Source organism: Pelmatolapia mariae, linkage group LG22 (genome assembly GCF_036321145.2).
Source record: "Pelmatolapia mariae isolate MD_Pm_ZW linkage group LG22, Pm_UMD_F_2, whole genome shotgun sequence".
In the NCBI taxonomy this organism is placed as follows: domain Eukaryota; kingdom Metazoa; phylum Chordata; class Actinopteri; order Cichliformes; family Cichlidae; genus Pelmatolapia; species Pelmatolapia mariae.
In genome coordinates, this window is record NC_086245.2 from 10,565,863 (window position 1) to 10,637,951 (window position 72,089).

Consider the following 72,089-nt stretch of genomic DNA (forward strand, 5'->3'; position numbering starts at 1 on the left):
GCCAGTGAGGATAAAAATGTATCCCTACAGTTATGCATCGTGGCTGCTAACCGCTGCATCCTGCAGTTAGAAAGCCTTGATATGAAAGTGTCTCTGGAGAAATGTTTCACATTACACAGACAGTTTGTTGGCTTTGTAAAGGACAGGTCATCCACAGAGAAGCACTCCTAATCTCTGTCTTTTCCTGGATCGTTCACAGTGAGAACGTACGGTCCAGAATGCTCTAAAACACACTAATTTTCACATATTTATTGATTCATAACCTCTTCTTTTTCTTCTCGTGATGAATTTCATTATTTACATTATTTTTATTTAACCACATTGAAAAAGCAGTTGGTTCGTCTATCCGTTACCATTCGCTCACACTTAATTTCTTGTATGTCACAGTGTCACCATACGGCTAATAAATAAGATTATTGCCTCCATAATGTTTTACTTTAAATTTTCCATCTTTTTATACTTATTTTTAGATTTAAGGTAATAAAGAAAATACAAGCTTGTCATGTTAGACTGTGGTTGGTGTTCATTCTGAGAGCTTTGAGCCAATCACCTTTGTTTTGTTTTGTATTCACTCCCTGCTTGGTTAGCTGTAGGAAAAGGTGTTGACTAGGTTAAACTACACCCTAGCACAGTGAAAAACGCAAGTTAATGGTACCTAGGGCATTTAAATATCACACCAAAGGGCCTCAAATATGTGTCCAGTTGACAGTTGTCTCTTACTACTTGTGCGACCACTACATTGGACCCCTGTCACCAAAGTTCCGCTTTTGGATATTTCTAAGATACCAGTCGCTTTGACAAAACAGCAGTATACCCTTTAGACACCGTGAGAATAAACAGGCTCAGCTGTGCAATCTTTCTGAATAAAAGTAATGGTGTACACTTTCAAAGACCAACAAAAGCCTGTATTGTGATGCAGAAGGGGTAGCGGTGGCAAAAAATTTCCACCCAAGATACCAGTCTTTTGGACTGTTCGCTTTCATGCTCTGTTTAGCTAGACTTAGGCACCAAAACTACTTGGTTTGGTTTAGGAAAAAAATGATGGCCACGGTGAAAATACACCCTTTCACAACGACAACCACATGTGAGAACGCTTTGTTTTCTTGTTTAGTCGGGTGACGTGCACTTTTTCACACGACTTCGCCTGCATAGACTGGAATCTTTCTATTTTTCACACACATCTAGACCTCTATAGGTCCACGACGGCACCTGCCATATCTGTGCGAATGACAATAACTGACAGTTAGACAAAAAGAGGTTGATATTGGAGGTGAATGCTCACATAAGGGACATTGTTCACAAGCTGAGGATCAGGCTGTCTAACAACTTGTGTGCCTGCTGTAGATTGAGTGGCATACACTACATTGTCCAGATTTATTGCTCACTGGAGAGAATGATTGGAAGCAAGGCCTGAACCCAAGTCAATATTAAGCGTCTGACCTCGTCGTCCTTACGTTTAGAGTGCAAAATGGGAAATTTCAGCTCTCTTTTTTCCACGGATAAACCTCTGCTGTATGCAGGGATGTCTGTATGTCGCTTGAATTTTAAAACTGTTCCTGACACTGAAGCATTATCACACAGTAGCTGGTGACAGAATGATGAACAGTTGGCTCTGCAGCAGAATACAAGACCAATCCAGAGGCAAATTACTCACGGGGGAAGGTGTGCCCAGGCAATGTACAATGAATGAACAAGTGAGAGGGGTAAAAAACAGAGTGAACATTGAACTCGGGGTATTAAAAGATGGCCTTGGCAACCAGTTAAGCGTAATTCACTTTCACAGTGAGCATTTACGTGTGCAGCACAATCTCAGGCTACTGCAGACTTTTATGGCCTTGTTTTTCATCGACTACAGATCGGTTATATCACTGCCAAGCTGAAGGCCAAATAAAGCAAAGTATTTAGCCGCGTACAAGGAGCTATTCAGGTCATTGAAATACAACTGTGACAATCAGAAGTAAATGAGACCCTTCATGTTATTGAGGTTGGTCGAGCTGGAGCCTTGGAGCAGCTGCTAAAGGCTACAGACTTTTAATGCTGGGACTGTTTCCTCTGATCTCAGTTTGATTCAGCTAATGATGCAGAAGGAAATTAATCTACTGTAATGCTTGAGCTGTGTGGCGGAATACATTAAGCACAGCACAGAGTTTATATGAAGGCAGTTTTTACGACTGACTACCTTGGAAAAGTGGTCAGACTAATGCCATGTAGGGATCACTGTGTCAGTTCTACCAGTATCCAGTTTAAGTGGGAAAATGGCTCCATGTGTGTTTTTTGTTTAGAAAATAAGTTCTTTCAAAAATAGAGTCAGACATGAAGATTCCATTCCCTCCATTTTTATTCTAGTCTCTAGAATAGCTTTGCATATCTTTGATGATCCAAATACACGTACAGATAGATAGATAGATAGATAGATAGATAGATAGATAGATAGATAGATATTTGTATGTGTGTGTGTGTGTGTGTGTGTGTGTGTGTGTGTGTGTGTGTGTGTGTGTGCGTGCGTGTGTCAAAAAGTTGGGACACACCTTCTCAGTTAATGTTTTTTCTTTATTTTTACTACTTTCAGCATTGTAGATACATAGTGAAGACATCATAGATGTGAAGCAGGATATATGGAATTATGTAGCAAAGAAAAAATGATAAATAACACATAAATACATCTTACATTTTAGATTCCTGAAAGTAGCCACCTTTTGCTTTGTTGACAGCGCTGCAAACTCTTGGCCTTCTCTCAATGAGCTTCATGATGTGGTCACCTTAAATGGTTTTCACTTCACAGGTGTGCCTTTGCAGGGTTCATTTGTGGAATATTATATGCCTTCTTAATGGGGTTGGGACCATCAGTTGTGTTGTAGGAAGTACTGTACACAGCTGACGGCCCTAATTGACAAATGTCAGAATTAATATTATGACAAGAACCAATCAGCAAAGTAAAGAGAGACCCCAGTCTTTAACAAATGAAGCTCAGTCAGTCCGAAAAATTGTAAAAACTTTGAGTGTGTCGCCAAGTACAGTCACAAAAACCATCAAGCGCTACGATGAAACTGGCTCAGATGACGACTACGAAAGGAAGATTGAGCGTCACCTCTGCTGTTTTTTGATTGGCTGCCCCTCACAAACAGAAGGTGCTCCACTTATTTCATTTGGCACAGATTTGTACACTATACTTGATACCTTACACATCGCATACTGTCACACACATCCCAAACATACAAAACCACAGATAACGTTTAGAAGAACTCCGAGATAGGTGAGAAAAATCATATGTCTTCATGGTAACTCCTGAAAATATGTTACTGTTACTTCCACTTCCAACTATCTGCTGCACACCTCTTCATACTTTTCACTGTTAGTGACGAATGTTTGTGGGTTTCTCAGTGTAACTGTATTTAAACAAGTGAAACCTTACTTCATCTTTGGTGTGAACACACCATGATAATGCATACCTCTGCTTTACATTGCACCATATTTTATTAATTTCTTTTGTTAAAGCTGACAGTCAGAAGCTTGCTTCGCTGTCACTTGAAGTCGCCCGATGTCATTTACGTTCTATGATTGAAAGATCCCTGCTAATCGCTTTCAGTGTGCAGCTTAATAGCTACTGGTCCGAGTTTGTTTCTGTTGTTTTACATCTATTGTTAATGCACTGTGATGTCTATTCTTCCACTTTAAGGTTGTCTTACATTAAATCTAAGAGAAATGCTATTTCACCTTTACTGTATATAGAAAGACTGACAATGAACACGTCTTGAAGGTTGAATGATCTTCAGTATGAAAGCCAGGTCAGTTTGAGAGAGAAACTAATGTTTGAGGTCAATGCTAAAACTCAAGGATGTCCAAAACAAACTAATGGGCTTGAAATGTGATCCTGGCCTACAGTCCAAGGCTCAAGGACTCCACAGTCAGAATTACCGAGCTGGTTAAAGACAAGAAACAGTTGGTTACTTAAGGAAAGAAGCAATTAATTGTGGGTTACTCTTGTATTTCCCAAAGACAGAATTTCCAACCACCTTGATAGGCTTTGTGTTAGTGGGGAGAGAATTTCCACACGAAGTCCTGGGAATACAACTTTCAGTCTTTTCCTTTCCAAGGAGTTGTTGCATCCATCAGGCTGGCCTCAGGGTTCCTCCAACACTTTGGACTAGAGTGGCATCTCGAATCCCTGTGCTGGTTTTATTTCATGCAGGTTGCTGCTTTGTCTTGTCTGTCTGCAGGTAATACCTGCTTGACCCCACAGCACATAAAGTCTCTTTTATAAAGCTTTTAGTAGAGCTGCAGTGTCACCTCTATTGCTGAGAACCCTGTTTGATTTAAGAGAATGACTCTTTAAAGCGCATGTATTCAGAGTTTAAAAGACAAACGACAGAAAAGGATCAGCTAAGTAAGCACACTCATATTTTTTCAGTAGTCTTCTGGTCTTGTGTGTTTTGTGCATTCCTTTGCTGCTCCTCGGACACGAGGCTGCCATAGGTCACAGGGACTGGGTGGAGGTGGTGTTGGTGGTGGGGACTCGTCTGTCTGAGCAACAAGGGTTGGTGGAGCATCTATAAATCTGCCTCAGCTAGTTTACGAGAGTTTGAGGGACGTTTTTTCACGGGGAGCAGTGAGGGGGCTATCTCGACCTGGCCTGCACAGAAGAGCTTTTGTCAGGAACCACCAACACCTCCACCTCCTGCTCCTGTCCATCCACCCAAGCAGCAGTGAGCATAGGCCCCCCCTCATGATCTCTACTTCTGGCTGCTCTGCACTCTGATGAAACCTGGGGCCGTATCTGCAGGGGTGCTTATGTAACCAAAACATCACAGACACCTGGCGGAGATGAAAGGCGTCCGGCTCGTTTTTCACTCGCACTATTACCGGCTATTTCCGTGCTGAAATGTGCCGTAATAACACTCTGAGACCTCTGCAACTCCAGAGATGGGAGGCCCTTTCAGCTCTTGTAATACAGTAGGTGAGAGGCCACAAATACTGCAGCCATGGTGGCGGTTGTCATGGCGACTTGAGCCCTGATGCCCGTGCAAATCTTCCCCTGGCTTCTCTGCTGAGATCCAAAAGCAGGATCCTGGGCTGCAACCAACGCTGAAGAGGATCATTTTTTTTTCTCTTATTCTCTCATTCCTGCCAATGAGCTGATGATGCATGTCGGGGTAGAGTAAAAGCCAGCTGAAATGGCACGCTCAGTCGAGACTGAAGACTAATGGACTCATTCAGTGCAGCCAAATGTTGTGCGAAGAGGATAAACAACCTTTTTGGCTTTTTTTTCTCTCTCTTTCAGGCTGCTTTCTTCCCGGCGCTGATATAAACAGATGGGAAAATGAGTTTTGTTTATCATAGGAAACAGGTGCTTGCACGCACATAATCACATGCCATACACAGAAGAATAGCCCCCCGTGCCCACTTGTGGCTCGGAGAATGGGCTCCAGCTGGGCATGGTGTATGTTTCACAAACGAGTGTTTTGAGCGCCCTTACAGGAGGCATTCATCTGAGGATATGACTGTTCACAGGGGACAATGAGAACCGATAGGGTCCCTGTGATTGTGATAAATGAGCTGACACAAATTAGAGCATGAGATGCAGGCTAATTACAGGAGATTTTAGCCCCTTTAAAGTAATAGCACACAGGCCCACAGAAGGCAGCCCACTGCAACAGACAGACCTACACGAGCCCTTCTGTAATAGCGAGGGGACCTTTTTCTGTGTGGTGTGTGTTTGCGTGTGTGGTGTGTGAGGTCATGAGATGCACATTTTGAGCGCATGCGAGCATAGGTGTGAGAAAAGAGAGGAAGGCTTTCCTGCTAGTTTGTCAGCTTATCAGATATCATACCGGGTGTTTCTTCTCACCTCCGTTACATTAGAGCTCACATTAAAGAAGTGACATCGCAACTTTCACCCACTTCGTCTTTCCTTCATTTGGGGTAAGCACAAAAGTTAACCTTAAAATAATGTAAACTGACCTTTTTTCTGGCCTCTGAGGACAATAAATTGCATTTTGGTGAGTTTTAAACTATATTTTTATGGTATCTGAGTATTCTGAGTTGCGATAGTTTTATAGGGAGACAGTTTCATGCATACACAGACTTTTTCAGACTTTAGCAATGTTTTACTTTTCAAATAAAGCTTTTGTGACTTACAGAAAAATATATGGTAAGAGCTGCTGGATCATACTGCTGTATGCACTGATCAGTTTATTTAATTCTTCCATTAAGGTGATTTATTGTGTTTACAGTCAAAAATAATCAGTCATTGTTTTCAAACTGTATGAAACTCTTTTTGAGATCATTCAGTCATGACTGAATCTGAAAACTGTCTCCTGTCTGTCACTGCATAACTAAATCATTCCTACATATGTTTGCACTTGAGAACAGCAGTGGCAAAAGCTATTCTTTTTTCTGTTTATCTATTTAACAGAAAGATGAAAGTGTTAAGAAGCAGTTTTATTAGGTGTTGCCATTCTGAATGTACAGTAACATCAAAGCACAGGGGAAAATGTTGCATAGTCGCAGTTTCCTGACACCCTTCTGCTGTCACCATTTCTAAGAATAACAACCAGCACATTTTCTTTTTGCTGAACTTACAAACGTGTATCAGCCGGATCGTGCAACATGTTAATTATAATGGAGAAAATGTTTTTAAGTTGGATGTATCTCCAATTATTTTTTAAATTTACTTGACACAGAGTGCAGGCAGGGTGGGGCAGGTGGAGACGAGTGTCAATGGTGATTTGTGTCAGAAAGATGGCCGCAAAAGTGATAGAGAAGATGTCTGTGATGTCTAAAAGTGGCAGAGTTGAAGATGAAATTCTTATTGAGAGTGACCAGGATGGACAGGATTAGAAATGAGTACACAGTACACGGTTACAGCTCAGGCAGATGATCCACTGTGCTGATAACTGCTTGTCCAGTTCAGCGTTGTGGAATAGCTAGTTTATCCCAGCTGTCACAGAGCAATAGGCTCTAGCTTTCCCATGACAAATTAAGAGTGAGTTATAGGTTTGACACAGAGACGTAGACAGCCATTCACACCTACACCCCATTTAGAATCACTAGTAACCAAAGCACCCACAGCAGGGCCCCAAACAACCTGCAGATTCAAAACCAGAACCTTCCTCTTGTGGGATAACACAAGCCACCCTTTTCTTCTTCCGTTCTTCACACTTTAAGGGTTAGCTAAGCGGATATAGTGGTTTATTATACAAAAACTCTTTTCTTTCTTATTTATATTTGGATACATTTGGATGCGCTTTTGTAAATTGTGTATCAAGCGACCAGAGTGTGTGGCTCCCTCATATCTGATAAGGATCCTGCATTATTGGTATTCACATCAAGCTATGCAACTTTGATGAGACTGGAGTACATCGACACCCTATTTGTCGTCAACAAGCAGAATATTGGATGTGTGATGGGGATAGGGGTGGGGTGGGGGGCTTAATTAATTTGATTTAGTTCTTTTGTCTCCTGCTCAAGCTGTGGTTTGCAGTACGATGTTGAATTTAACACTAAAAAGAGTGTAATAATGAGCGCCTCAAGTAAAGAGGACTGGTAGCATACTATTTCCTGATTCTGTTTGGGAGGTAAAGTTTTAAATGTGGTGACTTTAAGTTAGTTATTTAACTCATGTCATCAGGAATGATGGCCAATGTTGTAAACTGTATGCACAAACAAATATGCTAGTCTTTAATTTCTACAGGTGCACAGATGATGTTAAAATAACTCTTAGAGGTGGTTGTACTGTACTTTATGCAGCACATTTGTGGTGCACTTACAGTATACCATGACAAAGCCTCAGATAGCATATCATTACTTAGGCTTCCATGATGGGACCAGTGCAAGACAAATATTTGTGACTAGTAATGTTTCATATGTAAATTTATGTGTTCATTAATTGATTCAGAAAAGCTGGTCACAGTGATTTTAGCTGTACCGTCTTTAAGCGATACGAGAAACTTAAATATAGATGTTATACATTATATATGATATCATAGATATTTCTCGTTCGTCTGGACAATTGTCTGTTCACTGTTGTAACTTATAACGATTGCATTTTTGTGATGTCTTTTATTAACTTTTATTAAAAAAATAAAGATCACTTTATATCAGTTGTAAATGTGCAGAATAAATGGAGAAAAAAAAAGCCTTTTTAATTATATATTGTTTTACGCTTGGCATTAAGTTATGTTAGAATGAACATTTTTATACCCTGAAAAACCAACAGAAAGTTGACAGAATAATTTTTTTTTGTTTATTATTATTTTTATATAATAATTTTAGATTTTTTGAATTCTTGTTTTAACTCAATTTTTTAATTTATTTTTTGGCAATTTAATTTTTAAAATATTTTCATTCTACTCTATTTTTTTCCTTTATTTTATTTTGATACGACGATGACGTCGCACATTTCTAGCGGACCGTAAGCGGGCGTGGTTAGAGGGTTTTCGTTGGGCCAATCAGGAGCGCCTAATGTTAATGAGCTGCAGGAGTCGGTGTGGTGAGCGGTTCTCCGGAGTAGAGGAGTAGAAAGCGGCGGACTGGAGTCAGCTAGATCATTGCGTATTTCTCTGCATATGAATCTCTGGATGGCTGGTTAACCGCACAGGAAGAAGAAGAAAAACTCTTAATAGTGCCTCCGGTTATTCCGACGTGCCGCTGTTTGTCGCGGTAAAGCGGATATTTCTCACTTTAACTGGAGTCAGAAAGAAAAGCGGCAAGATGAAATACAAAGTAAGTGAAGCGCCGCGGGCTGATGCTACATCTCAGTTTTTTGTGTTATTAAGGCTGGCTATTTGTTGTGTTGTTTAACCTGGATAATGACAACAAATCTTGATGCTGTCGGAGACTTCTTTTTGAGTCGACGTGAATGTGAAATGTTAACGCTTCTGTATTCGTGGCGGTAATCACAACTTATTTCAGTGAATACATCCGGGTTGCTTTTTTCTTATGAACTGGTTAAAAAAAGAAGGGGAATCTGCACTAATGGGTTGCTGAAACGTGCTTTTTTGTTTCTGCTTGATGTGTGTGTGTGTGTGTGTGTGTGTGTGTGTGTGTAAATGTGCTGCACAAGTCAGTATGCGTCGCTTTAAATCTGCAGGTTACGTTTTCCATCACAGGGGCGTAAAGAGAATTAAAATGAAACCAACTTTGGGACCCCCTCCTTGCACCCACCACTACATTAGATTAGACATTGTCAGAAAACTGTATTTTTTTTGAAGTCTTAAACCTGAAGATATCAGGTTATGACAAAGAAATGTGTGAAAAATACACATTACAGGAGGTGTAATTAGCAAATACTTAGAAATATTGTTTAAAAAATGTTTTAAAAAAGGAGTATTTGGTTATGAAAGCGGTTGTAAAACTGGTTGTAAAAAAAAATATATATATATATCTTTAGAGAAGATTCATGGTAGTGGATGTGGAGTGACATTACATTGTTGTTTGGCTTGGCTCCTTGGAGATCAAAATGCTCAGCTAACCGCAGGTCATTTCCACAACAGCTGAACGCCCCCCCCCCGCAGAGATATTTAGTTTAGTGCTATAAGTCTGTGATTCTTATCCTGTTTTTGATGCTGTGGATGTTTTATGGTAGTGGGTTTTCTTTTGTGAATAAACCTCGCTGTAATGTGGTTTAGGATGTTGTAAAATCAGAGCAGCTCTCAAACAGACAGAAGAGACTGTTGTTAATGCTGTCAAATGCAGTTACTGGTATTAAAAGGGAAAGTCACCTCTGTATCATCGGCTATAACCACAGGTCTTTACATAAGGGTTGTAGACAATTGGAGGCTTCGACAGTGATGGATGGAACAGCTGGATGTCACTTCATCAGGAGGAAGCTTTGAATTTACTCTGGATGTGATTGCATTTTAGCACTTTTCCTTTGCTTCATGTTCTTGGGTCTGAGGTCTTCCTCGCCCCGTTAAAGGGGCTATAGTCTTTTGTGAGGATTTTGGGGGTTTTGAGGGCACTTGATTCAGTTTTTCACTGGCTGTTTTCTGATGTGTGAAGTAGCTGTTTGCCTCAGCGTTGGCTGGGATTCTCTCTGCTATGAGGTTTGGCTTTTTTTCTTCAGTCTTCTGGTCACTCTTCAGCAGATTTGTGACTGGAGGGCGTGCTCGGTGCATATGTGCGTCATGCTCACTGACTCATTGTCCTGTCAAGTACACAGTTCACAGAGCCAAGGGTGATAGTTTGGGTGTGAGGCCAGAGGAGGATTTGAAAGTGGGGAAATAACTTCGAGCACGTCTCCACGGTCACTGTATTCACCCTGAACAATGAGACTGATCAGTGCATGCTCATAAATATGATAAACACCACCGTTTCAGGCCGCTATCAGCCTGTAGGGAGGATATCTGTGCAGTATACACACTCAGCTCTCTGACGTCTGACTCCTTTGTTTGTCACATTCAGAAGATAGCCAGAGCGCAGAGATCATGTAGACAGCGCTCTTTGTTTACAATAAACATATCCACGTTATGCAAGGCTGTGGCAGAGGAAAGGAGGGTGGGAAATCAGCCCCAGGCTCCGGTTAGGTGACACATTTCACGTCACTACTGCGATTATCTAGTTTCAGCCGGTCGCAGCTCCTCGTTTAAACTTTAAATGGTTTCAGAGTTTACTGCATCACTTCCCGACAGCCACCCGATATTTACAGCTATATTAAGAGCGTCCCTGTCCTCGCAGAGTGGTAGTGTTTCAACACATGCTTAACAAGCGAGGCCGACCTCTCCCCCTCATGTTGTTCACGTGACGTGAGGCGGTCTGATCAGACGCTTCTAGAGATGGTTTCCAACAGGTGTTCAGGTGTGAAACGGAGTGCCTTTTTCCATAGGTCACCAAATGTGTGTAATCCCCATGATGATCCCCACAGAGGCTGCGCTCTTCCAGGGAAATGGAGGACAAAGAAAGATGAGACATAAATTAGTATGAAGGGGACCTATTTTGCTTTTTCCTTATTTTCTGTCTTGTCACTGTTACAGAGGCGGATGGTTATATTTTTAGTTTCACTTAATGAGGTCTGTGTTTAGTGAGTAATCCCTGTGAGCCAAAAGCTCAGGCTCTAAACGCTCAGTTTCACACAGTTTTTTTCTGCCTTTGGGTCTGAGTGATGTCATAGAGCGGAGATATTCCTCTTACGGCCATCACAGTCACACAGCTATGGTTCTTAGTACATAAAGCCCCACCCACGTACAGTTTGAGCCCTCTGTTTGTGAGGGGCAGCCAGTCAGAACAAAGTTGGTCTCAAGGGGGGGGAGCTAAAACAGCTTGTTTCAGACTGAGCAAAGCTGTTCTGTAGAGTTCAAGAACAAAATATGGAGATAGAGAGGATTATGAGAGATTCAATTTGCTTATTGGCTTGGAGATACTTCACATACCATAGTATAACAACTGGAAACAGGAGGAAACTGCCAGCCAGGCTCTGTCCAGTGCTAAGAAACGCCAACAGTAACACTGAAGCTCCATAATTAACCTGCTGCTTTTTTGATAACAGGTAAAAACGATCAACTTCTTTAATGCTTTTGAGTTAAAGCTCTCTATATGATGCCTTAAATGAAAGATGTCCCTGCTGGAAGTTGGACTTGGACATTGAGATTATACTTGCCCAGAACTGTCCTTTTAAAGGGTCGTGACACAGTTTTAAACACCCAGGGCTCATTCCTTTGTAGCTGATGTAACCGTTGTAGAAATAGCTCCACAACCAGAGTGAAGAGTGATTAGATGAAGCCAAACTCTGGCCCAAAATGTGCTTTTCAAAGTGTTTGTATTTTTTTTAATGGGTTCAGGTTCTAGGCAGTCAGCCAGCACTGAAGGGAACTGGAGGAGAGAGCATAGCAGACATTGTTCTAAGAGTGAGGAGGAGGATCTGTGGTGCTGAAAGGGCCTGCAGAAAATGAAAAGGAGAGGAAGTTGCGGGGGGAACGAGAGGGCAAACAGAGTTGGCTGTATAGTGGGGGTCGAGCCGGTGGGGTGGGGTTGATGGGAGTCGGGGAGGTCGAGGAGCGCCCCGTGAGAATGAGTGCATTCCAGGCGATCGTGCATGGGAAGGTTGTTCAGAGGATGCACATGATTGTTTCAAGGTGGCCCTTTACATTGATAATGAGCCTTACAGCAGGGGTTCTTTTCTTTTCCCAGCTTGTTTGCTTACGCAGGGGGTGGCATTGTGTAGCCCTTCCAGAAAGAGACATTTGTATTCTTCTGAAAGAAATTCCTTCAGAGGAACCCAGTGCCCTTTTCAAGAAAACTCTGCACGTTATATGCACTTAAGCATTATTTTTCCCATCTTAACTTCCTAACTTCAAAGCATTTATTATTCTGTGCCCGCTCAGATGTCTGAACAGTGACATGTAGCTTTTGTAGCCCATGTGTGTCAGCGATTTCCTGTCCCTTTGCCCAGCTTTGCTCCTGTGTAAGATTTTCAGATAGTGCAAAGAGCTACTCCCCCAACGTCAATGAATAGCGACACCCCCCCCCCCACCTCCCCTCTCTGCGCCCTCGCACCGTGAGCCAGCCATTAACATTTGAAAACAGCCAGCGGGGAGACAGACTACAATGTGGACTCGTTTTAGAAACAGACTCACCAACAATGCAAAGAACCATTTCCACGGTCGAGCTCCTCCTTCCTTCCCTCAAGGAATGCCAACTATTTCACAGGGTCATCCTTCAGGATCTAGTGGGCTCCCGTCAACTCGGTTCGACTGCACGGAGAGTCTGCTTAATAGGACTGAGCTGACCTGTGTGCACTCTGGATATGTGTAGGGTAGAAGCAAAGGTCCTCTAGCAGGCCGACAGCATCGTAGTTTTAAAGCATGTGAGATTGCATTAGTCTTCTTTGTCATGCGACGAAGCTGAGCAGTGTGTAGACAGTCGTTTGGGGGGAAAGCAGTTTTAAGAAGCTGCTGTATACAGGTAAAAAAAAGAATACTAAACATTGCTAAAGGTTTTAAATAAAGAGGTCAAGGTGTATATAAATTACATGAATTCAGAGTACTCTAAACAACCCATTTGAGGCTTTTATTCGCTGTTTTTCCCCCCGCTCTGTATGATGGAGGATGGCATGTCCAGTACAGCCATCTAAGGTAAATTTTACTGATTGTGAGTGCAGAAGCCCCACTCGAGGGGCAGCCAATCAGAACTTAGTTAGAACTTAGTTCACCCAAAGTCTGTTCTAGACAGTGGGTGAACTGAGGGGCTACCCCATGGTGGAGTCTAAGATCATTATTATTTTTTATGCATGAATCATGTTGTTGAAATCAACCTAGTAAGTCCTCTTAAACCACTTCCTTCTTCCATTTAAACAGTTACTCATTCATTTCCACACACCCACTTTTTAAAATGCTTTTTTAAAATCATTTTCAACGCTTTCCCATGAGCAACGTCCACAGAACGACTTTATTCAAAGAAAACAGAATCTGAATGTTTTTCTACACAAGATTCATCTCTGAAAGTTGGCCTAAAATAAAAAGATGGCTCATTTTGGGAAATGATCTTAAGTTTACGACTGATAAGCAAGATAACGTGACATATTCATATGTCATTAAACATTTTATCAGTCAGAAAAGTTGATATTTATTAATGAAAATATTCCTGATATTGTCTTTTTGGATTTTTTTTCCATTTGTTGGCCAAAACAACCCATAGCTGTTGGTTATTGAATCTGTTTGACATTTCATACACCAAATTATCCATTCAAATAAAATAAAATATATATATACTATCATCTAATCATAATGAGAGTATCCCTTAGTTTAACAAGCACTTAATCAAATGCAGTAAAGTGTTAAAAGGGGGAATCTTTCTCCTTTTATCTCTGATGCCCTTCATGTTTCAAAGGGGAAAGATGGCAGCCTCTGTTGTTTGGGCTGTGAGATCTTTGTGTGGCGTGAAATCGAAGGGACATTGGAGTGAATCTCCATCTCATTGACTATTCCTATATGTAAAACCAATCAATGTGGCCCTGCAGAGATACCCCGAAACATATTTCACATGTCGGCTAATGCCCCCTGGAGAGATTAGTGCTCTTGTCTCTGGGGGTTACTATGATGCACTCATGTACCCTCGCTTGGCATCAGCACCAAGCTTGGAAGTAATCCACGAGTCTCCTTTGCCAAAACTGAGCGTCTGTTGGCTGGAGGCCCCGTGAATACCATTCGTATTCACAGGACTGTTGTACATTTGTGTTGCCGGTGCTCCTCGACCCGTTTAGGTGCAGTAAATTATATTTTGAGGTCAAAAGTCGGTGTCAAGCTCGCAGTTATTCACCGCTTTGCTCAGGCGCGGAGCCAGACTCACGGATCAGTTTCCTCTCATAGCCCTGGATTGTCCTGGCAGAATGCGAAAGCTGCACAAGCCGTTACACTTTTGAGAGAATATCTCCAGTTTCGGGCCTAATTATAGGTAAGGCTCCAGGACCACAGCGAGGGAGTCCAAGATGTGACAAGATAGCACAAGCTCGGTGGTAGCCTGGATCTATCTGGGTTGTGCAGGAGCCAGGAAGCACTGCAGGCTAAGGAGTGGGTCAGAAACGCAGGAGATGTCAGGTTACCTTATAGTTTGTGTGACAGTAAAAAACAAACAAAAAAAAAAAAGACGACTGTGATGAATGGACAGAATAAGGAGGAGCCGCAGGATAACAGTCATTTTACCCAAGACGTTACACAAATCAGATCATTTCCTGTGACCTCACCTAAAGTGGTTGAGAGTGTTGCAGTTGAGTCCTGCCCACATTGTATTTCATCACAGTTTTTACTGCTATAAATTACTGTGAGTGCACTCAAAGTAAACAGTGGCAGACGTACTGCCGCAGGAATGAAGAGACTACAACACTGTAACAAAGCATTACTGTTTTAATAACCTTAACATAAGAAGCAGAAGCTGGGTGAAAGCCACACCCCCTCAAATCCCAAACCTGCATTCAGTGACCTTTTTATCTGCTTTGGGCAGCAAATAACAACTAATAACAGTAACTAATTACATTCTCAGTACTATAATGATGAGTCAAATTTCTGTAAACCTGGTGAAGTGAAACCCAAAATCGACAACTCCTAAGTGTACTGGTTCTCTACCAGCTTTATTTAGCTCTTTAGCTTCATGTGGTTGTCAGTTTTTGTGACATTTGGACAGTTTTCAGAGATATTTGTACAAGAAGCAGTCGTCCATTAATATGTGTCTAGTAGTTAATACTAGAAAGAAATGAAAGAAAGATGATTTTGACTTAAATAAAGGATCAAACTAGCTTTGCAAAAGGCTTTGGGCAAACTTGTAAATCGTACTTTTCCAATGTGTCTGGAAAGCATCTCAGTAATCCAGGTCATGGCAGTCTTAAGAGTTTAAAAAAAACAAGTATCTGGACTTCTTTAAGTTTACCCCCACTAGGGTTTAAATATATGAGACTCTTCACCTTAACTTAAGAAGCTCCTTAAAAGAGAGGTGAAACATTTTCACAGACAGGAAGGCGTCCAGTTATCTTCTTTCTTTTCAAGATCCTAAGATTCTTACTTTTCCACAGTTCAGAAGCACTTTAATGATTTATATCGAGCACAATTCTTAGCAAATGCATCCAGAGAGGAGAAAGTAGCTGAATGCAGTGAAAATATAAAAGCTTTAGTGTTGATTATGAAGTGCAGTTTGATCGTCATCTCCTAAATAAGAGTGAAACTGACATTTTCTAGGGGAAGGCCATGATTGTGACATACTTTTCATCATTCTCTGACTAGACAGTTCAACTGAGATATTTTTTGAGGATCTGAGGTTTGTTGGAGCTTGCGGCGTGGTCAGACGGCAACATGGCGCATCACATCCCATCAAAGCTGCAGCTGCCATGCTGTTGCTGTTTATGTTTCAGGGTGTGGAGATTTCCTCGCAGCTCGTGAATCATAAATGAAGGAGAAGGTGTTGGTGGTGGGGGTGTCATATTTACACTGTGGATACAATAGTCCTTTTTATTCAGCTCTTGGCAGGTTGAATTTACCCTTCTTTCCACATCTTCTGGCAGAATTCAAGTCTTTACACAAGAAAAATGAATGTTTACAATCAGTCACAAAGCCCCACTGAAACAGTTTGTTCTAACCACAAAACTAAAATAAGCTATCGATTGATTACATGCAGCTACAGCGCCCAGTTGCACTGTAACTGTGTCGTAACCGTGTATTGATTTACACTTGCTTGCATAAGATATCAATCATTGTGAAGCTGCAGGGAATGTGCTGGGTCACGTTCCCCTGTGTGCTGGCTTTAAATGACACGGGCCTTTTTCGACAGGATTTTCTCAGAAATAGCCGAGGTGAGATTTCGCCGAGCCTGCTGTGTAATTATGTTAATACACGGCCACTGGCAGGGCTTGTAAGGAGGCTGTAATCAGAGGGTCAACCTTCCTGAAAACTGTCCAAATGAAGAAATTACCATGTACTCTGAGCTCTGAACCGCTTCCCATGAGCCCTTCCTACCCAGAACCCTTCACACGGCCCATTTATTTGAACTGGCTCTCACCCGCAGCAGGCCGCGCTCTGAGGAACGGCTTGTAAAAGTCATCAGGTCCTCATTACCGTCATTACTATAATTATTTTCTATATTTAACCATGCGAAATGAGGCCAAATGAGCGTGTACGAACCACCCCGGGACACGTGTTACAGTGGTACGGCCCCAATTGTGGCACCAGTGTTCTCACAGTCAGAGCGTACCACTTTTTTTGGAGCAGGTTGTTTGTTTGGGCTGAAAGTGTCCTCGTCGCTTTGAAAGCCGAGGCGCTCTCATTGCTGTGGGGACGTGGGTTTCTTCTATGTGGTGTGGCTGTGGCAGTAAGGGAATTCAAGTATTTGTGAGCTTGTTTAGCCAAAGCCACCTTCATTATTATTAGATTGATGTGTACCCCGGAGAGGCAGAGCCAAAACCACCCAGAGAGCTCTTACTGAAAGCAAAGGTGGGGCCCTTTTCAGCAAGTGGTGAAGTTACGTAAGGTTTTTTTTTTTTTAAATTTCGGGAAAGGTCAGAACAGGCTCGCAAATGGGATGACTTTTTAAACTGCTTGTGTTCAGGCAAGACACTGATGGGAAGAGGGGAAAGAAAAGCCTTGGTGATGTAGAGGTTTGAGTCAGAGGGGATTCAGACGACTGGACAAACCAGGACAGACTAATAAAAACATACCAGATGGGAAGGAGAGCTGTTTTAGTGCCACATGTTTTAAAAGACAGTAAATCAAACCTTAAACAAAAAACAAACATGTGGAAATAAAACAAACCTGTCAGCCACAACATTAAAACCCCTTCCATGTGAAGAAAAGACATCAACCATCTACGCACCTATGCAACCCTTGCATTGCATTGCAGTGACGCACCCCAATGGCAGTGGTCTCCCTTTTAAAGGCATTGCACCTCACCATGCATTAAAACCTGAATCCCATGGCACTGATCTGGCTCCTCAACTCCCCAGATCTCAATTTAGTTGAGCACTGGAAATATCCCGGAGCAAGTCAGATACATGGAAGCCTGCCCCGACTTACAAGAGTTAAAGTATCAGCTGCTGATGTCTGGGTCAAAGCTGTTTAGGCACAGCAAAACCGGTTGGTCTTTCTACTTAGGTTTAGTCTTTTGATCTGTCCCCCCTTTTATTTAACTTTAGATACATTATAGGGTAGTTTAATTTTTAGGGCCTTTTTTTTGTTTGTCCTTCACATTTTATTCTCCTGTGGTAATGCAGTAGCAGCTCTCTGTTTTCTCAGAGTCCAGACAAGAATGCGCTCACTAAAACACTATTTCTTCTGCTTGTGATTATTCCAGTTTGTCAGCAAGATTGCAAGTTACACCATAAAACTCATTAAAGAGGTGGAGCACGGGTCGAAGAAATCACCCATAAAATGTTGGTGTGGCTCAGATTACTTCCTTGAACTTGTTAAACAGGACATTAGCCCTCAGTGACTTTCTGCTTACTGTCTGGCTTTAGCTAAAGATTCACTAAAAAGCTGTGATGTGGTGGATGTCAAACCTGACACTGATGCTTTTTTTTGTTTGTTTTTTTACATTAATCTTACATTCATATCATCTTATACATAAACTTGGTAATCTCAGACATGTAGCTCTAAAGCTCCACAAACCAACTGTTCAAACCTTCTGTTTGTAAGAGGCAGCCAATGAGAAGAAAGACAGCGAAAACGGCTCGTTTCAGGCAGATGATGATCTGAGGGGCTGTAGTATAATAAGGATTATCTTAAAGTGATGATTCAAAGCAGGGTCCAAGAAAAACTAAACGTGGAGTTGGGGTTATCACATTAGGTCCGCTCTCAGTGTCATCAGTATAGACTGTACCTGAACAAGGTTTCAATGACTCACCTGAAGCTGTGCTCCAATTAAAAGGTGTGAAACTACGCAAATATAGATACATTACATAAACAAATAGATACAATAGTGATACATCTAAGTCACTGCTTCAAGACGATTCGAGGTCATGAGCAGACATGTGTTACTTCCAATAGGAAGCAACTGAGCGCCTTTCGCCTCGCTGAGTGATAACTTCCTGGAAGCTCATACTCGTGTGTGTGGATGCAGCAGAAGCACCCCTCTCTGACACATGGCAAACACACGTGTTTACAGGAGGATCAGTGGCAAGCGATGGAGTCTCCGTGCTGCGGCTAAGTGCTGTTTATGACGCCCGGTTTAATAGCCGGGTTCACCTGCTCTGGGTGAAGACAAAAACACGACTCTTCCCCTTCTGCATCACTTCAAAAAGGGCCTGCGTGTAGCTGGCAGTCATTACAGCCGACAAGCTGTTTGTTTAGTGTGATTAAAGGTCATGTTTGGTGTCTCGCATGACCCTTCACATCCCAAATACCATGCTTGAAATCTGCTGTGGCTCACTGTTTTTCCACTCAGATGCTCTTTAACCGTTCATTGATTTATATTGCATGAATCTTTACAGACAAGCTGCGGCACTCTAATGCGAAGTAAACTGCAGTGTGTGTGTGAAGAGAAGAGTGTGAAAATGTGTCAATCAGGCTGCTTCCTGTTTGGATCTCTGTGGTACCAGGCTCACCACAACGGATGATAAATATATTTATATATATATATAATATATAAGTGTTCATGCTTTTTTTTCTACAGTATCACAGTCACGTCAGACTTCCACAAAATCCAGATGCAGAAGTTTACTCACTGCCTCCACTGATCACTACAGTTATTAAAGTGCAAATGTTTGCAATGCTTATCAGTCTAGTAGTGATCCTGTGCAGCCTCTGGGAGCTGGCAGTGGTACGGTGATTGTGGTAGCTTCTACTATTACCCCTCTTTGTTTTGTTAATATTACCTTTACTTCCTCATGAACTTTTGCATAACTGGAAAGAACAGCAATAGAAGGGGAAAAATCAATATGTTTTAAACTTCACTAACACCTGTGACGGGTGTAAATACATCGTTTCTTAGACCAAAAACATAAGTGAACATCATTTTTGGTAAAAGGCCGGAGTACCATAGACACTATCACCCCTTGATGTATGAAATATATTTTGAAGCCTCCAATTTAGAATTTGTGGCTGTTTCATTCATGAGTTTCTTTCTTTTTATGACAGATTGGTTGGTGAATTTGATTAGCCAACACTACGTTACTTACATGAGAAGCAGTCCTAAGAAACACTGTAACCACCTGTCATCCAAGAGAGCCACACCCCTAAGTTTGTATTACTTTAAGCTTTGATGGCAGTAAAACCAAACGATAATACACAAAAGCAGGTGAACAATCAAAGATGCCACACAGGTATATGTGTCATCATCTTGCCTAGCGACCACTTACCAGTAGGCTAAAATGACCAGTTTGTAACGTTTATGCACCTATAATGTCATTTTAATTTCACGACAGTAACATTTAATTTGTATCTACAAAACATGAATATTAGGATATGTTTCATATATGATGATACCATCATGTTGCCAGGCAACCACATAATGGCAAACTAAAATGACTTTTCAATAGTAGAGTAGGGCTTGGGCTTGGATATTGTTGTACAGCTATTACAGAGAAGCGAATCAGCGACAGAGACCAAAACAGTTTCTTGCATCAGGCTGTAAACGTTTTTATTTCTGCTGTAAAGTTGGACTGTCTTTTAATAAGAGAGTCTGTGGGACTGACCTTTGGAGCCAGGCTCAAGTGGCCACTAGTGGAACTGCAGTCAACCACACGTCTTTGTTGGGTTTGTTTTTTTTAGCTCTGATGGTCACTGCTTGCATCATGAAATTAAAGTCATAGAGACTTGTGGTGAAATATGTTTTCGATCTGCTAAAGATTTCCCGTTAGGGTTCATTTATGTCCTAAGATTAGTATAAAATCTGCACCAAAGCCTTATTAAAGCATATGTACGAACTACAAAAGGCAGCTGAGTGTGGTTTAGACGACAGATGCAGGGTGACAGTTCCTGTTGCACATTTTCCTCGACCGGCTTGCCTCTCTGCAGACTGAAATTGCTGGGTGTGCTCATACTGGTGGTTTTCAGTACCTTTTTCACGTGAAGGCAGGGCTCAGTTTGTGATCGTGCGCGCATGCGGTCTGCAAAACGGGTGCTTTCATTTCGGCAGCTGGTCACAGTGATCACTAATTAGCAGAGACAAAGGAGCATGATGTGTGCCATTCTGTCTGTCGGGTGATTTAATTTCTCCTCTGAGCATCAAACACAAAGCAGTCAACCACAGCAGCAGACCTGGCCTCATGCAAAAGCAGCTCATACCTACAGCTTTGGCCTTAAGCTGAAAGAAGACGACTTATTTAAGATCTAAGTTAAATAAAGCCGTGTAGTTTGTCTGCTATGGCTTCCAAATCACCTACACTGTGACCTAATTTACAGAAAAACAAAAATCGAACCACAGTATGACTGTATTCATGTAAAGTCTATCAGATCTGTCATTAAATGGTAACCACAGCCCTCTATTGCTGATAGAGCAGGTGACACCCACAGTAGCCACAAACGACCTAGATTAGTTTTCCTGCTGGGGTCACTTTTTTATTTTACTCTGGTCTTGCATGTTAGGCATGCAACATGTAAACAGATCTGCAAAGGACAAGGAAAGATCACGATTCCAGAGGCTGCTTATCAGATATTCACAGCTCTCAACAATAAAATGATAAACTCAAATCAGTGTGTTTGAGCAACCTGTATAATCCTATTTTAAACCTTAACTTTATGGACTCTGGACTTTCAGTAGTAATAAAACTGTAAATATTCAGCACTCTATTGTGCTTTCGACTTGTCTTTGTGTCCAAAGGTCGTCCTTATGGGACACTTGTTTACTCTTTTTGTGTGTGTGTGTGGCTGCTTTAGAGGCCAAAGGCAGTGGGGGAAACGCTTTACCTATGTTCTATCATATTCATCATCATTCACTGTTACAGCAAATGTTCATAAAAACAACAGGCGCCATTCGTTTTAAATAAAGAGGTCGTTGCACGTGCAAGCGATTAGTTTCAGACTGCTCTGTTTGTGCTTACAGAAGCCCCACCCACCTGTTGTTCTTTTCTTGTGTTTGTTAGGGGTAGCCAATCAGAAAAGGGTTGGCTGAAAAGGAGGAGGAATGAAGCTAGATAGTTTTCCTTTCTTTTTTTTACACACAGAGGATGGAGTGGGCTTCAGTTCAAAATCTGTGCTGATCTGGACGGCTGTATTTCCTCATATATTCAGACTTTAATTGAAGTGGGACTAGTTATCAGCATTTTTGTTTCCTCCTGGACGACTCTTAGACATCCAGGTCTGCTCCCATTGGATGGCATTGACCTCTTGGGCTCATGTTCAGGCTCTTCGCAGCTAGTTAGGTGGCAGTGGGTGATAGTGAGGGTGTAACTGTGCTATGGGTGTTGCTGGCTAATGGCTCCGACAGCACACTGAGACAATAGCCAGGGAGGCCCGCCCCACAGAGAGCGAGAGAGATAACGATGTTACTAACAGCGAGTTTCACATGGGAACTGCTTGAATCGGGCTGATAGGAAAGAGGAAGGCCGAAGAAGGTTCAAGAAAGCCCCAAAGTAGAAACAGCCACAAAGTAGGCTTCCTTATTCCCACGGTGAACCGATGAAAGGTGAGATACAGAAGAACAGATCAGAAAAAAGGTGGAGTGGAGAGATAAACAAAAACTGAGTGGCTGTCCTGTGTGAAGCTCTGTTTGGCTGCTTGGAGTCACAGTTTTTAATCTAAATGGGCATGTAATCCAAATAAAAATATCATTTTTATCCTCCAATCAGCTCGTTTCATCTCATGTAAATGTAATCCAGCTCAGAAAGATTATAGCTGGTGCTGACTCGGAGGCAGTCAGAGCTACTTTATCACTACTGTGCCTCTGTTGGTTATTCATTACATATTTTTTTTTCATTTTATTGCTTAAGAAGAGTCATAACTGAACAAATAGGAGGCGTGTTGCTTCTTCTTACTGTGCTATGAGGCTCATCTGACTGGTGAAGGTTGACCTTTTTTTTTGTTCATGAACTGATGATTTTGAGTTATTTTAAGCTGTTATAGAAACTTGTGGATTGGCTTTGTTTGTCCCTAGTTGTTGAGTTTTTGTACTTTTCATTGGTGGGAGATATATTGTAGAAAACAGAGGCACTGCTACAGTCTTTGAGTTTAAAATGGAGGTTGGATTGGCATTTATGAAGTACTCCTTTAATCTTTTTGACCATTCAAACGTGGTGCATAAGCTAAATTTACCCATTCATTACTGTAGGGCTTTATTCTTTGTACTTTATCCGCCTTACATACTTAATTACATCCACATTAGAATCCCCATTTAGGCTAACATGCATATCTTTGGACTTTTGAAGAAAGCTAAAGCTCCTCACAGGAAGTTCAACCAGGAGATTTGACGCCAACACGTTCAACCTATAGTGCTAACCTCACTGCACCATCATGCAGCCCAGGATGTCAAGAGAATTCAAGATTCTCTAATCTAGTGTGATCGTTGTTGAATTTCTGAAAAGCTAAAAACAAAAGCAAAAACCAGAGCAATAACTACTCTCCTTTCCCACTTTATTATATGTTAAAGGCGCACTTGAGCAAGCCGTTTATCCACTAATTGTATTCATGGACTTTGCATTGATCGCTGTTGCGCCCGGTAGTTCCCAGGATTTAAAGTTGTGGGCATCAGGCACTTGAAAAGGAGTATTCATGCTCAGTTAACTCCTTCCGTGGTTGAATAAAGGCTAAAGGAAGAAAGACTGAGGCAATTAGTCTTAAATGCCCCTCTCAGACACAGCGGCACGCTCCGGGGCTTTTTCTATCTCCAAAATCTGCTGTTTTGAGTCATTATCCCTCAACCCTCTGTAGACCTTTAGATAGCTGTGCCCTGAAGCACGAGCTGAGCTGAGAAAATCCCATCAAGTTCAGATTTGGTTTGAAAGACATCTGGTGTGGAGCTGCGGACCAATGGCTGCGCAGCGAGTTCACCAGCATGTCATTCACTGAAGTATTTAAAACCTGGCGTGGCAGACGGCAGTCATGTGTAGTATTAGGTTAGTTTTGATGCTTCAGATAAGGAGTGATTAATACTGTTCTCATGATTGTTGCTGGAGCTCGTTAATTCAGCTTCTTCTGGAGCTTTTTATTAATAAAATCCACAAAACTTCTATATGAACGTGTGGGTTTATGGGTGCGTATGTGTGTGTAGGTGAATGTTTTTTTTTTTTCCTTTGGTTTAGCATTGTGTCCTGCAGATAACCCGCCTGTAAAACCGCCACTGTTGTTTTTCCACTCAAACCTGACAAACAGCACGCAGCAGGAGCTAACAGCTGTTGTAACCACGTGCTTGTTTTGTTATAATTAAGCTGACGCGTATCTAAACACAGTCTGACCTTTGCTCCCGCAGAACCTGATGGCCAAAGCGTTGTACGACAACGTGCCGGAGTCCCCCGAGGAGCTGGCCTTCCGGAAAGGGGACATCCTGACCGTCATTGAGCAGAACACGGGTGGCCTGGAGGGCTGGTGGCTCTGCTCCCTGCACGGCCGCCAGGGCATCGCCCCCGGGAACCGCTTGAAGCTGCTGATCGGACCCATGTTCGAGGCTCAGTCGTCGGGCGCCGCTGCCGCCCCTTCTCCATCTCAGAGCTATCAGCAGAAGGCCAACTCGGGGTCTCAGGGCCTCTACCAGGTGCCTCCGTCCCTCCAGAGCCCACAGCAGCAGAGTCAGCAGAGCATCTACCAGGTCCCACCGGGACAGGACATCTACCAGGTCCCACCGAGGAGTACTCTAGCAACTGATAACACACCAAGCAAGGTGAGACAGAGCTCATCAGTCAATCTGTCAGCTAGTTTGAGTTTCCTTTATTGACTCAGCCCAAGAAAGATACATCACTATGGAGCACAGCAATCAATAGTGACCATCTGATTTCACTGATTAGTCCTCCTTTAAAGCAAAGGTGAGGGGCTCATCAGTGAAACTACCTGGTAAGATGATTGGAGAGAAAAACTGTTATTACTGAGTCGTACTTTTTTTTCCTAATGGTTTTTCATTGTGTTTTGCATTTAAATGCACTTTTACACGCTTTCATCAGTAGCAAAGGGTCGCACATTAATATTTATCAGATAGAGCATCAGAAGAAGAAAAACTAACAAAATGGAGAAGGTTTAGAGTAACAGAAAATGAAGTCTGGTCTGTTCCCCAAACTCTGGAGATGGATATTTGGGATCACATCGGATTTCTAACATAACATCAGCTGTGGCGGGTGTGGGAATGAGATGTGATGGGACATGGCATTTGCGCGTTTACACCGTGATCCGTCAGGCTCGGCTCTCACCAGCGCGAGGGCGCGCACGGAAAGCAGAAAGGCCAAAGAGGAGATTGCAGCTCTGCCATGCGAAATGTGTGCAGGGTGTGCCGGGCCTGGCGCTCACCACAGAGCAGGGTAGTGTTTTTGTGCACGGCTCCCATTTGGCTGTATTCCTGTATTGGCACACTGTGTTCAACAGAGCCAGTCTAACCCGCAGAAAGGCAGCGAGTATGGAGAGAAATTGTGGAAAAGCAAACAGTACAGAGCTGTTTTTTGGATTTTGGTGGAGCCCAGCTGCATTTAAATGCTTTAAACATGGTCACTGGCAAACACACTGGACTTGGTCATTTGCAGTATAGCTATATATACACAATTCTCCAAACAGCTTATCCATGTATTCATCATTTTATGGCCTAGATCGTATATCAGTATATATCTTAATTTGCCTGCTGAAAAAAGCATTTAATAGTCTTAAATCACCTAGTTATCAGTTTATCAGTATTTATACTCATAATTATAATCTAATTATTATTATTTCATCGTCATTTTAATTTCTGCACCAAACACTTTCCTAACTATGGGGTAATAAGTCTTCTCTTGTGTTCAGTGTCTCCAGTTACCGATACTGCAGAGCCAGCTGAAGCCTTCTTTACTTGCTCTTGTTTTACACCACCAGACGTCTCGTACACTTGATTTAAATGCATTAAACAAGGGTGAGCAGTTAGCATGTCATTACCTCATTACACATGGAAGTCACTGGCAGGTGTGCGCTAAAATACGAGGGGAGGAAATTTCCCTGGTTATTCAAGCGTTTAACTAGTACGAGCATCTCAGACCAAGTCTTCCCTTCAGGAGGTGGATGGTAATTACATGCTGAATGAGCTTTTGATATCCCAAGGGCTATTTCCTTTAAAACAAATCAGCCCCAGCCATCATAGAAATGAGCTAAGGTGTTCATTTTAGTGGATAAACAGGCAGCAGGCGCCAGGGGCTTAGAGGACTTACTGTGATTCACTGCACAGGAGTTGCTGTGATAAAGTCAGTCGGAGCCAGGGGGCTGTGGGGAGAGACCTGTCAATCACACACACACACACACACACACACACACACACACACACACACACACACACACACACACACACACACACACACACACACACACAGCAGTAGCAGACCTGTCAAGCAACACCTCTCTTTTTCCGTAGCAGGCTGCGAGGCTTAGCCGAGGAGCGGTATTAAAAAGGCTTTGCGATAACATGGAAAATGAAATGCGCTCCTAATGAGAGCGTATTTCTGTGCCGTAATCGTGTTATTGGAGAGATTATATTAAGTCTTGGACTGGCCCTCCAATCTGCGGTTATCAAAGTGCTGCAATTTTCGGCGGTTGTTCCCGTCTATTGAATAGAAAGATTTCGGCTGCGTGTGTGTCGGTGCGTCATGACAAGGCCCCGCTGTTTTCCAGTGCTATCTGAATCTTGGACAGAAGCACCATCGCCTTCAGTCGCCACAGACTGTTCTGTTAGAGCTGGTTATCTCTAGTGAAACATTAAGAGAAAGGAGAGATATTGTTTGTTCGTGCTCACCAATTAGCTTTCCAAGAGTTGAGGAGGAGCACCTCCAAAGCTTGAGTAGACCTGAAGCTCTCCTGATTGGATCAGATTAATTTAACCCCGCATAAAACATTTATAGAAATAATCGCACAAACAAACCTACAAGTTGGTTCATTTTCAGGTTTATGGCTAACTAAACAGAACAGTTTGCCTCGGTGGTTGTTTTCACTATAAAATTTTTCATTTCAACCAGTTACTGACCAATTAGAGCAATGCTCCATTTACAGTCATATAAAAATAGCGTTCAGCTCTTTCAAATACTCCATTTTATCCCTTTTCTTAGCAGTAATTAAGAAGCTACTCTATTGTTTAGCTGAATTTTATTTGAGCTAATGTTCTGTTTTGATGCCAAAACTCGTGTGTGGTTTGTGTTTTAAATTTGCTTTAATTCTGACAGTGAAAAATAGCTCAGGCTCAGTGTTTGGAGCCATTTATTATGTCCCAAGTGACAGAAAAACATCATCTCTCAAAGCTAAATTAAAGTGAAGGCTGTGATAGAAACCTATAGTTATGTTAAGCCATCCTGGGTATACATACAGGCCTCAGGTTTGGAGTCACTGTATGTTTTTGGTAGAGCGGAGACATTTACTTTCATCACAGCACACTTTTTAAGGGCGTGTAATTATGAAATTATGGTAAACGCTGTTTTAAAAAGAAGAGCCTCTGATTGTTTGCTCTGAGCTCCACGGTGTTGCGCACCAATGAAATCTCATCCCGATCGGTCGAACGGTGTGCGCCCTGCATCAGAGTATTTATGGAAATATTTGTTGCTGATGTGAAATCCAGGCTCTGGCCTTGGCTCTTGAAAAGCAGCAAAGGCAGGCTTGTTTACTACAGCTCGTCAGTGTTGATGACAGGTCGGGCTCGCTGACTCACGGCCTCGTGTCGTTTTAACGGCGGCCGTTTTCATGTCGTCACGTGCAAACATGCGTTTGGTTTCCCAAATGGTTTTTGAGACTGATGCCGGCTTCCTAGACTGATAATCCCCTCTCGTATTACTCCGAAGCCGTCATCCCCTCCTGTGGAGAGAGGCCCCTGTATGTCATGAATGTGTCCTCGGAGTGGGGGGCGGAGGCGGGGGGGAGTTGCGTGCCAGGCCTGCAGTGCAAATCCAGATTGGCGACTGGCTGTTTTCCCCTTCATGTGGCGTGGGGCTCCGGTATATAAAGGCACACTGAGGTTTGGCGCTCGCTGCCACTCTGGCTTTTCGGTTTGGTGCTGCGGCCTTGTCCTTGGGTGACCCTCCTGGGAGGGTGAGCTACAGCCGCCCCACCTCCCCCTCCCGTCCCCTCACATAGCCTTCAAGCTGGGACCGTGTGGGACGGACGCCATTGAGCTCTCGGCCACACAAAGAGCCTCCTCACATGGAAGCCAGGAGCAGCCTTTTATCATGTGGCTCCCAGAGGCCCGTGTTTCATCTCAGCCTTGATTTCCTCCTCCTCCTCCTTCTTCACCATCTCTGAAAGGTGTGTCTGTTTTCGCCCCGGTCACTGTTGTGACTCAGGCGCTGAGGTCACGGCGCCCAGTGATGGGCTGGGTTCAGAGTTCAAATATCTGCCCTTATCTGCTCCTTTCAGGCGGCCTTTTCATTCCTCCCTTCCTGCCTTCGTGAAGTCTGCTCCTTGTATAGGCATTTCCTCCTCTCACCACGTCGTAGCCGTAGATGCAATCTGTTCATTGGTGCCGTAAAGAGCACAACAAAGGGTTTAATGAACTCAACATACAACTGAAGGAAGTGCCCTGATAGCGCTTTGTAGACTGCGAGGGTTTGCTCGTGTACCTTGATAAAGCTGTGCTTATTGAAGTAACCAGGTTATGTGAGAAGAATGTCTTGTTTGTTTGCCTCGGCCATATTTTCTCTGCCTAATCACGCGCACGGCAGTCTCAGCAGCAGATAAGTGAGTTATTTCTTCCTGGAGGAGGCCGGCTCCTTCAAACGCTCGCCATTGTCACATTAGTGATGAATCGCTGGCCGGCGAGATTCGACCAAGAGGGCACGACCATAAATCAGTCGCACCAAAAGTAATCTGCTCTGGGGTGAGCGCACTGACAGGACTTTCTCCTCTGGAAAAGTTTGAAGCAGACAGTGTGATAAAGTTGCAGAGGAAGGGCAAGAGAAGACAGGAAATGCTTTCTTGAAAGCATTTATAAAAACCAGAGCTTACATATTTTATCTTCTTTTTTTTTTTTAAGCCGGCCAACAATCCAAAAAACCAAAACAGATTCAGTTTCACATCACAGAAGGCAAACAAAACCAGGAGGTATTTACATTTAAGAAGCCAACGCTGGTTTCGTTTTGGCATTTTCAGCCACACTAGCAGCTCTTTGGTTTACAGTGTGGGTCTGTCACTCCGCTGCTGGACAGAAATATCTCTCCGACCACGGGATGATTGGCATTAGATCTACTGCAGACATTCGCCTCCCCTCGATGATGAACCCTCATACTTGCACTGCACTTTTCTACTCTAACTGAACAGTCAAAGCACTTTTATTACAAGCTGCATCCATATAATAATTTATTCTACATTTCAAGTGCTTTTGAACCAACAAGCACTCATATAGTCCGGGGTTCAGTAGTGCACAGAAGAGTTTTAAATAGATGCACAGTTTCAAGTAAACCTTTAAAGTGTTTTTTAAATGAGGATAATACACTGACATAAGTGTCCTCACACACACACAAAAACACACCTGTTATATCCTCATTAGATCCTGTTAGATCTTCGTTTCCAGAGTGGGACTGTGAAAGAAGAGTGTTAAAGTACAACAATAAGCAAACATTTGGGCCGCATAACTTATAAAAAAGGAGCAAACACATTTTTTCCTTGTGCAGGTGAAAAGTATTCCATATCCTGGCTACTCACTACTTCACCTGTGAGGTATAACAAGCTTTCCGCTGGTGAGCACCACCTGCTGCCTTCTTCATTTACATCCAACCAAAGTTTCAGGTCATAAATCCACTGTGACTGTGAGGCGCTGCTGCTGTAGCTACAGCTAACCATTTGTTGTCTCAACAACTTTAAAAATTAACTGCCGTGTTTTGTTTAGATTTTTATTGTGAATTGATTAAAAAAATGTTTCCACTTGTGCTATTTTTCATTCATTTTGGAAGCCTTAGCCTCAGCAGTGTAGGGGGAGGAAGGGGCAGGTGAAATAAGAGTTATGGGACTGTTATGTTTTTTCATAATGTATGGTTTCAAAATCTAAAGTTTGAGGATAAAATTCTGGTCATTTTTTGGGGGGTGGGGCCCCAGCTGTGTGTGGGGCCCTTGCCCAAAATGTCTCTTGGATAATCCAAGAGCTTAAAAGCTTCCTCACGCCACATTATCCTGCTTTTTCCCACAATTCAGAGGATTTTCTCCTGGTATATTTTTCTTAGAAAGTAAACATCAAGTGTCGGAGTCATCTTTCGTCTTCTCAGATATTCATGCCACAGGATTAAGTGCCGCTTTGATCACAGAGAATGAACGATGATCCCTATTAGAACTGAGAATCAGCCCATTCTCTTTTCACGCTCCTCATTAAGCCCGCTGTCTGTTTGGGTTTAGTCGCTCGGACGTGCTTCGGAGACGGCCGACGACCTCTCGGGATTCGAGGCTTAATTACCTGCATTAATTAGTTTGGCGCTTTAATGGGCTGGTGCAGCTCTGAATGGCAGAGGGGAACTTTACCAAGTTGCAAAACACATCTCTGCGCTGTGAATCAGCAGGAGCCAAAACACATGCAGTCATACACAAAATCACGCTCTTACCTAACATATGACTGATAGCGTGCCTGCTTCCTGTGCCCTCAGGTGACCTTCATTTAAAAGTAAGCTAGCGGCGCCGTGCTGACAGAGCTGCAGATAGGAGCAAAGCGGAGATGAGGAGGTGTGAATGAGGAGATGGGTGGAGGAAATTCAATAAAGCTGTTGCTACATTACCGGCGGTGTCATTGTCACCATCGTTTTATACGCCGCGCTGTGGTGAAAAGCCTCATTTGGGTTGTTGATGTTGATGTGTCAGCAGCCCATTAGTGTGAGTGCAGATGGGGGTAGTGGCAGTGTGTGTGCAAGTAACCAATGAAAGGGTGTGAAAGGATGATATCCGGGGAAGTGTTGCCACACAGAGATGCCATAATTCACCCCGAGGCAGTCAAGAAGAAATGAACTTACTCAGATGAGTGAAGGACAAACCAACATAAGGTGTCTTAGCAACCTGGGCAGGTTTCCAAAATGGCTTTATGTGATCTTGGCTGCAGGAACACAAATATTTTTTTGGAGAAGACCTACCCCTCTTTTGTTGTTTTGACTTTGCCGGTGGCGGGCGCGGCGTCCAAAAACTGCTATTTGGGTTCGTCTGGGTCGAGATTAACTCTGCGCGCCAGATGGTTTTAACACACTGAACCATCTGGGAAGTCGTCCTGGGAAACCGTTTGGAAAATGACGGGCACGTTCAAAAAATACTTGGCAGGTGATTGAGCAGTCTGTCTATCACTGAGTGTGACCAGCAGAGCCAGCTGGTGAAGCAAACTCTTTTCAAAGCCAGATGGGAGAAGAGGGAAGACCTTCGCCGTCGGAGCTTTTCTTCCAGGCCGTCTGCGGGCCCTTAAAGTTATCCTGAATACACTTTCACTTGGAAAATGAAAAGGCCTTAAAATATCACAAATTTAGCTGGTGGAATCCCCGAAGATGTTGAAGATGACGCTAATCGGACCATTTGTTGTTAGTCTGCAGAAATGGGACGAATTAAAAATCAGCTTATTGTTCCTGGTGGTTAAAGCCTGTGCCTGGAAAGAAGGAATAAGATATCTTCTTGAGGTCGATTACTGGTCATTTTAAAATAGCATAGCAAGTATAGTCTTACTTTAATTGCGTATTTTGGTCTTTAAAGTTGTTTGGACCGGTAACCTGCAACCCACCTGTCCCCCATGACCACTGAGATAGACTCTTGCTTTCAACCACGAGTTGGTTAAGCAGTTAAGAAAAAAGATGGATCTTTCATAGAAGGTCTTAAAAACGTATACTTTTACCTTCCTGTTGCCCGCCGACCGCCTCTGCTCTTCTTTTAGAGAAGACATACTCTCAGCTTCAGCCTTATCTGAATCAGTAGCAGCACATTTTCTCAAGAGAAAGAAATACAGTGACATTTTTACAAGCTGATTTCTTTTGCTATTCTCCAAACTGTTAATAGATTACCTAAAACTTCACTCCAGCTTTGTTTTTATGCTTTGGAGACCAAACTGTTAATATGTGCTAGTACTTCGTAGTTTGGTTATATCTTAGGATGTGAATACCAGTAAAACCTGACATATATACAGAGTAATTCATTGCCCATCAGTACATAAAACCTGAGAGAGTATATAACAAGCCCATGAGGTAGTTGTTGATGCTATGACAAGACCTCTCAAATGACCCTGAAGTAAAGCTTTAAAGGTCTACCTTCCAAAATCTGATCCTGCCAGCAGGCTAAGTAAACAGGGTCCTGCTGAAAGAGACATGAGTCACTCGCCACAACGCGTAGGAGTGTTAACAAGCCATCTATTTGCCTCCTCTTGCCGCTCGTTTAAGTCGCCGACGTTGCCCTTCATCTTCCATGAAGGTATCCTGAGCTCCCCTCACCTGAGTGGGAACAAATGTTTGCTCAGCGCCCTCCCTCCTTTTGGCTCGGCTATTCGTGATGTCATCGTTCTCTGAAAGGCCACGCACCGCCGTCATGCAAGCGACAACCTCATTGGATGTGGTAAATATTTGCCCGTCGGCAATTATAGCCGCGCCAAGTGTCCTCAGAGCAACAGCCTGCTGGGTAAACAGAAGGCAGAGATGGGAAATAAATGAGCAGTGTGCATCTGGCAGAGGCTGAAAGAAGCCACTGATGGGCGCTCAGAGCGATGACATGTACCTGTAGAAAAGGTCACCGAGGTCTTCAGCGGACACCTCGCTGTCATCTGCATGTGACAGCTGGGTCCAGGCTTCCCCTAAACCCAGAGGGAAGGTAGCCTGACTGAGTGACCTTTTAAACAAGCAGGAGGCTGGCTTGTTATCTCCTGAGTGTGGTTGCTCTGAGAGGTTTAATATGCCTACTGTTTTTCACATTTCAGCACATTTTCACTGGGCAGAAAATAGAAAATATGAAAAGGCATTAAAGCTGCTCTCAAGCCGGGCCAATACAAAGACAATAAATCAGATAAACCAGATGAATCTTTTTAACCGATGCTACTGCGCTCCACTAAGCTCTCGTCTTTCATTGTCTAAATAGTCACGAGTCCCCAAAACCATTCAGCTGTCGTCTCTAAAAGTAATCATAAAACTATTTATATGTAGCAGGTGTTTAAACTAAGCTTTTAAAAACTCGCAGTACAATATACTAATGAATAACCTCAGACGTTTTGTTAGCTGAAGGTTTGCCTGTTTTTAGTGTCGTCTTCCTGCCTTTCGATGGCATTTGTCTCTCCCCATTGGAGAGAACAATCTAACTTTTGCCCTCCACCTTCCCTGTCCTGATGTGTTTTTATTAACCTAACAATAACGCTGGAGGTAGCCAGCAGGCAGCACATCATTATATGTCAAAGAGCACAACTTCACTAGCCCTCCAAACATCGTTGAATTTAGGTTTTTGTCTTATTTAGTATCCAAAGTTACATTTTAGATTTTTAGAAATAGGCAGGTCTTTAGGTTTCTTTAGTATTAAAGTACATTGTAAAAATCAGGAACCGGTATTGGCTAAGTAGGCCAACATTTAATGGTACCAAGGTTTAAGATGAACAAAAGAGCCCACAAAACAAAAACAAAGTGTTAAATTAACAGTAACCCTTTTCCTGCTGGCGGTATCGATAGTTTTTGAGAGTAATAAGGGGCCCAGATTTGAAAACTTCAGATCTAAGTCATGCAGTAACAAATGTTTACATCACTTGACTGTGTATGCTTTTAAGCAGATAAAACCTTTAAAATAATCAGTCCAGAGTGAGGAGAGCCAGAGGCAGCTGTTTATTCCTCTTCTGGTTTATTTCAGAGAGCATTTAAAGCCTGCGGTATACGTTTTCAGCTCTGACCCCAAAGGCCTCGCCGGGATGATGTCTGCTGTGGCGCGAGCGCCAACAGTGAACACCTTAAATCACTACGGGCTTGTTCAGATTGGACTCATAAGAACCATATGGACTACTGTTAGTCAGATGAATGGCATTCCTTTCCATACTAGGCAACTCTTTTTCCGTTCCCCTCTCTTTCCCTTTCTTCCACTTGAGTTACCTTTTTTCATAAATCTCTTTTACAAACCAGTTCCTCTGGAGCACTAATCCCATTCTGAGGTTACGTCTCCTACTGCTCATGCTCCGATAAATGTCTCAGGACGAGAGATGCTATTAGGTTATTGTGCTATAAAGTGACTCATGAGTGGATACAGGGACTGAGGTCTTTCATGTCCCTGGGGACTCGGACCTTTGCCAGGGAGCCGTGCGTATGGTTCCTATTTTCGAGCCCTGCTAATGAACCCTGTTTGTTCCAGTGTAGCGATAGCATTGCGCGGGGGCAAAAGAGCAGTACTGGGCTCAGGGAAGGACATTCCCGGCATTCCTCCGTCTGTCTGACGCATCAAGGAGGTCGGCTGCTCTGCTGCTTTTAGGAGATGTGAATCAGCCTGAGGGTTTGAGAACGGGGGGATTAGGAGGTGTGAAGGAGCTGATTGCCTCTGACGGGAAAAGAGGAGGAAAAATGTGTTAAATAATTAACAGGGTTAAAAATGTCAAGGGCGTAGGTGAGGCCCGCAGCATGTGTTTGTATTTTGTTTAGTTTTTTTTCCCAAGCAGTAATCGTGCCATTATTCCTAAGCCTGTCTACACCGCAGTGTAAAATATTTTAAAGGTGTATTAAATCCTACAGCACCAAATGCTTCAGTTTAAGAGGGTTGTTCATCAATACCAGTGACCCGGTGATTACTTCACCAGAGATTTCTGGATTTAGAAACTCACAGTCCTGCCAGCACTACGATAAAACTCCTTCTCCAATGCCATTTCGGCTATAAAACCATCTTCCATTCAGATGAAGTCCTTGCTAAAAACTCTCCCAAAGCACTGCTGAAGGTTGACCTATTTTTATTGCTTGACTGAATCACATTAGTTTTATGTTTTATTTATTTTTTATTAGTTGAGCTCTAGTATTGTGGGATATGTGTTTTTTCCAAGCGAGCAGAGATATAACGATCTCTCATGTGTCAGTTGGTCTTGCTTCCATTGCCCAATTCTTCTGATATAAGTAACAGTTACAGTGGAATGAAAAGCTTATATTACAACAACAAGTTGTTTGTGCAGCAACCTCCAGTGCCTCCAGTACTAACCAGTCAAAATACATTTTTCCCTAGATAGCAGTGTTTACCAACCAGTCTCTATGGCCTGCGTTAATTCAAGCTAACAAAAAAAATCTAACTTCTGTTGTTTGGTTTGTACATTTTTAATGGGACAAATTGCATTTCTCACTGTTTATATAAGCCAAAAATCAGTTTCATATGTTTAATAATTTTGTTTCCCCTCTTACAGTTTTTAAATAAGTAGCTATTTCAGGGTAACATTAGCTAGCATTACTCTCTCATGTTATGTATCTCTATGAAAACTAAAGCAAAAATTTGAAATCTTAACAAATAAAAAAATAAACCCTTTTATAATGAAGTGTTGTGTTAAGACTTAATTTTATTTTGAAGTAGCTTTAGGCTAAGGCTACTTAACTTTAGTGCCCCCCCAAAAAACCTTTGCTTAGTATTTAATTTTATTTTTAGTATTTGAAATTGTAACAGAACTACACAGCATGCCTCATAAGAATAAAAAGGGAAGTTTATGGGGGGGGGAACAGCCTTGCTGAGTTTATTATATTCAAACGCTTCTTGCTACATTTTTTTTTGATGCGGCATAAGTAAGCTAATTCAGGCTAATGAAAGCTAACATTAGCTGCTTTTTTTTTCATAATCAGTAGTTTAACTTTAAGCTTTTACAGAAAAACTATACAACAAAGGTACAAACTATAAAGCAGTTTCTCAATGTTTAAATAACCCATTGATCAGTTTAGTAGTTGCCTGTTTTGGCGTTGCGTTAGTCCTCATTAGCAACCTTATCTGGTTTAGCTAGTACTGCAGGCTTATGTTAACTATGTTTTTCAAGCTGTTTTTTTAGGCCTGACTATTTCGGCTTCTAAACAAAGACACCGCTGTTTTAAAATTAGAAAGCTACATGATCAAACGTAGCCATTCGCAACTTCTTAAAATATATGACCTTAGTTGCTGTTATGGTATATTTCAGCACTTTTGTAACCATGTTAGGATTTTAATAAGGGAAACTGACTGAATTGGCTGTCATGTATAGGTTTTACAATGGTGTAAAACCTATGTCACCTTTTTGTCTTTACAAATCTGTTTTGGGCAGTTTGCTGCTATTCTATAGACAATGGAAAATGGCCCTCAGTCATTTTCAATCCAGAGATACATCCGTGCCTGCAATGCTTTCAAAACAGCTGCCTAAGGAGATTTTTGCAGGGTTGTGTTTATAACTTCATTCCCTGGGTCCTTTGTAAACAGCCTGGCACAGGGAGGATGTTGTTAGAAAATATCTGCCTTGACTGTAATCACTTACTATCCCTGGGTCATTCAGGGACTAGAAATGGAAAACAGGAAAAACAAATAAAAGCCGGCACACATGCATGTTCAGACGCCTGAGAGTTGGGTGGCAGCAGGGCTGCTAGGTTGTGAGTCAGAGCATTTGTCCTCTTACCCTGGACGACAACTCTGATTGTTTGTGTTCCTGCTGTTTTCGGACAGGTGGTGACCCCAACCAGAGTGGGACAGACCTACACTTACAGCCCAGGACAGCATAACCAGCAGGACCTCTATGACGTCCCACCCATCAGATCACAAGGGGTAGGTTCCTCATGCACCATAACACCAGGATCTTTTTTTTTTTTTTTTTTTTTAGCAACCAAAGAAGCTTTGATCTAATCTGCCAAACAGTGAATCCAATAATACAGTGCACTCTGTGACTTAGAATAAAGGAATTTGGTTAAAATTAACCAATATAGGTTCCGAAAACTCCTTAAAATTATTGTTTTTCAAAACCAAAAAAAGCCATTAAAACCATTAATTTCCAGTAATGAGGTCATTTTCTAGTAATAGCTGTGAGGCATAAGTTAAGGTTACAAGCTGTACTAAAAACACAGCTTGAAGTGTTTTTTTCCCTCTCTCTTTTTTCTAATCTTTGGTCTGTATGATGTCAGAGAGAGAGAATGTTATGGTTATCTCGGGTACTGAAACCACACCCACCTTCTGTTTGCAAATGTGGGTGGAGCTAAAGCTGCTGGTTTCAAAAAGAGGATGAACTGAGGGGCTGAATTAAAGTACAGATAAAGTTATGAACAAGGATTATTTTGAACTGTGGCTCATGCAAAGCTACACTAGGGAACTCCAAGCATAAAAATAAGCTGGATAAATATCTTTAACACTATACTGCATGCATCTGAGAATGTACAAATATAATCTCTAGTTTACCTACACATTGATATCAATTGAATCTGTTAGCATGTTTTCACCTCATATCAAGCATCTTTGTTTTAAAAACAAACCATCCAGGTGAGCTTTCGATGCAGCACACAGTGCCCGGGCAAATGCATTTAATTTCTCAAAACAAGAAAGCCACTTCTCTCATCTGCAGCGTGCTATTCTGCCTACCACATTTCCTGTTCTGTGCAGAGATGATTTCTTCTGAGAAAGGATTCTTCACACTTCATTTTCTCTCATGCTGTTGAAACCTGCAGTGCAGCAGTAATGTTTGCACATTTTGAGAACTGTACTGTATTGTTTTAAAGTGCTCAAATAGATATTTTTAGAATTACAGACGAGGTTGCAGTGTGAAAACAACTCGAGTTGCTTACAGAGATGGAGTTACAGGAAGTCATCACCTGAATGTGCAGTTAACCTCAATTTCACATTGCTTTGTAGTGAGTTTCAGCTTTGGTCTCTGTTCTCACCGTTTTCATAAACTCTTACCGCTCTTTAAGTTTTGTTCTCAGCCAAAACAGCCTTCTGTTTTTAGCCAGAGACCCACTGAAAACTACTTCAAAACAGCTGACAGACAGCTGGAAACTAGCAAGATATGAAAGTGGAGCATTTAGGATCTGAAGGGCAGCTGGTGGAGACCAAAAATGGAGCAAAAAGAGAAAATACTGTGCAAAGAAAAACTCCAATCAGTGACCGTGTTTCTCTATAACTATTCACCATATCAAATAGACTTATTGTGCATTTTTTCCTGTCATATATACAAACTTTGTTGTGATGCTGGATGCTGACACTAAACGCAGCCGGAGATTCAAATAATGAAGCCAGCGTTTGACGAGTCAGACAAGAAGCCCAGGCTTCAGCTCTGTGAGTGAGAACAGTTTTAACTAATGTGACCACCTCAGGCCAGCCAATCAAAAGAAAGTTGGCCTTACAGCCACCTTTGTGGTAAAGAACGCTCACTTCAGATAGGAGCGCTGCACCGAGGCACCTGTGCAAAGAATAGAAATATGAAGCTTTTAACTTAGCAGTGACTTATTGTCACCTTTCACTGAGCACTAAATTTGATTTTATTTACTTTGTGTCACATTTGCTTCTTCATACGTGTTCATATATATTTCTTTTAATGCTTCCTAACTATTACAATCAAACTTCACTGAGTATTACCCCCAACTCTCCCTCAGCCTGGTTCTGCTGAAGTTTCTTCCTGTTAAAAGGAAGTTTTACCTTCCCACTGTTGCCAACTATATAAAAAAATGTAATGACTTTAGGGGCAATTTGGGGAGTAGTATTTTCCTCAGAGCCAATTCGGCATGTGGACTGGAGAAGTCTGCGATTGAACTGCGACCTTCTGATTACTAGACATCCCACATATGGCCAAACAGAAACTAATAGTGTGGTACAAAATCAGATCAAGTCAGCTACAGTCAAATAATATGAAGACCAAACTTTGTGTGATTGTTTTTCTGAAACACGTAGTGATCATTTCACTTCCCTCTTTCAGGTGTACGATATTCCACCTGGTCAGATGTTCCCTGGTCAACAAGGCGGAGCCAGAAACCAAGGCGTCTATGATGTTCCCCCATCACCAATGGACCCTAGGTCACAAGGCATCTATGACATCCCTCCAACCTCTCAAGGGGTAAGAGAAACTTCCAGCAGCCACAATGAAAGGGCACATCAGTCAGCCACTCCATTTGTTTAAGCCACATGAAGCTGAATAAAGGAGGCTGCGTATGTCCGGAAAATTTTATTTTTATGTTTATTGATACAGCTCCTAGAATTTCTCTTAATTGACTATATTAAATGAATAATACGTCAAATATCATATTTATTGCATTCCTGCGGCCAGTTTAAATGAAAGCCTCGCCTGCCAGGAGAGTTTAACCAAAACGGCTCCGTGTTTAAACTCGCCAGCAGGGGAAAAAAACAAAAAATCAAGGACAAGGACATAACTCTTCTTTTGCCAGACCCTCTAAGATTTCACCAGAGCCGACCAGGCAGCGCGCCACCAGTTTGTTTGTAATAACCTGAAATATGCTGGGACCTGTTATTTGCGTCGTTCCTAATTACAGTTTGGGCAGGCCTGTCTAGCTGTAAAGAGTGCGTTTGGAGGCTGATGGAAATCAGTTTTATTGCCCCCGCTGCACTCCCATCGTGCTCCGTGCCATGTACGTCAGCGCACACTCTGCTGCGTCGAGCCCGAGGGAGGGTGAAAGCTTCGTTGCATTAGAGGAAGGAATCAAGAGGCTGAAAGTTTGAGGTTTCAAATATAGTATCTCCCCAAGCCAGAAGGTCTTTCACTTCCTCAATCTCTAACTGCAGGACTGCTGTGCAAACACACTGCATCCAGTAAAACCCACTGAGGTGCATTTACAGTCCAATTTCTGTGTTTAGCACATTTTTTGAATGTCATAAACTCGAGTCTCCCGGGGGAGGGGATTAAAAGAAAACGATCTCCTCTGCAGGAATCCAGGTTTCTAATTGCTAATCTTATGGTGGTCGTAAATTTAAAACATGTCACTTTTCTGGTGAGTTCTTAACGAGCTGTGTTTTAGGAAGGGGAGCCTTCTTTGTCGATGACTTTCCAATCCCCGAAGAGTCGTCGGCCCGAATACGGGGCCGAGCGCACATTTTAGTGCTGTGCCTTTAAACGGGACCTCAGAAGAGGCCAAAGCTGAACATTCAAATGTCATAAACCATTTTAGGAAACCAGTACTGCAGCAGTGATAGTTCCTCACTTTGTAATGAGACTGCATGCACATGCAAAGAGTCAGTCAGTCAGTTTATGACTGTTTCTGTCAACTGTAGAGGCAAATGTTTGCTCACTCGCTGTGTGCTGCACTCTTTCACATTAAGTGGACTAAATGCGTCCAAGCCTTTAGTTTAGAAGAATTTGTTATATCCACATCTGGCCAAGCAGTCGTGTGCACACTCCAGCTCCAAGGATGCCTCAGAGGCCCCTTATTTTCAGAGCCCACGGTCGATGCTTCACAAAGCACGATCGATCCTAGTACGATATAAGTGTTTACATTTTCAAGTTGAGAAAGCGTGACAGCACCTCTCAGGTGCGGATGGCGTGACGTGACTGCAGAAGGAGTGCAGAGGAGGTGTTTGTGTGCAGGAGGCGGAAAAAAATGAGTCATATCGCAGGTGTTTCCACATCTGTTTAGGAGGGTAGCAGCGAGAGAGTGGGATGCACAGTTCTAATAGTGCAAATAAATGAATGTATGGGAAGTACGCACTGAGATATGAAATGCTCTGTAGAGGTGCAGCAGAGTATTTTGTATGATGATGGGGATTTCACAACAAGGAAAAAAAATAGTCCTGTGAGGCCACTGGTTAGGTGAAAGCTCCACTGTTTAATAATAGTATACATGTTAACAAAAATAATAACAGTCTGCAGAAAAGCCTGATTACTGTCCTCGCCCACAGGTCTACTCAGTGCCTCCCTGCAGGACCAACTCTGCCCAGCAGGAGGGGAACTACGACTTCCCGCAGCCCCTCAAGAGCAAACAGGAAGGCATCTACGACGTCCCCCCACCTGTCCTCGCCAAGCCCGCTCAGAGCTCGCAGTCACATTACGACTTCCCGCCGAACGTGGAGCCTCCGGCTCATCAGCCGCACCCAAACACCAACGGCAATGAAGGCATTTACGATGTGCCACCGCCTGCCTTTCATTCAGGGGCGGGGTCTCGCAACGACGTGTACGACATCCCGCGGGTCATGCAGACCTCCCAGCACAGAAGCTCGCCCGCCGACAGAGACGGCAGCAAAGGCATCTACGACATCCCCGCTCAGGATGCTCGCGCAGTAGCGGACGTGACGGACGGCGTGAACCGCCTGTCGTTCTCCAGCACGGGCAGCACGCGCAGTAGCATGTCCACCTCCTCGTCCTCCACTGGCTCCAGCTCTGAGGGCCGCCTCGCTCTGGATGTGGACACCGCCATCCAGAAGCTGTACCGCCTTCAGCAAGCAGTGGACAGCTCAGTCGGGAATTTGCATTCAATGGCAGCTTCCCCTCACTGGAGGACTTTTCCTTTCATGGAACGCCACGCCAACGACGTCCGCACAGTTCTGGACAGAGTCCGGGCCGCTCTGGGAGACTTCATTGTGTTCGGCAGAGGTGCCGCGGTGAACGCTACGTCTCTGTCAGACAACAGTCTGCACAGTAAGCTTCGAAGGCAGCTGGGCCGCCTGGAGGACTCACAGCAGATCCTTCTGCAGATCTACCAAGCTCTGGAAAACTGCAGCTGGGCACTTAACACTCTGGCCTCGTCTGGAAGGCACCACAACAAGACGGACGACCTGGACCGCTTCGTCATGGTCTCCAGGACTGTTCCCGACGACGCCAAGCAGCTGGCCTCCACGATAGGCAGCAGCGCCGAGCTGCTGTTCAGGCGGACGCACGTAGACGGATCTTTCTCCGTGGGCAGCACGCCTGACGAGAACGTGATCCACCCGCTCACCTCCCCCTCGTCGGACAACGACAACTACGGGGGCCAGACCAAACCTTTCCCCGTGCCCTCGACCCCAGACAAGGACAACATGAACAATAGCGAGAAGTGCGTGAAAAGCTGGATGGAGGACTACGATTATGTGCATTTGCAGGTAAACAATTAAATCCTCAGTTCATAGAGTGGTATCATGATTATGAAGTTTTCGATGCTGATGATTCTTTTGGTCCTTATGTTCAAAATCACAGCCTCGGGGTCAGAAATGTTCAAATACAACACTGGAAGTCTTTTAATATGTAAACAAACTCAGATTTAATGCCTACAGAGGGTTTAATCCTCACTCCGTTGTTTCTATTTGCAGTTAGTCAGGTACAGTCACTCATGGATATGGTTGTAGCTTTATTTACTTTAAGTGACTTTACCCAGCAGATAAGAATTTATGTGTCGTGTATCAAAGATCAGACCTACGTGAGTCTGGTTTCTCACCCTTTTTTAAACATTTTTTTATCTCCCTTCAGGGCAAAGAAGACTTTGAACGGCAGCAGAAGGAGCTGTTGGAGAAAGAAAACATAATCAAGCAGAGTCAAGTTCAGCTGGGTCAGGAACAGGTGAGGCTTTGTGTTTGTTTGGGCCTCGCAGGTGGAGCGCACACTGTGCGGGGGAGTGAAATACCTCACAGTCTTAAACAAAACAGATGATAACACTGAGCGATTAGGGGCCCTTCGAGGTTCTTACGAAGGCCTCTGCAGACCTCGGTGCTCAGATCTGATTCTAGCAGCTTTCTCTCGACGGAGGCCAGCGTCAGATTACAAGGTGGAGCGGTCACGGCCCTGAAGTGACCCACATGTGCAAAAATATATAAAACAAATGCTGCCGTACAAATGTAAACATGGAGTCTAGAGTTTTAGGTTGTCGTACAGTATAAGACGGTGAATTTGTGGGCGGAAGAACCGATAGAATATAGAGAGAGGGAAACTTTATTTTATTTATCTCGTGGTGCTATTTTCATACGAAGGTGTTTGTGGATGTGGAGTTGCAGCCAGCAGTGGTGAGACTGTTGGTGTGAAACTGATTTCTTCCACATTTTTAGGATGAAATGTGAAGGGTGGCTGTTTCATTTTGGTCATTTAATTTCTAATTTCTTCGAAGTAACAGCGTTTTCCAGTAAAATTGACATTAAACATTTTCTCAGAGACTCAGTTTGATACTTTTAAGACAGCAAAAGTTTAACTTTGCTGTTAAAAAGGAGAAAAGCCATAAAATGCTTTGCAAAAAGGAAAGTGTTTTTATGTTAAGTGTCATGCAAGGTCAAAATCTTTGATTTTCTGCTTAAATTTACATATTTATAAAACGCAATTTGGCCTTGTGACCCTGAACTGGAGGATAAGTGGTTAAGAAAATGGATAAGCCAAATGGGAAACATGTTTGCTTTGAAATGAAATGAACAATCAGTGTGCAATCAAAGCTTAGACACGCGTCCTTCCTCTGAAACGTGTTTATACTTCCCTCTGTCAGGTTAATAAAGGGAACTCTGTTGATCTTTTGCATCCCAGTTTGTGCCCCCATTTTTAATCTGTGGGTTGAACCTGATGTTTTTTTTTAATGTTCACTTCAAATATTTTCCATTATAGATAATTATGTGTATTTAAAGCTAAACCTTTGCCCTTTGACCTCACATCTGTACTGCTTCTACAGATCAATCAGTTCAAGAAGCTGGAGCAGGAAGTGAGCAAACCCGTGGAGAACGACATCACGCAGTGGATTTCACACCAACACTCGGCGCCGCCCTCAGACTCCTCGTCTTCCTCCACCTCCCTCTCCCCGTCCGCCCACCTGTGCGCTCGGGACCGCCAGCTGCTCAGCTTCTACTCGGAGCAGTGCGAGCAGCACTTCGTCACGCTCCTCAGCGCCGTGGACGCCTTCTTCGGCTGCGTCAGCGCCGGCCAGCCCCCCCGCATCTTCGTGGCACACAGCAAGTTCGTGATCCTCAGCGCCCACAAACTGGTCTTCATCGGGGACACGCTGTCCCGGCAGGCCTCGGTGCCTGAGGTGGCCAACAGGGTGATGAACTCAAGCAACGTGCTGTGCGACCTGTTAAAGACGGTGGTGTGCGCGACTAAAACGGCCGCCCTGAACTACCCGAACACAGCCGCCATCCAGGAGATGGTGGACAGAGTCACCGACCTGTCGCACCACGCTCAGCAGTTTAAAGAACAGTTGCTGCAGATGGCTAATTTGTGATTTTCACCCTCATGGCTCCTGCACATCACTCCGTTTCTACATCTGCCATAAAAATATATATATATTTGCAGTATATGTATGTCGCTCTGCATCTTTAAGCCCGTTTAAGATGTTGTAAATAGTCCGTGTTCTGTAAATATTTGCTCTATTTTTATGTACATTGTTCTATATTATGATATGGACACACATATATATATATATATGTAGATGCAGTACTGGTGCCTCTGTAGGAACATGTGGACATTTTTCATAACATTCCCATTGCATATTATTAAGCACCTTATGAGATGTCCTGTTATTTCATTTATAACTGTAGAGTGTCGTTTCTGTGTCTTCCTGCTGGATGTGACAGTTAAAAGTTCCTTGTAAATCAAGTCAGTGTCCGTGTGTGTGTGTGTGTGTGTGTGTGTGTGTGTGTGTGTGTGTGTGTGTTTGTTTGTGTGTGTGTGGAGCTCTCCACAAAGTAAAGGACTGTTCTTCATCACAGGGGTTTGTCATCCTTATGTCGTCCAAGAAGTGAAGCAGTCAGAGGGGTTTGGATGATAAATAGTGATATTTTCTTTAAAAAACAAAAAAACAAAAACAAAACTATTTTCATGTCAAACATGATATTTTTTGGAAAGATCATAAGATTTATATGTGAGCATAGAAAAAACTTTCAGGTGTTTACTGTGTCCATGTATTGATCAATAGACACCACTGGCTCCAGTTTTATGCCAAGCTGCTTAAAAATATTACAGTACAATACATCTCATGGTCTCCGTCGGCTGATGGTAATAGATGGTATGCATACATTTAGTTTAAAATTCCTAAGGTCCCGGGAGAGGACACGGCTCCTGCATCTTTGGGGTTGGCATGCGGTGTAAAAACCACAGCAAATCAAACATGTGGAGCGACCTGCTGTGGTGACCGCTTGTGAATAAGAAAGCAGCTGAAGGCGGCTTTTTCATTTCAAAGGTCAGAAGTGAAATTTACAACATAAATCCTGTTTGCTGAGCTCCTCCTGAGCTTTCAGCCACATCTCACTGTCTTCCTCAGCTGATTGTTTGATTCAAAGTCTTACAGAGGAATACTAGATAGTTAAGAAACTATCCAGTCACATTCCCCCGAAGACATTCGTGCACAGACATAATTTTACCTGCTCCTTATAAACAGTTTGTGGATCTGTTGAGCCTTTCCTTACTCTCTGTCACATATGCACTGCTACATTTGTGAAAGTTCATATTAAACATGGTCAGAGTTTACACAATCCATGTGAGCCAAAAGCTCCGCCTTCCCACTGATCTAAAAATGTTATACTATTGACTCTATGTGACATCTGAAAGAGGGGATATCCCAAATATGGCCATCTAATGCACACAAGCACCACCCACCTGCTGTTCAGACCTTCTGCCAGTAGAAATCTGGCTTTAAAGGGGGAGGAGCTTAAACAGTGTCTTTCAGTCAGAGGATTATTTCTAACTGTGAATTATGCAAAGCTACTCTAGTATAGCCCAATACTAGAAAAACAAAACATCCACATTTACTGTCAACTACAGTGTATGTTGACTTTTTCCAAGGCTTTTGGTTGTGTTTCATGGTCTGTATCTGCAGCACTGAAGGTCATGTCCTTGTCTAAAGGCGGCCAAAAGTGCCAAAACAACTGCCGGTGCACCTTGGTGTCATGCACCTCTTGATTTTTGTAAGCCAGCATAGCGGCACTAAGTCTGGCACTAATATCAGTACAAGAGCTCAGACATTCACAGGAGATACGGAGGAAAACTGATTTTTTTGCTTCTGGTTTCAACTGGTTTTACTCCTCATTGAGTGCTGATGCAGAGGTTTTGTCTGAGTGGCGACACATTTCTGCCGTTCTGCAGCAAGTCCAGCGAGTGGTGATGTCATAGGTGGTGTGCAACAACCCTAAAAAAGGCATTACTGTTGAAACTACTGTTTCAAACTGCCTCTCGTAGTCTTCATCAGACTGATGGGGAGCAAACACTAACAGAAGGATCTTAAGGTGTAGATTAATCATTCCAGGATCTAGACTAAGAGCTTAGATGAAGGAGTGATATAAAAATCTCACCTTAGATTGTTAATTTTTGATCCAATCACATGCTTGTCTCATCGTTAAGTCATATCTGATCACATTAAACACGGAGCCGAGAGGATTTCATTAAGCGGTACTGGGCAGGTGGAGAAGGAGCCAAACTATTCTTCACTTTGCTTGTAGCGCATTAGACGTGACACAAAGAGTAATGAGGGTGAGTAGAGGACAAGACTCTGCTACAGATGTTGTGCGGGCCGTGAGAATCGTCTCTCTGAGCCACCGGCTAATCTGCAGCACATTTCTCTGCTTCAAGGTGCAGTGAATTGATCAGATACACGGCAGAGCTGAAAACAGCCTCTGTTTTCTCCTCTTCGCTGTGTTTCATTATAGTCTGAGTGACTATAACCGCTCCCTGAGGGGTAGCTGCTCTATAGATAGATGGATAGATGGGACTGCGTAACGGCGAGATGTCCATGAGCACAGCGAGACTCCCGCCTCCCCCTTCAGCTTCCAATCTCAGAATCTCATTAAAAAATCCTCGCTGCTCTCACAGACTGGCACTCAGAGGCAATCTCCCTGTTTTTATTATTCACTGCATTCCTCTCTGCGCTCTCCAGGGAGAGGAGAATGACTTTTAAAAAGGTTCCCGTTTTGCAGGCAGGGTGCAATGAGTCTGTCCACAGCAGAGATGTGCTCTGTTAATCTGCCCCACAAAGGCAGAGAAGAAAAAAAGGGGCTTAAAGTTTTTAGCCTGGCTGGAAAAAGAGAAGCTGTTTTAGTCCGACTATTTGAACTTGAAAAATAAATCCATGCTGAAAAGGTCAAAAATATTTCGCCCGGAGCACAGCGGTGGCTGTCCTTAGATTCAAAAATATATGACTACAAATCTGAATGTTTGATCATAAATAGTGTAGAAAACTTGATTTTCAAGCTCATGTGCACCCCTAAGCTTTATAACATATGACATTACTTGAAAAATTGTACTGCACAAGTATTTACACTGTGATGAATCAATGCAAAAAGAACCAAATGCAAGACAAGCCTAGTAAAATCTAAAAATATCTGACATACTAAGGTTCAAATGCAAAGTAAAACACAAAATTAGGCAATTATAATTCAGGCCTGAATCCACACACTGAGACAAAAGTCTAAAAACAGAAACAAAAGGAAACCTGCATAAGAAAAGACACATCATGTCTGTTGATTTATTGATTTTATTTATATAAAAATAAAGTGAAATCAATAAACAAGTGAAAGCCAAGTCAGAAACTTGTGCTCTTTGTCCTGCGGCCTAAACTGTTCCCGAGCAGATTTTGCGTCTCATGCCTTCAGGTATTTGTACTGGCCAGCAGGGGGCGATTCCTCTGGTTACAAAAATAAAGAGGTGGTGGCTACATCCATCTTTGATATAAAGTTCATTGTTATTTAGTCATATTTGGAGGTGGCATTTAGAGTGCATTGGGCCTCAATCTCTTACTTCCGGAGACTGCAGCCATCAGGGAGTGGCACTGCAACGAGGCTTTGTTCTTGCTTTAATATTTAGTTGGGGAACGAGCAAAGATTAAATCTATGAGGAGAATTCAGCAAACATGGTGGAAGAGGAATATATGACAGGGGTAAAACAGGCTCGTTTTTTGGTATAATGTAAGGTGAAATCAGCAAATTTTTTAACAGACTTTTTAAAATCTGGTGATTTTATACACGTTGTCTTTATGTCCTGGTCACCATTCAAATTCAAGTTAATTTAGGAAAATGCTTGAAAATAAAACTGCCCAAATAAGTGCCCAGAGGTGCTTCAAAAACAGCTGGCAAGTGTTAAGTTTAACATTAACATCCACCCGAAGTAATTACATTTTCATATATTTAAAAAAAAAAGTCCATCACGTGAAATTAAAAATATAAGAACTCTTTTAGCTTCCACAGCTTTCTTTGTTTAGTTGTTTTGCCTTCGCCGGGCTTGGATAATGGTACCTCTGGACGACTTGTGGTTCCAAACAAGTGAGAGAAATAGCTTCTGGATGATGTTAATGCTTCAGACCCAGGGAGAGCTCAGTGAATCAATGAGTTATTTTGGTCTTGGCAGCTCTAATTCATCCACTCAGGCCAGAACACACAGTCCTGGACGCAGCAGCAGCAGCAGCGGCGGCTTCTGTGACCGGAGGCAGCGAGCCAGACATCTTATAAATGACTGTCTCTGGTTCACTGCAGTTGAACAACAATGTAAGGTGCTGCAGAGACGAGCAAGCTGAAGCTGCACTTCCATCAGCTCCCCGGGGCAGACGTCTCCACGATCCCGGATGAGATATCGTCTGGGCGAGCTGAGAAACAGCAAACAGGTGTTTGGGCCGCCGAGATGGAAATGTGCAGGAGAAGAGCGATCAAACCGTCAGCCGTTCGCCTGCGTGGTGGGCGAGCAAACGGGGTGAAAGGTCATCAGAGAGGGGGCGTGCAGTACCTGCAGCCAACGACAGGCGCAGAGAGCAGAGCGCAAAGCCCGGCTCTCACGTTATAAGTTACGGAGGAGAGCTGCAGAGTTGGTGTCATTTCCTTGGCTTACCACAATCATTTCCTGTGAAGTATTTGCAGGCTCTGAAATTACAGCTTCTTCGCTCAGCGGGGCCCCTTTGTGCCCCAGCTGCAGGCAGAGACGTCGTCAGCCAGATCTGAGGTAGATGTGACATCAGCGTTACCAACACAGCTAAAGGCGAAGATTTTCCTCAAAGTCGGTTTAGTGCGAGAGCGGTTTCTTAACTTTACCTGCATCCAGCGCAGATTCTCAGCATGTGACTCATGCATAACCCAGTGTGTCATTCAGCTACTTTACTCTAAATAATCCAGATTATTTCCTCTTTATTAGGCTTATCATGATCTTTGCGGCAGTGGATGAAGCATTCTAAAGTTTCCTACAGTATTAACAGGTAGAAAAAAGATTCAGTCTTTAGCCACACTGACCTCAGCGCTGTATTTCTGGAGTGCATCTCAGCTGCAGCTGTGTCGGCTTCTTGGAACCAGAAGTGACCATATTTGGGTGGAAAGCTGAAGCTGTTTCATTAGCAACTGAAGCTGTAAAGAGTTTCCTGGCCACCAGTGACCAGCAGGGGGCAGCCCTCAGCTCCTTCACTCTGTGACCCCAGCAAACTGCTGACCCCGATCATCTTCAGCAGGCCGCTTGGAATTATTTTGTTTTAGCTGTAAAACTGTCATTAAAAAAAATCAGCTGAGAGCATGAGATTTGGTCTCGTTTTTCAGGACAATTACTTCTTTCAACATCTGGAAGTTGTTTTGCTCTATATGTTTTGCTGTATACTATAAGAGTGTAATCAGCGGTTAAGAACAGAAAAAACAAAATTGAAATGTTACAGTTTTTACGGAATAAGACACTCAGAATTTACATGAATAATAGACTGATAAACAATCTCCCTGGTAGAGCTCCAAAAAACAGTTCCTGCCAAACTGTAGGCGAAGGCCCGCACTGGACTGCTGACACTTGTGCTCACCTTTATTTTTCCTGAGTGGATCATAAACCCACTCTGCTCTACAATCCCTCAAAGCCCTGCTTTTTCAGGGGTTGGAAGAGGGCTGGGCAGAGTATGTTTGCTAACGGTGACATGTCATATATGGAATTAAAAAACAAAAACATGGCATAAAACGCTAAAAACAGAGAAAAAAATAAAAGAATAAAAAAAAAAAAACATGACAAAAAATACCAAATCTCCACCTTCATCTTCCCGGGGCCGCTGTGACGCTTGGGATTACCATAATGCCTCTAATATCCCTGAAAAGCGCAGAGTCACTGTTTTCAGGATCCGTTGGAATCTTTTTACATTGCACAAACTGTTCAAGAGTTATAGTAGTTTAAAGAAACGTTACAAAAACCTGTCGCCAAACATGGGTTAAGGTTAAAGGGCAGCGGGGATGTCAAACATAAGGCTCGGGAGCTTTTCCTACTTTTCCCATTAACAATGCACCAAAGTAATTAAATGATAGATTTCTTTCATTTTATACACAAACTTCTCCGAATTTAAGCCCCAAAAGTCATACTGACAGATTACTTTAATTTACTACAGAGGCATTTCTTTATCACTTAGAAAACCTGAGACAGACGGTTGAAATTGCACTCTTTTGTCTTATATTAAGATCTCTCATTGATTAAATGTGTGGTTATACTTCTTCACTCTGACAGATGTTGGAGTTTAAGTGGTCCAGCCCACGTAGGATCAAAGTGGGGCTTCCCAGTCACAATCACTTCTCTTTGAATCTCCATATTTGACCTTTATTAATAAATTATCTTTAAATCACCAAAATGTAGCTGCACATAATTTAACTCATTCCAGGAAGAGAGCCCTCAGATTTTAAAAGGTCTTCACTGGCTTCCTGCAATTTCCAGTATTTTTTTAATTATTTTTTTAATTGGTGTTCCTAATGCAGATTTATTCTTGAAAAGTGGAGCTGCATAAGAATCTAAACCCGATCTTATGATGATTAGTTAATTTGCAAAGTAAAATAAAGTATTTAGCACTTTTTACCTAAGTAAAAGTTATGATCATATTTAAGTAGCATTACAGTTCAAATAAATAATCATTTTTTTTAAAAGTAGCTAAAGTACCACATGCATCATTTCACATGAGTGAATCATGTCCATAATATTGTTGGGTTATTATTGATGTCTCTATCTCTTTAATGTTGCAGCTGGTTATAATTTTAATTGCTCGGTAGCTCGATCTATAATAATTCAATCAATTTACAAACTAAAAGGAAAGCAAAGTTTTAAAATAAATAGTACAGTGTGCAAAGTGCATAGAAAAATATACAGTGCATGGAAGTACTTAAAGTACAAGTACATTGAAAGTGAGTACTTGAGTAAATGTACTCAGTTACATTCCCACTGGTGCTTTTATTTAATGGTGTTGGGGACAGTAAGATTCACAGTACTCTAGTCTAATGGCTTTGACTGTAGGATACAAATAGAGATTCTGGCGTCCTGTTAGCTTTAGAGTCAGTCAACAATCCTTGAATTGTCCAGTAACTCTCAGGGCTTTTACTGACCTTCTATTCCATCATGTGTGGGTTAAAAACACCAGGACAGCGATGGTGAAAAACAGTAGCCATGGCCGTCCTTTATGCTGCCTTGGTTAGCATGCTGCATCCATGAACTGTACGGCTGCAGCAGACACCTGCTAACAAAGACCTCTGCTTCATAAAGAGAGGCTTTGAGGAGAAGCTGTTGGCAGAATTAACAGCACAGCAAGCAAAATATTTCTCAGATAATTCCATTAAAAAAAAGCTCCAAAAGACCCCCAAAAATCTATAGAATTTTATGTCTATTTTTTAATTTTATGATTTTATGTCTCTATTTATTACTGATTAAATCAGGTACTGGTTACACTTTATGACCTTGAACTGTTTCTTTATTGTATTGTTCTGTCTTGTTTGGTGGTGGTTTTCAATTTTGCACTTACTTGGGCTGTGAGACACATAATTTCATCCCATTGTCTTTTAAGATGACTAGAATGACAAATAAAGCGAACTTGAACACTACATTGACACACCCATAATTCTAAGCCTCACCACTACAGCAGGAAGAGTTATAAAGGAAACCAACACTCATACAGTAGATATGAAGGGGAAAATGAGCAGTGAGCTTGAGTTTATTTCTGCTGCTCTAACGTGGACATTTTAACATGTGAGTCAATAGGGACTGACTTGCCTTTGGAGTCAGCCCCTGCTGGCCACCAGAGGAACTGCAGTTTTGCTTCATTTTCTGCCCAATCTCGACATTTCCCTCTTCTGGTATTTTCTCATCTTTCCCCATCAATAAAGGAGCAAGACAAAGACATAAATCCCCAGCAGGTTCAAATAGCTGCCCTCTCCCAAAACTGGAGGTTACTTCCTGTTAAAAGGGAATTTTTTTCTTCCCACTGTTGCCAAGTGCTTGCTCAAAGGGGGACATCACTTGTCTTATTTTATTTATTTCCTAACTTGTGAAGCACTTTGATCGAAACTGTTGTTTTTAAATGTGCTATATAAATAAATCAATTTTGATTTGATTATGATTTGATCTGATTGCTGGGTTTCTTTCCAATCATATACGGTCTTTACCATACAATTTAAAGCACTTGAAATGATTTTTGGCACTATAGAAATAAAACTGAATAAATATATATGTTCATCAAGAAGAGCCAAAGTGTTATTTAAATGTTCCCTTTAAGTGTTTTTAAACAAGTATTAAAATGAAAGGGAAGGATATACCTTACAAGATGTTTACATTTTTCACTATTTTATATCCTTCCTCGATCTTTAATAATTAGAAAATTATCCGCTTATTACTTTTATTTTGGCCCAGTGATAGACTGCCAACCTGTCCTAGGAGTACTCTGCTCCTATTGTCCCCTCAACCCTGAAGTGGATAAGCTGTTAAGCGCATGGATGGATGGATGGCTGATTAATGCAGTGCAGTAAGAACTAGCGGTTACCTTCCCTGTAAATAGTAGTAATCAAACAAATGAAATTACACTCAAATGCAGGGGAAAAAAAGAGGAAATTCACTACTTAATGAAATCTTTTTAGTTACTTTCCATCACTGTGCTCTTGGTGCTTTAAATGCACAGTCATGACTGCACGAAGAGGATCAGTGAAGTGCAGAAAAAGCTCTGATTGGGACAGAAAAAGAGTGCAGGAACAACACTGTGTGAGGACATCTTCACTCACTGCTTCACCCTTCACGTGTGCTCAGCTCCTTCTGACAACATCATGGCTCATTTGTAATTTCGCTTTCAGCCCATTTGCAGTAAAAGTCATTGTGCGAGCATCCAGGAATAAGCTAATGACCCCTGTGGCTGAAACAGATTAAGTCTTGTCATAGAATAAAATGGTCTTTTGGAGCTTGACAGACTGTAGATTAAACATGCATTAATTCACTGCATCGAGGTCGTGGACAGTAATTTATGGCAGCAATTTAAAATCCTCCAGCAGAGTCTAAAACACTTTAGAGAGACTGGTTAACGGAGGAGTTCACTGGAGGAAGGACATGTGTATCTTTTCTGTCTTTTAGCATCTGTTCTTAAAAACAAACCAGCTGCACAGTTTGTTGCAGGCTCTGCAGCAAATCTGAAGCCCTTTATGGAGCTTTAAAATCAGTCCTTTAACACATCTTAAGGTTTAATTTGAATCAAAAAGATGAATGTTACCAAATAAAACCAAGGGAGGTACAAAAGTACAACACTTCCTGCAGAATACTGTTAAGTAAATAGAAATACTTGAGTGAAGTAGGATCTAAGCTGGGGCGCTTCTGCTGTTGGTTTGTTTTCTATCAGTGCAACACTGCCACCTTGTGTTTAAACTGTGGGGGGACAAGAGAAAGGGAAAAGGGAAATTTGGATCTCCTCCAGCTTTGATGGCACCATGCATTTGCTTTGGCTTCACTTCAGTCTATCCACAGTCAGGTTAATTTCTCACCAAGATCTTGCACTGATGAAGCACATCCCAAAGATTCTCAAAGGGGTCAAAGCATGGACTTGATGATCCAAGTGTGAAAATGATGCCTCCTGCTCCCCAAACTACTCTTTCATGGTTTGATCCTGGTTAATCATTTTGGAACACACATGTGCTATAAGGGATGGCAAATATCCATGCAGTTATACTGCAGATTTTTTTTTATTTCATTTTTATTTTTTTACTTCAATAAATTATCTCAGTAAGTCTTTCAGGTTTTAATGTGTTGAAGAGTTCTTAACCTTTCAAGTTTAAGAAACATTTTTAGTTGCTTCCTTTGCTTCACAGGGCCAATAATTAGACCCTTCTGAAATGTACTAACAACATTTAATGAGGGTCTGTAAAAAAAAAAAAAACAACAAAAAGAAACCAAAAACAAAATCACATTATGTTTTATCATCCTTGACATTTCTAGTACAATACATACAGTGGCTTGCAAAAGTATTCGGCCCCCTTGAACTTTTCCATATTTTGTCACATTACAGCCACAAACATGAATCAATTTTATTGGAATTCCACGTGAAAGACCAACACAAAGTGGTGTACACGTGAGAAGTGGAACGAAAATCATACATGATTCCAAACATTTTTTACAAATAAATAACTGCAAAGTGGGGTGTGCGTAATTATTCAGCCCCCTTTGGTCTGAGTGCAGTCAGTTGCCCATAGACATTGCCTGATGAGTGCTAATGACTAAATAGAGTGCACCTGTGTGTAATCTAATGTCAGTACAAATACAGCTGCTCTGTGACGGCCTCAGAGGTTGTCTAAGAGAATATTGGGAGCAACAACACCATGAAGTCCAAAGAACTAGTGATGGTGAGATGAAGCCTTGTGATGAACTGAAGCTTTCCATCCAACTGGTCGACTCATGGTTCGAAGCATTGTGATGACTCATTTGCTCTACTGCGCCATCAAGTGGACGATTCAAGTGAAACAGGCTCTGTGATTATAATGATATGATGTGTAAACCTCTAAACTGAATAAATAAATTGTTTTCGTGGTTATTTATCCCGAATATTGTCTCAGTATGTCTGATACAAAAGAGAAACTGGAAACTATCAGGACAGAGTTTTGCTATGATTGTGTAACTGTTAGGGCTGTGTGCCGTCACTGATTTCTAGAATCGATTTAATCCACGACTCGATTCAATTCGGGGATTTTGCCTCAGACAGTCAGAAACATTATAATTCAGATCATGCATCAGTACATTTTGTATATTTTTATATCTATAAAAAGAAAGCTGACACTTTTGAGACTTTATCAAAGGTGTGAGCATCACAGCAGATGCCTTTGTGTCAAAGTAATTGAGGATAAAACACAGAAAAACATGAAGGCGATTTTCCTGGCCTGGGATTTTATAAAAATATTCTGCAGTAGATCAAAAACAAAAGAAAACCATTAATCAACACATGAACATTACCTGATGCTGCTGAAGTGAAGCAGAGCAAAATTACAGAGGTTTGATTAGAGACACGACTAAGCGTTTTGCAATTTTGCATAATTTTAAAAACTTTAAATTTGTTCAGTATTGAACGGCAGAAATTAGGTTTTCTTTTCAGAAGTAAGTAAAAGGAAAAAACAGCGGCCGACAACGCTGTAAACAACGGTAGACTGCGAATAATGCAGAAAACAGATTTTTAGATGTGTTCTTGAAGGAGAGAGAGAGAGAGAGAGAGAGAGAGAGAGAGAGAGAGAGAGAGAGAGAGAGAGAGAGAGAGAGAGAGAGAGAGAGAGAGAGAGAGAGAGAGAGAGAGAGAGAGAGAGAGAGAGAGAGAGAGAGAGAGAGAGAGAGAGAGAGAGAGAGAGAGATGTGCATGAAGTGCGATTTTATTGTGGTGACAAAACAGGAAATCATGACGATGTTTATGTGAAGTGTAGTTTGGATCTTCTTTTGCTGCTGGTTCGCTCAATATTGTTTGGAGAGAGATCAAACAGCTTTAGAATCAGCACAAAAAGGGCGTAAACACAAAGCGCGGACCCGCCGAAACATCAGAATCAGCGAGCTGTCGGTTTTCAGCCCCGACCGTGTCCGCGTACGAGCCGTCGTAGGGCTGTTCGATATAACGATATATATCGGATGACGATATAAAAACATCTATTGTTTCCTATCACGCTATCGTTTGTTTCGTGGTGTCGTAAAATAAACTGTTGACAGCAATATTTTTTCATCGTTTTGATGGTCACTGTAGTGACTTATATTAATTTCTTAAAGCTCTCTCTTTCTCTTATATTCAATATAACCACACTATGGACGGACAAGCGCCTGTTATTACCCGTTGTCGTTACCAGCAATGACGGTAAAACCATCGCGTGGCTCCGCTGTCCGCTTGTTTGTTTTCCACATAAACCTTTCACAATAAAGCTCAAGATCCTGTTGAGACTTTTCAAAATAAAGTGAATCACGGGAAAGAGTATGCAGAGAGTTTACGGATGAGAAGCAAAAAAGAGCCATCAGGTGCTAAAAAATAAACCTTAGACTCAAACTTTGAAAGAAAACGGTGGCTGTTACAACTTATGTCTAAAAATGTATAGTTTCATGCATCGGTAAAAACACTCGACTCCCGGTAAAGGACGCCCAGCTGGAAACACTTCACGCAAGGTGAGTTGCCCGAGATTCACAGAATTTACAGAAAATGTTACATTTTTGTGATTTATATCGTTGTCAGGACGATAAATGTCTTATATCGGGATATGAGATTTTGGTCATATCGCACAGCCCTAAGCCATCGGGTGAGAAAGGCGACATCTCACTGCTTCTGATCCGTCAGAGGCTCCGCGCTTTGTGTTTATGTCTTTGTGCAGAATCCGTGTTCCTGCTCTCATTTACTGTTTTAGCTGTTTGGTGGTTGTTGAAATTTTGTGAGGTTTAACCTGAGATTCTGGCATTTTGGGCAAAATACATTTATATTAAAAAATTGATTCAGGATTTTAATGAATCGATATCACATTATCCAAGAATCGATTTTAATCGATAATCAAAACCCACCCCTAGTAACTGTGTAATCATGCTTATGTACATTTGGATAATGACACAAACTAGTGTGTGGCGCTTCACTTTTTAAAAAACTAAAAGACAAAAATCAGATTATAGGATATGTAGTGTTGTTTATTTATATTATGGTACTTATCATTCGTGATATTTAGTACTGTGTGCATACTTTATTAGAAGAGATGAGATTAAAAAAAAAAAATCTCTTCCTTGCTGGTTCCATCGAACAAGAAATGCTCAATTAACTATGCAGCACGTACGTAGTCCAGTTCAACAACACAGTGTGATGGGGAAATCAGCTGTGTTTTGCTGCCCATTTTATTTCGAATCTGGCGCGAACCGGCGAGCCAGTTACTGAATCAGTCACATGGTACGGACTGCCCGCGAGACCTCGAACGTCACTGCATACGTAATCAAAGCGAGCCTCGATACGCACTTCACAAAAACTCCCCGAGATTACCCGACACAGGTATCGAAGCTTCGACACACAGGACACATCACTACAAAGAACACACCAGACAGGTCAGGGATAAAGTTATTGAGAAATTTAAAGCAGGCTTAGGCTACAAAAAGATTTCCCAAGCCTTGAACATCCCATGTAGCACTGTTCAAGCGATCATTCAGAAATGGAAGGAGTATGGCACAACTGTAAACCTACCAAGACAAGGCCGTCCACCTAAACTCACAGGCCGAACAAGGAGAGCGCCGATCAGAAATGCAGACAAGAGGCCCATGGTGACTCTGGACGAGCTGCAGAGATCTACAGCTCAGGTGGGGGAATCTGTCCATAGGACAACTATTAGTCGTGCACTGCACAAAGTTGGCCTTTATGGAAGAGTGGCAAGAAGAAAGCCATTGTTAACAGAAAACCATAAGAAGTCCCGTTTGCAGTTTGCCACAAGCCATGTGGGGGACACAGTAAACATGTGGAAGAAGGTGCTCTGATCAGATGAGACCAAAATGGAACTTTTTGGCCAAAATGCAAAACGCTATGTGTGGCGGAAAACTAACACTGCACATCACTCTGAACACACCATCCCCACTGTCAAATATGGTGGTGGCAGCATCATGCTCTGGGGGTGCTTCTCTTCAGCAGGGACAGGGAAGCTGGTCAGAGTTGATGGGAAGATGGATGGAGCCAAATACACGGCAATCTTGGAAGAAAACCTCTTGGAGTCTGCAAAAGACGTGAGACTGGGGCGGAGGTTCACCTTCCAGCAGGACAACGACCCTAAACATAAAGCCAGGGCAACAATGGAATGGTTTAAAACAAAACATATCCATGTGTTAGAATGGCCCAGTCAAAGTCCAGATCTAAATCTCTGGCAAGATCTGAAAACTGCTGTTCACAAACGCTGTCCATCTAATCTGACTGAGCTGGAGATGTTTTGCAAAGAAGAATGGGCAAAGATTTCAGTCTGTAGATGTGCAAAGCTGGTAGAGACATACCCTAAAAGACTGGCAGCTGTAATTGCAGCAAAAGGTGGTTCTACAAAGTATTGACTCAGGGAGCTGTGTTTTGCATTCAAACACAGAAACTTGGTATGTTGTAATATTTTAAGGATGGGTTGTTTCCAGTCCAGGCATTACTGCCTGAATGACTGTCATGGATTGAGGTGATCCAAATGTAAGTGCAGAAGAAAGTCTTTAACTTCCCTTAAGTGCAGTGGCAGTGGATGTGGGTGGGAGATTCAACGACCTTAAACCTGCATCGACCATCCTCACTGACCACACCATCTGTGACGAAGGACTCATCTCCCCTGGTGTCCTGCAAGCAAACAATCATATTTTTTAGAACACCAATTTATTTGCTGTCCTAAAAAAATTTTTTTCTGCATTTCCGATAAAAAAGACCCCAATTTAGACAACCTCAGGCTCTCTCCCCACCAGAGAGCTGACATTCAATGTCCCACTTGTCAGTCTGGATAGTCCTGACCACCAACCGAAACACATTCATGTCATGAAAGCATATTTTTTAAAAATGGCTAAGCAAACACGGCCGATAACTTTCATTCTGATGATCTGCAGAATGATTTGGGCACAAAACAAATTTCACTGTTCAAAAACTTGCAGACTATATACTAGGGCTGGGCCATATTATACCGTTCACGGTAATAGCGGTACAATGTTAGGCAACGATAAGAAAATGAAATATCGCGATAGAATATGGGTAAAACGCGCATGCGCAGTTCCTTTGTTTTCATACGCACATGGCCGATTGTTGAGTGAAACAGATGAACCAGAATTGGTTTGTAAAAATGGTGCAACTTCAGTGATGTGGAACTGGTTTGGTGTTTGTCCGTCAGATACACAACAAAGCACATTTTTTTGTAGAACATGCAAGCGGGCCATCATTATTGCCGTATTTGTTGGACTAAGGTGCTCATAAATCTGGGAGTAATCTAGGTCCTAAACTCCCTCCGTTCAGGTCCCAAAGTCAAACAAACAATGCAGCATCACTAAGAGTTAAAAACTGTCTAAATTCTTTCATCTTTAATAAAATGATCAGCATTGCTGCTTTACCAGGTGTAACTATGAAGTTTAACATCCAGGCATCCATGAAAACAGAATTTATTACATTTAACGGAGTTAGAAGTTAGCAGGAAGCTAGCGGAAGTTAGCGCATTATATAGCATGTTCTGACTGAGAGATTTCTGAAAAAATTTAAACATACTGCTCTGCTATCACTTCCAACATAAATGAAGACAGGAAACTAAACAGCAGTGACGTTTGTAAGGTTACTGAAGTTGGGCTAGGTGGTATATAATGATGTGCTACGTGCTCGCTAGCGACACAGCTATGTTAGCATAACATAAACAGTGAAGCTGGAGGAATCAACGCTAACACTTTTCCACTTGATAAAAGTTAACGTGAGGGTTCCTGATGGTTAGAGACAAATGCAATCGCATAGCAGGATGCTGTAAACGGACCAAACTTCAGTCAGGAGAACAACTGAGATAATCCATCCACAATAGAAGGTTAGTCATTAATATACTGCAACAACATGGGAATAGAGCAGCTGTGATAGAATACAGCATTAATGAATCAATGATACAGAAGTGGAGGAAGCAAGAAGAATGAGTTGAATAAAGTTTGATTTATCTGACTGCTTTGTTTCGCTTAATGTGTCTTATAATCGTGCACCTTATGGTCCGAAAAATACATATTTGACTTTATTTGGCACACTGCAGTTTAATGTTGCAAAGCACCTCTTCTTAACTTCAGTGGATATTATACATGGTTTTGCTCAGGATATGTCAGCCCATTTCTACTGGAAATGCCTTTTGGTTAAACCTTCAGCAAAGAATTTGCATTTGCACTGTTAAATTTTTATATAGCTTTAATGCACATAAAAACAGCTTCTTGTTTAAGTGAAAATAAATGGATGGTGGTTTTTTGCGCTAAAGTTGTGGAGTTGTATTTTGTCTCGCATCAATTATATCGTCAGTTATATCGTTATCGCAAATTTTCAAATATATATCATGATAAATATTTTTGGCCATATCGCCCTGCTCTACTATATACTGTGTGGACAGTGTGGACTGATCATATCACACAAACTAAGTTTGTGCAGACTAAACTGTCTTTGTATTCACTTACACAACATGTCTCTCAAGATTAACTGGAGTCATCAGCAACAGCATAAAGCAGTCATGTCTCAAGTCTAATAACAGAAGACAGGAAAAGATCAATAAAGAAACAACTTCCCCAAACCAAAGCACAAATGAAACAATAAGTAAAACAGTTGATCTAAAGTATAATTAAAGCTCAGCCTGATTAACATAAATGTCACTGACAATTATTAATATATTGGAAAACCAAAATAGTTACCACTCAGTTGATGACTTTCTGTCCAACAGCTTCTTTTTACAGACTTGTAAGGGGGTGATGTAACCTGGGGAGTGCTGGTCCCGAGCCTCAAAGTCAGTAAGAAGCAAGCAGAGGGAGAAAAAACAGAAAATTTAGAAACTGATTTGATCCTTAATGGCTGTGCAGCAGTTATAACTTACAACACAGGTCAATGTAGACCTCATACAACCAAATTAGACTAACACATATAGTACTAAAAACATCTATTACTATGTCTGAATGTGTTGGCACTGTCAGGCCTAAAGAGATGTGTTCAAAGAAAACACCACCTAACTTAAATGTAATCACTGCATGCTTGTTAAAAGCTAACTTTCAATATATAAAGTTTCTAATAAGCACAATTACCAGATAAAACATATGGCAGTGTTTATATGTGACACAGGCAACCCCAACATGTTTCTGATGATTCAACTGTGGGATTTAACTTCATTATTTAGAATATAGAAGAAGCTATAAAGTAAACCTAGACTTTAACCATTTAACAAGCCACGAATCTGGTTTATGTCTTTGGACTTTCACAACAAAAAATGTGTCTAAACACATGTTTTAACAAAACAAATACTGTCCTTCTTCTTCTTATTGTTTAAAATGTAATTACACAGATATGTTCGTTAAATGTAAAAGTAGTTTGCTTATGGCTAAAGGCTAGATTTGACATTAATAGATGCCACAGATGCAGTAGTGGTTTTTTATATGTGGGACATGGGCGGTTGCCTGGGGCGGCATCGTGGTGGGCGCGGCATCACGGACATCAGCAAAAAAAAAAAAAAAAAAAAAAAAAAAAAAAAAAGAGTTGCTTGTACTCATGCTGCCCCAACATCATGCCAGCGCATATTGGGAATGGCATAGGCACCGATCGGTTTTCTGCCGCCCATTTGCTGGGAGTAAGGGCGCCCTAATAACCAACTCGCAAAATAAAATAAAATAAAAACAAACCAACAAACATAAAAACACCAGACATTATGATACAGACTTATAATTTGCACCGATGTTTTTTCTAAATTCTGTACGCGATAAGTGAGCACAAGAGCCCTCAGTGCGCCTGCTTGCTGCTGAAGTCAAAGCAAACTTTATTGTCATCTCCGCTACATACAGTACAGTAGAGAGACAAGACGACGAGGCTCAGGTTACAGCAGTGCAAGTAAACCAACAATAAATTTGAGAAGAGTAAAAAAATAAATATGCACTTTAGGACTAGGGGGTAAAGGGATCAATAACAATTCAAAATTTATAATTTACAGTTTGATGATTTAAAGTCTCACACGCAACCTGTCGAAAGGAGAGGGGGGCCGGCTGCTTCCAAATAGAACACATTTCATTCATAATGTTGTAAATCCAAGCCTATTATGTATTCATGATTTGAATCCTGGGTTGCGTAACCCCAGAAATAAACCCTAGACAAAGCGAATCTGAGAACTAAGCAGTGTTGGGAAGTAACGGAATACATGCACCGCTGTTACGCATTTAAAATACAAAATATGAGTAACTGTATTCCGTTACAGTTACCGTTTTAAAAGGTGGTATTCAGAATACAGTTACTTTGTTGAAATGAATGGATTACACGGCAGTATTTTCCTGTTTCATAAGGCTATGTACTCTATATTTTTGGTGTCCACGCCGGTGGAAACCCAAACAAAACACACATTAAGAGACTCTCATGTCTGTGTCTCAATCTCTCTAATAAATCACACAGCAATAGTACATTCATGTAGTTGTAAAAAGCATGATAATATATTAAGTATATATTAGTATATATTAATATATTAAGTAATCCAAAGTATTCAGAATACGTTACTCTCATTGAGTAACGTAACGGAATACGTAACAAAATACTGTTAGGGGCATGTATTCTGTAATCTGTAGTGGAATACATTTTAAAAGTAGCCTTCCCAACACTGGAACTAAGGTGTAGGTTTATTAAGCTATATTGTGGTGATCTTCGGTTTGGAGGATGGGTGTTCATACTGCAAAATTAAAAACAATGGAAGATGGGCGCCAGAGGGAGTGTTCGCCCAAGGCGCCAAACAGGCTAGGACCGCCACTGCACAGATGTTCAAAAGCTGCCACAAAACATTTTTTACTGCCTTACTTTCGGTTCATGTATTTTGTTTTGCATTATGCACATTTTATATGCCATTAGGTCATTTATTGTAACAATTCTCAGGTAGGAACTATTGTGCTACATGTTGGTTCCACTGGTGCACCGGAGGGAGATGCACGTCCATGTTGATGTGAGCATGGCAAATCGAAGTGAGAGAAGCTAATTTAAGTCAGAGAAGTTTGTCTCTTAAAGCATCTGTAAAGTGCTCATTTCTGCCTCAAGGCATGGGTCAGCCAGCAAGGTACGTTTATATGTCATATAGATCATTTTATGTCTTTATTTCACTCGTCTTACTATTTCATCGAATTGTATGTTATGTTTTAGTTCGACGGTGGCGTAGTTGTGATTAAGGTGAAGCTGTAACAACCCCAAGACCTTACAACGAACATTAAAGACAACTTCATGCCATCAGTAAAAGGACTCTTTATTGACGTTAAGAAGAGGTAGAAGTGATAGTCGAACTCGGACCTGCATGATTCCCGGCCCCCTGGTGGTGACATCGTGCCAATGCACCAAGGACCAAGCTGCTGCAAATGTTAATGGACACACAGGTTCACAGTTGCTTCTTCATAAAGACGTCCAGAAGCCAGACATTAAAGTTCATGTTTGGAAAGATGACACAAGGAGGGAGAAACAATAAGGAACTGTGTTAAGCCTGACAACAACAGCATCACAAGTTAGCAAGAAGGGAATTAATGCACCCAAGTTCACAATTTATTACTCAAGTCAAGTTAAAAGGAGATTTTGCATCAACAAATAAGTGCATTACAAGAAAAACAAAATGTCAGACACAAATGAGACAGAAATTGAAGTTCCCAGTGCAGAACAAGCTGCAAGGCAAGTGGATGAAACCTCTTTAGAGCAAACAGTGCAAATAGAGCAACGTAGAACTGAAAGGCCTCGCATGCTCACAGAAAAAGGAAAAGAATTCCATAAAGAAAGGTTACAAGGGCTGCAACGTCGCTTTGACAGTATTTATGACAGATGGAAAGCATTAATCAAAGTGGCAAAAAAATCTGTTATAAAAGGAGATCCAGCTGACATTCTTGAAGGTCACATGAACGTTGTACAAAGAGAAGCAGCCGAGCTTAATGATATTTATGATGAATACAGAGCAATGGATGGACCACCTCATGATATGCGTTCCAAGCTAGACAAATGCACATCAGTGACTACAGTAGTTTTGCAAAAGATCAAATCTCACATTAAAGGAGAAACTCAAGAGGAGATAGTATGGCCTGATGCAGGCTCTATATTTACATCCTCTAGCTCTGTTATTGTCTCAGTTCATAGTCCATTTAAAGCCAATACAGTTCTCTCTAATGGTTCCTCCTCCAAAAGACAAGAAGCTGCAGCAGAGTATGAAGCCACAAAGGCTGTGCTTCAGATAATGACAGAACAAGAGAAGTACAGAGAAAGAATGCAAATGCTTGAAGAAGAAGACAAACACATATCTGCAGAGCAAGAAGCTGCTGCAATGTCACAACGTCTCCTAGAGGAAAAGGAGGAAACTGAGCGCAAGTTACAAAGAGAAAAGGAGAAAGCCGCCGTGATAAAGAGACAACAAGAAGAAAGTGCTGCAAGGAGAAAGTCAGTTGAGGACTTAAGAAGAGAAATTGAAAGATTGGAAAATCTGAAAGGACTCAAAGCAGCACAGGCAAAACTACAAGTTTATGAGGAAGACTACGTTTCAGTAAAGCAAGAAAGAGTCACTCTAAACCCTGCAAACTTACAGGTAACAGAGTCCAAGAATACTGCTAATCAACCCTTACAACCACAAAGAGAGTTAAATGTCACTTATGAGAGCACAGGTGAGCTTGTAAAGGTTTTGGCAGAAGCTATGTCAGCTAATAGACTGCCTATTCCAGAGCCCTCGGTATTTAGTGGGGATCCACTTAAGTTTAAGCATTGGAAGGCATCCTTTCAGACTCTAATAGAGAGAAAGAACATTCCCACTGCCGAAAAGATATTTTTTCTACAGAAGTATGTTGGTGGCTGTGTTAAGGAAGCCTTAGATGGCTATTTTCTGATTGGCTCTGAAGATTCATATGAGGCAGCATGGAATATGCTCAATGAACGTTATGGAGAGCCTTTTGTCATTGCTAAGGCCTTTAGAGACAAGTTACACACCTGGCCAAAGGTCACAGGAAAGAATAGTGCAGAGTTAAGAAGGTTTGTGGACTTTTTACAAAGCTGCCAATCTGCAATGACTAATAATGAGAATCTGAACAGTCTCAATGATGGCATTGAGAATCAAAGACTTGCTGCTAAACTACCAGACTGGTTAACTAACAGGTGGAACCGAAAGGCTACAGAGTACCAGCTGGAGCACAAAAGATTCCCACGTTTCAGTTACTTTGTAACATTCCTGTCAATGGAGGCAAGTATCGCATGTAATCCCATTACATCATACCAAGCCATAAGACAAAGTGACTTTGACCAACCAAAGACAAAACCTCAACCTTCATCCATTCCTAAGAGACAAGATACAGTGAAAATCTTTACAACTAACTCTACTGAAAGAAGCATGGTGTCTTGTGTGTTTTGTAAAAGAGCAGGACACGGCTTACACAAGTGTCGTAAGTTCACTGAGAAACCTGTTGCTGAGAGAGTCAAATTCATTCAAGGTGAAAAATTATGTTTTGGCTGTTTAAATAGTGGCCATCTCTCCAAGAACTGCAGCAACAAGATGACATGCAACACATGCTCAAAACGGCATCCTACATGCCTGCATGAAGAAAGACAAAGGCAAGAGACAAAGAAAGAACCACCTAAAGAGCAACAAGTAAGTGAACTGAAGGAAACCCAGCATCAGGTAACACAGTCACAAGACACAGTCAATGAAACCACATCTAATAGAGTGACTCATGAAAGTAAAAACACGCAGACATCTGCAATAGTCCCAGTCTATGTATCCACACAAAATGAGCCAAGTAAAGAAGTACTGATCTACGCTCTGCTCGACACACAGAGTGATTCTTCATTTATTCTTAATGAAGTAGCAAATAACTTGGACACAATCAAAACTCAAGTTAAGCTTAATCTATCTACTATGTCATCCAAGAAAACCACTGTACCCTGTACAAAACTTGAAGCTCTGCAAATAAGAGGACTGTTTTCCAAGAAGAAACTCACTGTACCAGTTGTTTACACACGGGACTTTATACCCGCTAATCGTAGTCATATTCCTACTCCGGACACTGCAAGGGCATGGCCACATTTGGAGCATCTCACTGAACATATTGCCCCCCCTTTGGACTGTGAAATAGGACTTCTGTTAGGGTACAACTGCACACAAGCCTTAATGCCCAGAGAGATCGTATGTGGTGAAGAAAACCAGCCGTACGCTCAGAGAACAGATTTGGGTTGGAGCATCATCAGCTACAGTGATTCATGTGATACGGGTAATGATGTAATTGGAGTAAGTCACCGCATCATTGTAAAACAAGTTATACCAGAGACTGAGCCACCCACAAAACTAAAGAATAAGGTTCATTACATCTGCAAGACAAAGGTAAAGGAAGTAACATTTCCAGATGTAATCAAAGCACTTGAATCAGACTTTACAGAGAGAGCGGTGGAAGAGACAAGCATTTCGCAAGAAGATGTCCGCTTTATTACAAAGCTACAAGAAGGAATAAAGCAAAAGTTAGATGGACACTATGAAATGCCACTGCCTTTCAAAAGCGACAGACCAAATCTTCCCAATAACATGCCAAGTGCAATGCAACGTTTAAGTAGTCTCGAACGCAGATTCAAAAGGAACCAAAGGTACTACACAGACTATGCAAATTTTATGGCGAACATGATAGCATGTGGTGATGCAGAGAAAGTGCCGGAGAAAGAACTCTGTAACACCCCTGTTTGGTATATCCCCCACCATGGGGTATACCACCCTCAGAAGCCTGGCAAGATACGTGTAGTCTTTGACTGCTCTGCACAATATCAAGACACCTCGCTGAACATGCACCTGCTTACAGGGCCTGACCTCACAAACACTTTGGTGGGAGTGCTCTGTAGGTTCAGGAAAGGCTCCGTTGCTGTAATGTGTGACGTGGAACGCATGTTTCACCAGTTCCATGTAACACCTCAAGACCAGGACTACTTACGCTTCCTATGGTGGGAGCATGGTGACCTAAGCGTTCCACCCTCAGTCTTTCGAATGAAGGTTCATCTCTTTGGCGCTGCTTCTTCTCCTGGCTGTGCCAACTTTGGTTTAAAACATCTAGCCACGCAAGGTGAGGGAAAGTTCACTCCAAACACTGTAAGGTTCATTCAAAGGAACTTTTATGTAGATGATGGACTTGTTAGTGTTATGTCAGAAGCAGAAGCCATAAAACTAGTCAAAGAGGCAAGAGAACTGTGTAGCACAGGTAAACTAAGATTACACAAGTTCGTATCAAACAGTGAAAATGTGATAAAGTCATTGCCAAGAGAAGAGTGTGCCGAAAGTATTAAGGATTTAGATCTGGCACTTGGAGAGCCATTAATGGAAAGGGCACTTGGTGTCCAGTGGTGCGTTTCTGCTGATGAGTTTCAGTTCAGAATAACTGTAAAAGAGCACCCAATGACAAGAAGCGGAATCCTGCGCACAATAGCATCAGTGTATGACCCACTGGGATTTGTGGCACCGTTCATCCTAAGAGGAAAGCAAATCCTGCAACAGCTATGTCAAGAGAAAGTTGGATGGGACGAGCCACTCTCAGATGATCTCAGCACACAGTGGGAATCCTGGCTCCTAGCTCTTCAAAACCTGTCAAAGGTGAAAGTTCAAAGACATGTCTTACCTGCAAACACAGACATTGCACAGTGTGAATTACACCATTTTTCAGACGCTAGTGTGACAGGCTACGGAGAGTGTAGTTATTTAAGAACAGTAACATCAAAAGGTGATATTCATTGTGCCCTGGTCATGGGAAAGGCACGTGTAGCCCCAACCAAGGTCACTACTGTCCCTAGACTTGAATTAACGGCTGCAGTTGTTGCAGCAAGAACAAGTGCAATGTTAAGAAATGAACTGGAGATAAGTGATCTTGAGGAACACTTCTGGACAGATTCCAAGGTAGTGTTGGGATACGTGAATAACGATGCAAAGAGATTTCACGTGTTTGTGGCAAATAGGATTCAGAGGATACGGTCACTCACAGACCCACGACAGTGGCATCATGTACCATCTGAAAGTAATCCCGCAGACCATGCATCAAGAGGACTCGGTGTCCAACAGCTACTCAACTCTAACTGGTTTAAAGGTCCAGAGTTTTTGTGGCAAAGCGAGCTACCCACTGAAAATGACAAGTGTACTGAAGTCAAGCCCAATGATCCAGAGCTAAAAACAGTACATGTGTTCAACACCAAAGTAGAAGAAAGGAGAACAATACTAGATCGTCTCACCAAATTCTCAGACTGGAGAAGAGCGGTTAAAGCTATTGCTCGTCTACAGAAATTTGTGAAGAATTTTAAAGGACTCACCCAAACAAAAGCTGAAAACACAAGTGTTGAGGATAGACAAAAGGCGGAACTGTTCATAATAAAACTTGCACAAGAAAACACATTCAGCAAAGAAATCAGAGACTTAACGAGAGGAAAGGACATTCAACTGAAGGATAAGACACACAAGCTGTACAGCCTAAGTCCATTTGTTGATGAGCAGGGAGTGCTTAGGGTGGGAGGACGTTTAACAAGAGCAACTCTGCACCCATATATCAAACATCCTGCCATTATTCCCAAATCAAGTCATGTGTCGTCTTTACTTATTAAACACTACCACGAAAAGGTGCAGCATCAAGGAAGAGGAATAACTGTCAACGAGCTGCGCTCCAATGGACTATGGATCACAGGGTGCAGCAATGCAGTTGCTTCTCACATCTACAAGTGCACAACCTGCAGAAAGTACAGGAGACATACTCAAGATCAACGGATGTCCGATCTACCAGAGGATAGAATGGAAACAACACCCCCATTCTCCTACTGTGGCATCGACTGTTTTGGACCTTTTTATGTAAAAGAGGGTCGAAAAGAACTTAAAAGGTATGGTCTTCTTTTTACATGTATGTGTTCTAGGGCAATACATATTGAAATGTTGGATGACCTTACCACTGATGCCTTTATGAATGCATTACGTTGTTTTATTTCTATTCGTGGACATGTAAGACAAATTAGGTGTGACCAAGGTACTAATTTTGTGGGTGCTAAGGGAGAGTTTTTGAATGCACTAAAGGATTTTGACAAAGAACAGTTGAAACAATATGGATGTGAGTTTGTTCTGAACACCCCCTCTTCAAGTCACATGGGAGGTGTTTGGGAGAGGCAAATTAGAACTATTAGAAGTGTTTTAACTTCTATTTTGGATCACACTTCTAACAGACTTGACAGTTCCTCACTCCGAACATTTCTTTATGAAGTCATGGCTATTGTGAATAGCCGGCCATTAACAGTAGAGAACCTAAATGATCCAAATTTAGAACCTCTTACACCGAATCATATTCTCATGATGAAGTCCAGTGTTATTCTACCTCCTCCTGGTGAATTTGTGAGCCAGGACCTGTACCTAAGAAAGAGATGGCGCCAAGTTCAGTTTTTGGCCAATGAATTCTGGACAAGGTGGAAAAAGGAATACCTTCTCAATCTTCAACAGAGACAGATCTGGCAAAGAGATAAAAGGAATGCAAAGGTGAATGACATTGTTATTCTCCAAGAGGACAATTCTCCAAGGAACAAGTGGAAATTGGCAAGAGTAACAGAGGTATATCCAAGTGCAGATGGAAGAATTAGAAAGGTTAAGCTTTTGCTCAGTGATTCAACCTTGGATAAGGATGGGAAAAGGACTGTCAAACCAGTGTACCTTGATAGGCCAGTACACAAAACTGTGTTATTGCTAGAAGCAGAATAAATGCTAAAATATAAACATGTTCCTATTATAATGTGTTTAAGTAGAAATCACAATAGTTTAGTGATTTGGTGGGAGTTTTACTGCCTTACTTTCGGTTCATGTATTTTGTTTTGCATTATGCACATTTTATATGCCATTAGGTCATTTATTGTAACAATTCTCAGGTAGGAACTATTGTGCTACATGTTGGTTCCACTGGTGCACCGGAGGGAGATGCACGTCCATGTTGATGTGAGCATGGCAAATCGAAGTGAGAGAAGCTAATTTAAGTCAGAGAAGTTTGTCTCTTAAAGCATCTGTAAAGTGCTCATTTCTGCCTCAAGGCATGGGTCAGCCAGCAAGGTACGTTTATATGTCATATAGATCATTTTATGTCTTTATTTCACTCGTCTTACTATTTCATCGAATTGTATGTTATGTTTTAGTTCGACGGTGGCGTAGTTGTGATTAAGGTGAAGCTGTAACAACCCCAAGACCTTACAACGAACATTAAAGACAACTTCATGCCATCAGTAAAAGGACTCTTTATTGACGTTAAGAAGAGGTAGAAGTGATAACATTAAAATAAATACAGGGGTTAAGAATAAACGGTTCATATGTTAGAAAGTTTTATATGGACTGAAAACAAGCCCCCAACCTTAACGGCTGCACCTTCAGAAAAGGTTTCTTCTGGGCTCTTATATAATAGCTGCTCACTTTTCTATTTCAAACAATCAAAAGAAAATTTCACTTTTTAAAACTGTGGAGTTAATTTTAAGTGACAGGAGCCGAGAGGCAGCAGCAACGCTAGGCTAACATTAGCTAGCTAGCAAATTCATAAATTTTCTAGCTAGACACAAAACACAAAACTGTTTGAATAACAGTAAACATTTACTCACCAAATCAGTGCATCACGTAAGGAATCACAGCAATGACAAGCGGCTCGATAAAGCCATTCTCCACAACGACTTTCCATGAAGTTTGTCTTGGATCGCCAACGAAGAAGAATAAAAACCAGCCAAGTGCAGATGAAGTGGGCGAAGATGAAGCAGGGCAGCACGGAGGCGAAAGGAGCGAGGGCAGTGAGACGAGAAGAGATGAGAACCAGTGTCACGGCCTTTTAAGTTCTGGAAAAATATAAACAAAAATCGACCCAATAATTTCTTACAACTTAAACATAAACGAAAGTTAACTTAATCTGATTCAACAAGTTAAAAAAAAAGTGGTAAAAAAAATAAAATCATTTTAAACCCCGTCGTCCCATCTGACATTTGGCAAACAAAACATTTCCACCACACACCTCCAGGGTGCTCTTTATCCCTTAACTATTGGGAGGGTCCAGAAGTTAACAAAGTAATCACTTTTAAATACCTTTTCCAAAAATAAAATTAATTACAAATTTACATAGCAAAACTAGGTAATTATATTCTTACTGTTATAACAAACAGGACTTTTTAACAAATGTGTATTTTTACTGCAGGGAATAGGTAAGGTTAAAGTTTAACAACAAACACTGAGCCTCACTTTTGATATTCGCACACAACATGAATAAACGGAGATCCAAACTCTGTCTCGCAGCCTTTTCTATTAAAATACCTCATATAGCACTAAATCTGGTACCTGGTACCACAGTGAAATATCTTCATTTTTAAGATATTTATGGCTGTGATTAATCAGCATCTCTCTGGTGTCACAGGTGTTTGACGGTCATGAGCCTGCACACAGACGTCGTGTTGAATAGATGGCGCTGTGGTGAGGTCAGAACAACTAAGAGCTGATTACGCTCAAAACTGAGACTTTTTGTCTGATTGTAAACAGCCTTGAAAGTTAAATGTTGCTACCAGGGGCGTCATAGTGGCGGCTAAAGGGATGCTCAGATAAAGACACCCACGGAGGCAAAGGAAGGAGACAGCTGCAGGCCTCTCTCTTAAGCAGGGCTCTAGAGTGCGACCAATTTGGTCGCAAATGCGACCTTTACGTAGCCCGGCGGCTCGAGTTTTTTGCTGGTTTACCGCGACTGACGACTCGTTTAATTAAGGTAAATACAACCATGTCACTGTTATAAAAAAGACACACAGCTTATCGTCTCATAGTTCTAAAATCACTCTGTTGTTAATTCGTTTGCTAGATTAGCCGCTAGCATACGCACTGTGTTGGAGGCTTGTTGCTAGCTAGTTAGCGATGCTACACACCTGTTACTCTAATAGTCTGTATTATTGAAGGATTCAGCACTTCTTGTGTTTTTTTTTTTTTGGTTTTTTTTAATCCATTTTTAGACAGCGGTAAGATCAGCTGCACACTCTACAGAGGCCCAGAGTTATTGTTAATATCAAAAATATAATGCTGTCCTTTGAGATTTTAACATAAGACTGTGAGTGTAATGGATCTAAAACTGTTTAAACCTCCAGCCTGGTAACATGGAAACTTTAAAAACAGCAGCAGCAGATTTCAGTAGTGTAGTCTAATTTGTTCTTTTCATTTAATAATAGAGTCCATATTATATCAACAGCTACATTCACCCTGGAGAGAAACTAGTCAGGGAGACCATCAGGACCAAGCTGGGTTTCCTGGGTCCAGAGGTTTGGAGAAACTTCTTCCCTTTCTTTCTTCACAGCTGTCCTGTGCCAGAAGTTCTGTTGACCCACTGAAAGAGGCATCATTCAAGAAACACCAGGAACACTGAAGCTCATCGCATTGATCAAGCAGGACTCATGATCTTCACCAGCAGCTCCCTCACAGGGAAATCTTCAGCACTCCTTTGTAGGCCCGATCCAGGAGATGGATAAACCCAGCATTTCATGAACACTGTGATGGAGACCTTTGGTTTGTGTAATGTTATAAATACTCAAATACTCCCCAGAGGCTCTAGGCTTTTACATAAAGATATTATATTCAGTCCTGTAGAAAGTTATATATTTAAAAATATATGATCCTCTCTGGTTACTCTGGTATGAATAACTCTGAATCACTTTATGGTAAATAACACACTATGTGTAAAAAAAAAAAAACTGTGAAAAAATTCCAGATGACAAGTTTGTAGTTCAACATACAAGTGACGACCTTTGACCTTCATCAGGTTTTATTTAATTGTGTTAGAGAAAATCTCATATGCTCTTCATGCAGCTGAGTACATCAAGTGTTTAAAACGGAAGCTGTGCTGGTCTGAGATCAGCAGCTTTGTGAAACACCAAACTGAGGTCCTGTTAATGCTGATAT

General features: G+C 41.9%; 1 protein-coding gene across 1 annotated transcript; it reads left to right on the forward strand.

Annotated features, from left to right (window-relative positions):
* Nucleotides 1-8,526: 8,526 nt before the first annotated feature.
* Nucleotides 8,527-43,896, forward strand: nedd9 (neural precursor cell expressed, developmentally down-regulated 9). Its single transcript, XM_065471820.1, has 7 exons — nt 8,527-8,721; nt 23,812-24,219; nt 36,096-36,194; nt 38,329-38,466; nt 40,260-41,435; nt 41,800-41,889; nt 42,977-43,896. Exons 1-7 carry the CDS (start codon nt 8,710-8,712, stop codon nt 43,520-43,522), a joined length of 2,469 nt encoding a protein of 822 aa, XP_065327892.1. The 5' UTR covers nt 8,527-8,709; the 3' UTR covers nt 43,523-43,896.
* The last annotated feature ends 28,193 nt before the right edge of the window (nt 43,897-72,089 follow it).

What these genes read in the sequence shown, in the direction of transcription:
- nedd9 (XM_065471820.1), top strand. An exon ending in TCCCTCCAACCTCTCAAGGG is followed by an intron (nt 38,467 to 40,259) that starts GTAAGAGAAACT and finishes CCTCGCCCACAG; the next exon opens with GTCTACTCAGTGCCTCCCTG. An exon ending in TTCAGCTGGGTCAGGAACAG is followed by an intron (nt 41,890 to 42,976) that starts GTGAGGCTTTGT and finishes CTGCTTCTACAG; the next exon opens with ATCAATCAGTTCAAGAAGCT.